At 36.4% G+C, this 72,089-nt stretch overlaps 1 long non-coding RNA gene across 1 annotated transcript, besides 2 other annotated features; it reads right to left on the bottom strand.

The window, feature by feature from the left end:
• Nucleotides 12,371-12,606: a silencer, noted in NCBI's record as "fragment chr14:86845197-86845432 (GRCh37/hg19 assembly coordinates)". NCBI's record gives its function as "represses an EF-1alpha promoter that drives an FKBP-Casp9 reporter gene in an ReSE screen in K562 erythroleukemia cells {active_cell/tissue: K562}" and the evidence as "EXISTENCE:reporter gene assay evidence [ECO:0000049][PMID:32094911]".
• Nucleotides 27,330-27,830: an enhancer, noted in NCBI's record as "H3K4me1 hESC enhancer chr14:86829973-86830473 (GRCh37/hg19 assembly coordinates)". NCBI's record gives its function as "activates a minimal SCP1, AML or CMV promoter by ChIP-STARR-seq in primed H9 embryonic stem cells {active_cell/tissue: H9 hESC(primed)}" and the evidence as "EXISTENCE:reporter gene assay evidence [ECO:0000049][PMID:30033119]".
• On the bottom strand, nt 33,749-59,876 carry LINC02309 (long intergenic non-protein coding RNA 2309). The gene is made up of 4 exons (XR_944113.3): nt 59,789-59,876; nt 59,026-59,151; nt 54,973-55,047; nt 33,749-33,965 (listed from the first exon to the last, which is right to left on the bottom strand). It is a non-coding gene; the product is annotated as a long intergenic non-protein coding RNA 2309 (long non-coding RNA).
• Nucleotides 59,877-72,089: the final 12,213 nt, after the last annotated feature.

The raw sequence follows: 72,089 nt of genomic DNA, 5'->3' as shown, positions 1-72,089 counted from the left end.
GGGCTCATTCCACCCACTTGGCCCAGCAGGCTGCATTCGGCTTGTGCTACCAGCCTGGACCTGATGCCTGCCAAGGGTGAGCCAGGAGCAGTGTGGCTAGGGGTGTGTGAGCGAGCAAGTGTGGGTTCTGGCCCCTACATATAGCCAGGTACACCAGCTGCAGCTAGGCAGGCAGCTCCAGGTGCCAGCATAGGCACCAGCTCTGTGCAGGTTTGTGGCTGGACCAGACATACTGCCAGAGGCTTTCACTGCGGGCACCTATGTCTGGACAAGGGGAACACAATGTTGCCCGAAAGCTCTGAGATTCCAGAAACCGCAGAGCTCCAAAGAGGGTTTTACAGCATGTCACAGTCATGGCTCCGGAAGCCCCAAGTTCTGGGCTCCAGAAGGGCTGCAGCTCTTCTCTCCTTCTCATTGCCCCAACATGCCAAGCAGAGGGTGTGTTTCAGCCTTTTTTGTGTTGCCATTCTTTCAGTCCTGCCATTCAGTGGGTCCTGAGTCCTTGTCTCATGTCCAAGAAGAATGAGGTATGCAGACAACTGGGTGAGCAAGATGGAGAGGAGCTTCACTGAGTGACAGATCAGCTCTCAGGAGACCTGAAGTGGGTAGCTGCTTTCCACAGGCAGGTCGTCCTGATGAGTGCAGGGACCTGAAGTGAATAAGTTATCCACAAGCAAATCGTCCCAACGAGTGTAGAGGAGACCTGAAGTCTGTGGCTCCTTTCAGCAGGCAGGTTGTCCTAAGAGTGTCTGAGTCTGGCTGAGTCCAGGATTTTTCTTGGCTCAGAAGGGAGGAAGTGCATGCTGATTGGTCCATGGGCAACCATGGCTTAGCCTGGAAAAAGCACCATAAGTTCTCGCTCCTGGTTGTGGACTCCACCCAGTACTGGCAGCCTGGCCCCAAGGCTTCTGGCCATCCCTGCTTGAAGGTGGGATTTCACAAGGGACCCATCTCTTCCTGCCTAGGAACCTGCCTGCCTCCTGCCATCATCAACATGTCATCTATGGTGCCCAGGCTGTTTGCATTGAGGGGCACCTGCAGGCTCATGCTGAGCCGCCCTCAGCCCACTGGCCTCCCTCCCATGCTTGTCAGTAATCAAAGTCTGGAGGGGACCAAGGCAGCAGGGAGCTGGCATGCCAGCATCACTCTGAGCTTGCGCACACGTGGCCAGGTCATGGCAGTGTCTGGGCTCAGCCACAACTTTGCTCTGCACTGGAGCAGGCTCTGAAAGCCAAGAGAGGCCAGGGAGCAGGAGCAGGCACTTCAAGCCTGCAGAGACAGGGGGCTTCCCAGGCCCCCAATGGCACAGGGATGCCCGAGTCCAGACCCACTGCTGGGCATCTGTAGCTGTGCCCAGGATCATGGGGCTCCCACCCCATCAACTCAGTAAAGGATAAGGATCCTGCCTGTTCCTGGCCCCCACCAGCTCTGTGTAATGCATGGCCTCAGCTGAGCCTCCCCTGCTGCAGCTGGCATCCTCACAGCGGCCACTCCAGATGTGCTGCCACTGCCATCAGTACTACTGCGTACTTAATAGCCTACAGTATAGTATAAACATGAGTGTTATATGCATTTGGAAACCAAAAAAAAGTGTGATTTATTTTATTGTGATATTCACTTTTTTTGCAATGGTCTACAACCAAACCTGTGATTCCCCCAAGATGTGCCTGTAATATGTGAGTACATGGGTATCAACTAAATGAAAATAAATAAATAAATAGATAATAGATGACTGATATAGTTAGATAGATAGATAAATGATAGATAGATAGATAGATAGATAAAGATTTACTCAGAACCTAGGAGAAAAGCAAGAAATAAACATTGTCGAGCTGCTCACGGTGACTCACACATGCAATCCCAGCACTTTGAGAGGCTGAGGCAGGCGGATTACCTGATTTCAGGAGTTCGAAATCAGCCTGGCCAAGATCGTGAAACCCCATCTCTACTAAAAATACAAAAATTTGCCAGGTGTGGTGGTGTACACCTGCAGTCCCAGCTACTTGGGAGGCTGAGGCAGGAGAGTTGCTTAAATCCAGGAGGCAGAGGTTGCAGTGAGCCGAGATCATGCCATTACACTCCAGCTTGGGTGACAGAGCAAGACTTCATCTCAAAAAAAAAAAAAAAAAAGAAAGAAAGAAATATACATTGTCTAAAGGTATGCCCACTAATGGCAGATGTAAGCATATGAAAACAGCAATCAGGGTGAGCTCATAATTTTATAAAATAAACATAATCTGATATAACAATCATTAGCAGATTAAATAAACAGAAAAATTTATTCTGCAAAAGTTTGAAATAACAGAAAAATCTTTAAAAGTTTAAAAATGTGTTAAAATAATATGTTTAAAATTATATGCAAATACTATAAATGAAAATAAACAAACTATAACTTTTTACACGTTAAAAATAGAGTCTTTACTATTGAAATTGAATGGGTGGTAAAAACATCATTTCAAGCACAAAGCAGAAGACAAAATTTGTTACACAGGAGATATGTATCTGTGTAATAATTTCCAGAATGCAAGACAGTTATAAACAGAAGATATGAAAAAAGAAATGAGTAGACCTGGAGAATAAATTATAAGATCCAATATATATCTGTTAGGAATTTAAGAATAAGAGAATAGAGAAAATAGTTAAGAAATAATGCTCAAGGAAATATAAAACGATAAAACAAAAAAGTGGCAGGTCACATAACCTGAGATTAAACATATCACTTTAAGAACTACAGAGGAAGCAAATTCACAAAACCACATCCAGACATGTTGGAATGAAACTAAAAATACCAAAAATAAAATAAAAATCCTAAGTGACACCAAAGAAAAAAAGGATGAGTATCAAACAACACAGATATATCATTAGCAAAATGTTGATGTCAAAGACCCAGTTATTTTCCACCTAACAAAAAATGAGATGGTTAACTATTACAAATAATACTTGAAAAAATACTAAAGGCTTGCTATGGCTTTAATGTGTTCCCTCCAAAATTTAGGTGTTAAGACTTGATGGCCAATGTGATGACATTAAGACATGGGGTTTTTATGAAGTGATTAGGTCATTAGGATTCCTTTCCTCATGGATAGAATTAAGACCCTCGTGAAAGAGGCTTCATGCAGTGTTGGACTGCCTAGACCTTCCGCCTTCTGTCATGTGAAGACACAGCTTTCCTTTCCACGGCAGCAAGGTGCCTCTTGGAAGCTGAGAGCAGCCCTTGCCAGATAACCAAACTTGATCTTGGACTTCTCAACCTATAGAACTATGAGAAATAAATTTCTATTATGTGTAAATTGCCCAGTCTCAGGTATTCTGTTACAGCAGCACAAAACAGACTAAAAGTTTCAACTTCAGAAAGTGGGGAAATAAATCCAGAAAAAAAGATATAAAATACAATTTTGGACAAAAAAAATTATTAAACAATAATGAACCTAAGTAACCATTCATGGTAATATCCAAATCATTTTAAAAATCACAATTAATTTTCTGTGGATAAAGAATCCAAAGTGACTAAAACACTGAACAAAAATGACTTGGGTGATGTGAAGGAATATAATATTTACAATGTTTCAACAAAACTTATTTTGTTCTGGAGAAACTTCGAGATATTAACAACTTTTGAACTTTGTTTCAAGTGTGCTTGTCAAAGATTTAATGGTAACTAATAAAGTAGAATGTGTAAGACACAACTTATTAGTTGTGAAGTGTGTATTAAGAAACTGAATAATTTGACCAATAAAGTGACCAAAGTTAATAGAAATAACTAAAGGAGGCATTTGAAAATGCTCCATCTAAAAATCGAACAATCAAAATACATAGGTGAAACTATATAAATGGTTAGAATAATTGTAAGTAGATAAAAGCACCAATTTTACAAATTATTTTTCTAATCTTCAGAAGTAAGTTTTGATATATATATCATATATATTCCTTGAAGATTAGATAAATAATTCATAATAATTGTTAATTCATAACAACATATATATAGTATCTTAAGCAAGAAAAGTAAGGATCTTAGCAAATTTTAACCTCACTTTTTACATGTCTTTAATTTATTAATATTTTATTTAGATTTTTGCAATTATATTTATAAAAGGACATAATTTTTATTTTAATGTCCTTTCTAGGTTTTGATATACAGATTGTTTAAACTAATGTAAACAGATGAGAATTATTTTCTCTTTTTATATTAGACAAAAGATTTTGCATTTAATTAATTTTCCTTTCTTAAATATCAGAAGAATTTGCCAGTTAAATCACCTGAATATAGAGATTATTGTGGCATTTTTTAAAGAATAATGGATTCAATATTTTTAACACAGGTAATACTGTTAACGATTTGCCTATTTATTCTTTCAGTTTTTGTCTTTTAAAAATGTGTTTACTTCATTCAAATTATTAGATTAATAGACATAATTTTTTAATATTCTCTTTTTATTTCTAATGTCTTTAAGATATGTAATTATGTCTCTTAAATTTCTGATATTAGAAATTTGTTAACTTTTTGGTTTTCTTCTTGATTTAATTTGCAAAGTTTATATTTAATTAATTTTTTTCAGAAATCAAATTTTGTTGTTGATTTCCTCTACCGTACATTTGCTTTTAAATTCAGTAATGTTTACTTTTATATTTATTATTTCCTTTCTTTCTTTTTTTTTAAACAAATCTGTCTTTAAGCTGGTCCAGTATCACTTTACCTTCAACTGCTCCACAAAAATAACTCTTGAGAAGTTCTACAGGACCTCTGCTTTGCGCCTAAAACTCTTGTCATTTCCTGAGTGATAAGGGTGCTAGTAGCATGTTACATAGAGCTCCTAAATCCTTGGAAATTTCCTGAGTGATCGCATCTTTTGTTCTATGAGGTGACTCTTGGCAGGTTCCTGGATAGTTTCAGATGGGGACTGGTTACCAGAGACAGGAGGTCATGATTAGAAGCTTGGAACTTTCAGCACCACCCTGCACCTGTCCCTGCCTTCAGGGGGGAGAGGGGCGCTGAAGATTATATCAATAATTCATCATATATACACGATGAAGCTTACATGAAAATCCATAAACTATGTGGTTTAGACAGATTCTAGATTGGTGAATACAACCATTTGCCAGAAGGGTGGCAGCCCCAAAACTCCATAGGGACAGAAGCTTCTGCACACAGGGCGCCTCTGGACCTCACTCTATGTACCTCTTCATTTGGCTATTTTTATTTTTTATAATATTATTTATAATAAACAGGCAAATGTAAGTAAATGTTTCCCGGAGTTTTATGAACCATTTTAGCAAATTATTGAACCAGAGGGTGGGGTGTGTGGGAAGCCCCAACTTTGTAGCCAAGTCAGACAGAAGTATGGGTATCCTGAGGACCCAATACTTGGCAACTGGCATCTGAAGTGAAAACTGTCTTTCAGGACTATATTATTAATCCTGTGTAGTTTGACATTAAATCCAGATACTAACTGTTAGAATCCAATCAAATTATAGGACATTCAGTTGGAGTCTGGAGAGTGAGAGAACTGGGTGTTATGGGGAGAAAATACTCATACATTTGATGTCAAATGTTTTGTGAGTAGAGAAAAAGTTTTCTTTTACTAATTCATAGAAAATAATATTTGTATATTGGTATTAAATACCGTGATCTTGATCTTGAACTTATTTAACAGTTTTTTTGTGAATTTTCTTGGAATTTTTACGTACAGTATCAGGTCATATGATAATAAAAGCAATCTTAGATTTTCCTTTTCAATCTGAATCCCTTTTATTTCATCATCTTTTATTGCTGCTGCCCATTTGTCTGTTTGCCCAATTGCACTGCCTAGATTTCCAGGCCTATATTAGTATCTATTGATGTCTTTTTTCCCCTTAGTGATAGAATTAATAGTTGCCTCATGGAATAGGAAGTTGTGAGAACAGACATCCTTGCCTTTTTCTGATTTTAAAAGGAAGCATATGGTCTTTCACCAAACTTATGAGGATATTGTACAATTTTTGTAGATATCCTTTATTGGTTTAAAGAAGACTCCTTCTATTCTTGGTGTGCTAAATGTTATAATAAAAAATCATGCTGAAAACTGGGTTTTTCAGATAACATTTTGCAGCAACTTTATATTCTGATTCATTTTATCAGAGTAGATATTTCTTTTTTCTTTTTTATTTTCAATTGACATTTATTAATTGTACATATTTATGGAGTTCAGTGTAATATTTGATACAGGTATACAATTGTAATGATCAAATTAGGGTAATTAGAATATCAATCACTATAAATTGATTGTTTTTTTGTGCTGGCAACATTCAAAATTTACTCAGCCATCTATTTGAAAATATACAATAAATTGTCATTAATATAGTCATCCTGAAGTGCTATAAAACACTACTTTTACTTTTTAAAAATTTGTTTAGCAACTTGTTTGGACTAATTTGTGGCTTGTGTGGTGACTGATGCCTCTGCTCTGTTTTTTTTGTTGTTGTTGTTTTTGTTTGTTCGTTTGTTTTATTTAATTTGTGTTTTTATGTTTAAGGTTGGCTTCTTTTTGGAAGTTCTTGAATCAGTATGGCTTAGTCATATCCAATGCTGGTTTAGAGGCTGTACTTAAACATCAGTAAAGGCTGTACTTATTGGGGTATTAAGCAAGGCTTTCAAATTTTGCCAATGGATCTTGGTAGTTTGGTGAATACATTCAACGTTTGGTAGTTTATAAGTCTATCCCAGGTTATACTTTTAAGGAGAATTCAGTAGCTCATTAGCACCCCTCCAATGTCTCCTGTCTGCACACAGCAATGTGTATGCAGACTTTCTGGCAGTGAAGTGTCATGCCATGCCCTGCACTTTGAGGTTGAACTTCTGGAACACAGAGCTGGGATGGGGTAGAATAGAGCAGCCCCAGACAACAATTCCACTGTACTTCACTATTTTTATTGAGGCTCAGTAGGTTTTCTTAAATTTGTGTATCTTATTTATCATATAATATCATATAATACTTAAATGGTTATCTTTGAAAATTTGTCCATTTTGTCATTGCTTTTGGGGAAAAGAATTTGTCAATTTTTTCAATTTGCCATTCTATAAATCCTATATTATTTTTTAAAGCTGTTTCAGACTGATATTGTGTTTTTCTATATTGTTTCCTGGTATGAAATAGAAGTGTTCTTTGTAATTTATCAGTCATATTTAAATTCCAACCGTTGCGTACATTGTAGTATCTACGTTGGCCACAGCATTTTCTTTTATAACAAGATATATTTAATTTAATAAAAATATATTTAAGTTCATTTTTCCTCACACACTTTGTATATAGAAATATGCCCAAACTCCTTTGACTTAATTTCAAGGTAACCTCACAATTTCTTTGGCTAAAAATGTCCAATTTCTCTTAATCAAAAAACGCACAGAGGACATCTATATAAACAATATATATAAGACAATTCATCAGACTATCCAAATTTGGAGTGTTAAGATAAATATCACAGTTTTTCAATGAAAACTGGAATTTTTTTACTAGCCTCATCATTTTTCTAGTAAAATTTCTATCTTTGAAAAATGTAATATGAAGCTTGAGAGAAGTATGTCTTTAATAATCAAATGTATTAACATAACATTATTTTTTGCTAATATGGGTAGTGAGATATTATCTTATGATTCTATGGCATAAGTTTGTTATATACAAATAGGAGTATAGCACAGTTCTGCCTGGAACTCTAATTTCTTGACTGATAAAAGAAATCTCATCATAATCTCAAGAATTCTGGTTGCTACCTAATAAAGATTGATGTTACCCCATTATATTTGGTGTCACTCAAAATAGATTCACACTGACATTTTTTTTCTTGGCTTTATTTTTCCTTAACTAAAATTCTATGCCATTGTCAGAATTGGTAATGTTCAGATTTGCAGGAATTTGAGGTTAAAATGGTTTCAGTAAGTGACTGAGAATTTTACAACTAAAAATTTTGTTCAAGTTTAGTTTTCAAGTTTAATTGCCAAATTATTCAATCACCCAGTTATTCAGTCATCCAGTTCTTCATGCCATTTTTGATTATGTATAACTTTGGAAAACTAATAAATTGAAGAAAACTTTATATTTAAAATTAAATATGGAACTATCTGGTTCATTTGAGGACACATAAAATAATTGAAATCATTCTGGAAGGCATTTTGTCTTTAGAGCTTCCCTTTAAGCCTGCAGATAACAGTCTCTGCCTATTCTGAGGTTGTCTACACATGTTGACAACAGTCCAATTTTGCTACCATCTCCAGTAGACTTCTTAATTAGGCTGTCAATCCTGTCAATAATAGTTCACAGTTGTTTTAGAAGTGAGACTTTCAGTTTCTCAAAATTACTTCTTCAAAGATGAAAGAGGTTAATGTGCCTATGTTTTGCAAAGTATAATTCCAGATTTTTTCACATATTATATTTACTTATTTCAAATTGTCTTCTTAAAAATAGATTGTCTAACTGCAGAAACTGAGGGACAAGAAGTTAAATAAGCCATCTGAGGCCTAATAAATTTTCCAACTGGCATTTGAATTCATGCTTATCTGATTGCCAAACCCACATTATCCCTGTTTTCATGTTGCATTATAAGGATTAGTTGAGCTTCTACTGGATTTAAGTACGTATGGTGGACTTTCTAGGTTTCCCTGTGTAGATCTCCTAGTCCATCATTGAAATAAACATTCAGATTAAAAACGATTTGAACTTATTTGTCTACTCACCTTCAAAATATACATTTATAAAGCCTGTGGAACTTTATACCTTGCCAGATTAATTTTTAACAAAAGTTGGAACTATTTGTAATTATTTCAGAGTCGGATTACTCTGATTATTGTTTTATTCACTCACTTGTTTTCTTTGAAAACTGCTTGCCAGCAGTGATATGCCACCTTTATAAGTTTTTATTCTATTGCCTAGATTATATTGATAGTTACAACTTTTTCCCTGTTTGTCTGTATAGGCATATTACCCCAGGCATTCATTCTGGATTTAAAATTATAAGGATCTATAATTTTACACTAAATAAAAGATCATTCTAAAATAAATCTGTTTCCATTTGGAGTAGTAAAACCAAAGTCTTGTGTTTCAGCTTTACAATAAAATGCAGATTTCCCATTAAGTGGAACATCCTATCTTTCAAAAGGCTGAATAAGATAATATTTAGAAAGTCATTCCAGTCAGTTAATTAGGGCAGGGGGTGAAGTTCAATACAAAAATCCTGTTGGATGTATTGCATTTTTATTTGATTCTGAGCAGGATTCATTTTCACCTAATTTGCCAACATGTCGCTCATTATTTTACTCTTAGATAAACAAGTGACTAGAGGCATATTGAGCCAATTATTCTGATTCTGTTCCTGAATTGGCATTGATACAGTAGCTGAATGGAAATGGTCTCATGCTTGCTGACGCATTAATAGTGATCAAAATGAAAAAAAAACAAATCCTGTTATAGTCATACTTCTTTGTTTTTATGCTTTAGACTAATGTATTTGATCAGCTCCCTGCTACATGTTGTTTTTCCTTTTTGGAATCTAGGTAAGTAGGATGAAAGTAGATTCCAAAAAGGAAAAGCAATATAAAGTAGTTTCATATGAAACTCAGCATTGTAACTGTGAGTTATATTGGATGCTGAGTTTTGGCACAGATAGGACAAAAACTTTTTGGTGATTGTGCACTGGTTCTGTATTTCCACTAATAAATACACTTAATGCTTGGAACAACATTCTAACTTCAGCATATTGTGACTTCTTTTTTTGGTGACAGGAGGAAGTCTTCAGACTTGATATGTTCCATCAACAAGCCATATGCTCATGAGCTTTAATGGTCAAGTGCCTGATGATGACTCTCTTGTAGACAAAGGTTTAAAACTAAATTTTGACATTGAAGTTAAGAACTCAAGCCCAGGAGTAAGACAGACCTGGGTTTAGTCACAACTGTTCCACTTAGTAGATGTGTTAACTTGGACACATCACTTAAACTTCATATATGGTTTTTCATCGCTAAAAAAAGGATAATATTAGTCATTTGTATAGGGTTGTTGTGAGAATTAAATGAGATGATTCACAGTATATATCATCAAATGAATCTTCTTGTTTCCTCTGTTATATCATACTTTGCTTATAGTCATTTGAATCTTGTTTTGTTCTTGACATCAAACACCATTTTGATTCAATCAATCATGGGATTCAGCCCCCTCGTGATCAAGCAGCACTTTGAGTCTGTCCCAATTTTGTGTTCATTTTCCCTGAAAATGGGGCCCTGTGTTGCCTCCCAAGTATTCCTAGAGATCCCATTTCTACTTCTTTCCAACTTCTTAGGTGCTGTTCCCATAAGCGTTTCCCAATGCATGCAAATCATCATCTCAGAGTCAGCAGCCTGGGGAGATGACCTAAGACAATCCCCACCTTATAGCTTGAATCCCTACTGACTCTTTTATAATCATCATTTACCTGCTCAGAGCTATATTTATTCCTGACTTTTGTGGATCTTTAACAACAGATCTAGTGCTTCAGGACATCTATTAATTAATGCATCCATTACCAATCAATCCTAACATTTGTTCTAAATGATTTGTATGTACTGTTTCACTTAATCCTTATTATAATTCTATGAGGTGGGTGCTATTTTTTTCCCCTTTTCCAGATCAGAATGCTAAGGCAGAGGAGCCAGGATTTAAAATTTAATCTTCAGGCCTCTGACTTCAGAGGTGGTACTCTTCACCCCGCTCTATCTCTGTGACAACCAAGCTGACTGCCTCCTCAGTATTCCCACAGGTCTCCTATTTTCAGACTCTTTGAGTGTTTCCCATGTCTCCAGTTGAAAAACTCTCTGAAGTACCACTCCTAGGCTCCCCTGAAGAAACTGGCTGAGGCTGAGACTTTATCTCCCTTGGCTTCTTTACTCCCTTCATTCCACACCCTTATGGGTCTCTGCAGAGAGTTCTTGCTCAGTAAATCACTTGCACACAGTGCTCATCTCAGGCTCCACTTCTGGCAAACACAAACTAAGCACAAAGGGTTAATTACTAGAGAGAGATTTTGAGAGAAAGTAGAAGACCTCAGTGTGTGAATAGTGATGTTCTTTTTAACACGCGATAAACATCTCTACAGATGGAGGTGTTGAGGAAGCGTATGTGGGGCTTGTGGAAACTGACCAATAAAATGACACAGTGGGAGAAATCCAATAGAAACAACTATTTCTGAACGCTTGAGAATATGCACATGAGGTTGACTATCATATGTATAACAGAAGTTCATTCAATGAATTTCACAATATTCTTTCACTCTGCTCAATAGCTTGATGAACAGTTGCAACAGCAACAAAATCTCTCAGTAGGTAGTAGGCAGAGACTCAGCATGTAATTCACATTTTGAAGGCATAGAAATAGAAAACTTTTAAACCTAAACTATCTTAATGTTGATAAAATCCCATCACATGCTATACACTTTCTTATTTAATTTTCATTGAAGAAGCAAATAAAAGTGGAAGAAACTGAGGTATAGTCAAGAAATAGTGTATAAATTTGTTTGATTGAAAAGGTACTTTCAATACAGAAATACTGAGAAATGAAGGTAGGAAATGACACTTCTTCCCTGATTTCAGAGGAGTATAAATATCCAGTTAAGGAGTTTTGAATTCTCTTTGAGGTTTTACTAAATCTATTTTAGTTTGAAAGTGACAATGAAGAAAGAAGATTAATTGTGGGTCATATAGTTTTAAGGATATTAGGTTAAGTGAATTTTTCAGTAATTTCAATGGAAAATTATAAAGGCCTCTCCTATACTAATGCTACATGGGTAAAAAAAGACAAGCTATATTTTGAAGGAAAAGAACTATCAAATTAAACAAAAATTTCAATTAAATATATGCACACACTTAACAAACACTACTGAGCATCTCCTATAAACAAAATTCCATGATTATAATAAATGAGTAGGTATCTATTCTTGCTGTCTCAAGGATGTTGAAATCTAGTTGGATAAAGGAAGAAAGCTTACAAATGTAATTAAATATGTTTTCTTATTTTTAAGAGTTTTGCACTTTTACTAATCTTGCCTTTCCCTCTCTTTTCTCCTTCCACACCCTTATGGGACTCCCTAAGATCGCTTCTGTAATAGATAAGTTACAAACAAGTCATCTACTTCATCCCAGGCCCTGCTTCTGACAAACACAAGCTAAACTCAAAGTGTTAGTTGTTATAGAAGAATTTTGAGGGAAGGTAGAGGACCTGAATAGTGAAGAAAATATCAGATATCATATAATTTCGACCAGAATTTCAAGAAAATGGGAAAACATTTGTTTTAATCACACCTAAGATAAATTAGCAATAATGTATTTTTTTCTATTTTTATTTTTTATTTTATTTTGTTTCAAGTTTTATTTTAGATTCAAGGGATACGTGTGCAGGTTTCTTACATGGGTATATTGCAAAATGCTGAAATTTGAAGTACAAATGATCCCATCACCCAGGTACTGAGCGTAATACCCCACAGTTTTTCAACCCTTGCCCCTTCCTCTCGCCCCACCTCTAGTAGTCTCCAGTTTCTATTGTTGCCATTTTTATGTCCACGAGTACCTGATGTTTGGATCCCATTTCTAAGTGAGAACATGGTATTTGGTTTTCTGTTCCTGTGTTAATTCACATAGGATAATGGCCTCCAGCTGCATCCATGTTGCTGCAAAGAACATGATTTAGTTCTTGTTTACGGCTGTGTAGTATTCCATGGTATATATATATACCACATTTCCTTTATCCAATCCACCATTGATGGGCTCTTAGGTTGATTTCACATCTTTGTTCCTGTGAATGGTGCTGCAAAGAACATGACAGTGTGAATTTTTTTTGGTAGAACAATCTGTTTCCTTTTGGATGTATACCGCATAAAAGGATTGCAAGGTTGAAAGGTAGTTCTCTTTTATTTAAGAAATTTCCAAACTGCTTTCCACAGCGGCTAAACTAATTTACATTCCCACCAACAGTGTGTAACTTCTTCTTTTTCTCCACAGCCTTGCCAGAATCTGTTATCTTTTGACTTTTTATTAATAGCCATTCTGACTGGTGTGAGATGGTATCTCACTATGGTTTTGATTTGCATTTTTCTTATGATTAGTAATGTTGAATATTTTTTCATATGATTGTTGGCTGCTAGTATACCTTCTGTTGAGAAGTATCTGTTCATGGTTTTGCTCATTTTTTAACGGGGTGATTTGGTTTTTGCTTGTTGAGTTGTTTAAGGAACTTATACATTCTGGATATTAGATCTTTGTTGGATGCATAGTTTGTGAATATTTTCTCCAAATCTGTAGATTGTCTGTTTATTAATAGTTAGTTGGCTGTGTGGAAGCTCTTTAATTTAATTAGGTCTCACTTGTCAATTTTTGTTTTGTTCAATTGCTTCTGAGGACTTAGTCATAAATCCTTTCCTAAAGCTGAAGTCTAATATAGAGTTTCCAAGATTATCTTTCAATAGTGTTATAGTTTGAGGTTTCACATTTAAATCTTTAATCTATCTTGAGTAATGTTTGGATGTGGTAACAGGTAGGGGATCTACTTTCATTCTTCTGCATATGGCTAGCCAATTATCACAGCATCATTTATTGACTAGGGAGTGCCTTCCCCATTGCTTATTTTTATCGACTTTGTTGAAGATGAGATGGCTATAGATGTGCAGCTTTATTTCTGAGTTTTCTCTTCTGTTCCATTGGTCTGTTTGACTGATTTTGTATGTGTACCATGCTGTCTTGGTTACAGTAACCTAGTAGTATAGTTTGAAGTCAGGTGATGTGATTCCTCCAGCTTTGTTCTTTTTGTTTGGGATTGCTTTGGCTATTTAGGCTCTTTATTGGTTCAATGTGAATTTTAGAAAGGGTTTTATAATTCTTTGAAAAATAATATTGGTAGTTTGATAGAAATAGCATTGAATCCGTAGGTTGCTTTGGGCAGTATGGTCATTTTTATGATATTGACTCCTCCAGTCCATGAACATGGAATGTTTTTACATCTGTTCATGTCATCTATGATTTCTTTTAGTGGTGTTTTGTAGTTCTCTTTGTAGAGTTCTTTCACCTCCTGAGTTAGATGTTCCCTTGGGTATTTTATTTTATTATATTTTTGTTGCTATTTTAAATAGGATGTGTTGTTGATTTGGCTCTCAGCTTGAACATTATTAGTGTGTAGAAATACTACTGATTTTTATACATTGATTTTGTATCCTGAAACTTTACTGAAGTCAAAAATAATGTCTTAATATCAAATAACCACTCAAAATTCAAATATCTAATTGTCTCATGAGTATAAGTTTTTTTTCATCAATCTATGTGAAATCCACACATATAATTGTTTGATGTTTCCTTAAGTCTCTCTCATAAGCTCTGCCTAGTTTCTGTCTTTCTTGTGGTTTATTTATTGAAGATACTGGGTTGTTTGCCTTGTACATTTTCTGTGCTCTATATATTGTTGATTATATTCCTCTGCTGCAGAGTAATATGTTCCTCTGTGAATTGGTAGCTGTTTATAGAGGCTTGATGAGAATCTATTTTGTTTCTTCTTTTGTCAAGACTGCTTCAGTTGAAGGTTTTGCTGTTAGGAAGCACACAATGCCCAACTGTCTCTCATTTTTATATTAACAGTAGTTGATGATCAGTGCCAAGATTTAATAGTTCATACAAAAGTTGCAAAATGATTATTTCTAATTTTATGATATCTTCTTTATCAGATAAAAACATCTATAAGGAGAAAACTCCCTTCATCTAATGTTTAGTCTATCAATTGTATAGATAGTATCAAAACAGCAATATAAATGCTTGTTTTTTTATTACCAGTTTGAAAATAATGAGCATGTTTTGTAGTATTTCCCAGTGATGAATGATTTCTTTTTCTCATTTTGTTGTCATTATGAATTCGAGTATATAATCATATTTCATTTCTTTCATTCCATAACATTTATTGTTCTTATTAATGTTCAAATTGTCTCTTCTTTTGCCAAGGATGTCTTCTTCAAATTGACTCTCAAGTACTTTTTGATAACATGCTTAATTTATGATCTGATAAGATGTACCAGGTACATTTCCTGTCTTGGACCTGGAATCATCTATTTCTTCAAGAAGTCCTGTCTTTCTTCCCTGGGTCCATTTAACTTTTAAACCCTTTCTTGTGTTCTTTCCAATCTCCTCAAAATTAAAAATTTTCTCTTACATGTGACCAGTGACTCAGCACTTATAAAAACAGTGACTTTTCTTTGGTAATTCTTTAGAATATTTTAAATTATTTTTGAAATATCCTTTGAAACTTTTTTCCTTTGAAGTATTTTGGTATCTCTACCAGTGATACTTCTCTTTTCTTTTTTTTCATTTTATTCTTTCTGTTACCTTTTTTTTCCTGTTATAATAAGCATAATTAACATATATACATAAACATATGGGAGATATATATATATATATATATATACACAAAAATGCACATATGTTTATGGGAATATATATATTTATATATATAAATATATGTTTATGGGAATATATATATTTATATATAAATATATATTTATGGGAATATATATATTTATATATATAAATATATGTTTATGGGAATATATATATTTATATATATAAATATATGTTTATGGGAATATATATATATTTATACCCTAAAATAAATCTATCATCTATCTCTATATATATGTAATATATTTAAGAAATCAAGATATGTATATGCTATATATAAGAAATATATACAGAATGATTTATTTTAGGGTATATATATATATATATATCTTGATTTATTTTATGGTATATCCTTTAGGGTATATACCTTTTAGGTGTATATAAATATATATATATATTTATAAAATATATATATATATATATATATATATTTATAAAATATATATAAATATGTATATACCCAAAATATATGTATATATTTATATACACCTAAGAAATATAATAGTAATTGTAATTGTTGGCATATCTGTGTATTGAAGGGAGGGCTCATCCCTATGAATCATTCCTTCCACAAATATATATTGAGAGGATATTATATGACAGATGCTATTAGGTGCTATGAAAAAGTGAATAAAACAGGCAAAGTCTGTGTTCAAGCATCAGGAGATAGAGGATAAACAAAATCTATAAATAAATGCCAACACATGTGCCTCAACTTCCATATGAGCTATACAGAAAATTATAATTGGAGAAAGATTTCCAGTGCCCACAAGGACTGCCACTTTACAGAGCAAGCTCTGAAGTCCTCTCTGAAAAGCTTACACTTTACCAAAGTCTTGGAGAGGTGTGGGGATCCAGGTATGACCTTCTGAAAAACAGCCTGCCAGGAGATGGAGCAACAGGTGCAAAGGCCCCAAGAAGGATGTATGCCTAACATGTTTGGAAAATAGGGAGGAGTCACCTGTGGCTGGAGAGAAATGAACACAGGGAAGGTGAAAATAGACAAGGTCAGAACAGTAGGGAGTGGGAGAAGGAGAACAGAGAGAACTTTATAAACTGTAAGAACTTTGGCTTTCACTAATGAGAACAATTTGAGGTTGTTGAGCAGAGGAGTGATGGAATGTAACTTAACAAATTGAAGGGATCTCTTGGGCTCACATGTGGCAGATATATTGTGAAGAGGTAAGAGGAGTAGCCTGCGGAGTTTTTAGGAGGCTATTTCCATAATCTCAGCCACAAACCAGAGCATTAGCAGTGCTGGTGGCAGGAAGGGGATGCATTTGCCTAACTGAGAATCTATTTCCTGCCAACACCAGCATCTTGCACATTGCCCTAATGTGCCAGGGGGAGCCAATTGCACTGTGTCCAGGAGGTGCTGAATTTTAGATAGATTTTATTCTTTCAAATTAACCCATTCTTGCCTCTTTGAGCAAGTTGTATTCTAATGAATGCAAACTCATCCACCTTGGTCAGCTTTTTGTGGGGTACCACCTTGATCCACTCTTTCACATGACTTTTCCCATGAGCGGTTGCAGTCCACAGGCATTCCTCCTTCCTGCTGCAGGCCCTATGTCCTACATGATGGTCAACCAGTCATCTTCTATTTCATATCTATACTCAAGATTCTCAATTCATCCTTCCTCCCGAAATCCCAGCTCATCTTATATGTCACATCTATACTAAAGATTCGTGCTTCCTCTCCAAATCTCTTAACACCTAGCCCTTCTCTTCACATCTTATTCTTCCTATTTCATATGGGTACTTGCCAAATTACTCTGTCATTTATGTAATAATCTCATTCTGGACTTCAGACAAAGTGGTTCAGAATCACAAAAAAGTTCATGAGTAAAGGTCAAATTGTATCATGAATATCAGGGTCCTATGATGACTGTTTATTATTCAGTCCCCTTGACTTTTGTTTAAGAGACCTGGAGTTGAACCAGTTTGGCAGGAATTCTAAGAAGTAATTACCTGAAGGGAAACAGCAAGCGAATGTAAACACAGGATTTCTGCCCTCAGATGATTACTAACAAGACATAAAAACACTTATTTCTACCCAGGAAGGAATCCCTCCAATTCAGAGTAACAAGAAAAAAAAATAAGAAAAAGACTAAATTTAGGAGTTTTTATGAATACTTTTAATCTGAAGTCAGTTACCAGATGTATTAGTCCATTCTCATGCTGGTATGAAGAAATACCCAAGACTGGGTAATTATAAAGGAAAGAGGTTTAATTGACTCACAGTTCAGTATGCCTGGGGAGGCCTCAGGAATCTTACAATCATGGTGGAAGGCACCTCTTTACAGGGTGGCAGGAGAGAGAATGAGTGCAGAGTGAAGGAGGAAGCCCCTTATAAAACCATCAGATCTCGTGAGAACTCACTCACTATCATGAGAAGAGCATGTGTGGAACCTCCCTATAATTCAATCATCTCCACCTGGTTCTGCCTTTGATACATGCAGATTATTACAATTCAAGGTGATATTTTAGTGGGGACACAGCAAAACCATATCATTCCACCCTTGACCCCCCCCATATCTCATGTGCTCACATTTCAAAACATAATCATGCCCTTCCAACAGTCCCCTAATGTCTTAGCTAATTCCAGCATTAACCCAAAAGTCCAAGTCCAAAGTCTCATTTGAGAATAGAAAATTTCCTTCCACCTATGAGTTTGTAAAATTGGAAGCAAATTAGTTACTTCCTTAATACAATGACAGTACAGGCATTGAGTAAATACACCCATTCCAAATGGGAGGAATTGTCCAAAACAAAGGGTCTACAGCCCCCACACAAGTCTGAAATCCAGTAGGGCAGTCATTAAACCTTAAAGCTCCAAAATGACCTCCTTTGACTCCAGCTTTCACATCCAGGTCACACTGATGCAAGAGGTGGGCTCCCAGCAGTTTGGACTGCTACACACCTGTGGCTTTGCAAGGTATAGCCCCTCTCCAAGCTGCTTTCACAGGCTGGCATTGAGTGCCTGCAGCTTTTCCAGGCACACAGTGCAAGCTGTCGGGGGATCTACCATTCTTAGGTCTGGAAGACGGTAGCCCTCTTCTCACAGCTTCACTAGGCAGTGCCCCAGTGTGGACTCTGTGTAGGGACTCCAACCCCACATTTCCCTCCTGCACTGCCCTAGCACAGTTTCTCCATGAGGGGTCTGCCTCTGCAGCAAACTTCTGCTTGGACATAGAAGTGTTTCCATACATCCTCTGAAATCTAGGCAGAGGTCCCAAACCTCAGTTCTTGACTTCTGTGCACCCACAGGCCCAACACCATGTGTAAGCCACCAAGGTGTGGGGCTTGCACCCTCTGAAACAATGGCCTGAGCTTTACTTTGGCCACTTGAGCCACAGCTGGAGCTGAAACAGCTGATACACAGGGCACCATGTCCCAAGGCTGCATAGAGCAGGGGGGACCCTGGGAAGTGAAACCATTTTTTCCTCCTAGGCCTCTGTGCCTGTTATGACAGGGGCTGCCATGAAGGTCTCTGACATGGCTTGCAGGCATTTTCCCCATTCTCTTGGTGATTAACATTCAGCTCCTAGTTACTTATGTAAATTTCTGCAGCCAGCTTGAATTTCTCCCCAAAAAAATGGGTTCTGTTTTTCTACTGCATCGGTAGGCTGAAAATTTTCCAAACTCTTATAATCCGCTTTCTCTTGAACACTTTGCTGCTTAGAAATTGCTTCCATCAGTTGCCCTAAATCATCTCTCTCAAGTTCATAGTTCCACAGATCTCTAGGGCAGGGGCAAATTGCTTCCAGTCTATTTGCTAAAGTATAGCAAGGGTCAAGAGTCACCTTTATTCCAGTTCTCAACAAGTTCCTCATTTCCACTTGAGACTACCTCAGCCTGCACTTCATTGTCCATATCACTGTCAGCTTTTTGGTCAAAGCCGTTCAATAAATCTTTAGAAAGTTCCAAACTTTTTCACATCTTTCTGTCTTCTTCTGAGCCCTCCAAACTGTTTCAACCTCTTCCTGTTACTCAGTTCCAAAGTTGCTTCCAGATTTTTGTGTATCTTTACAGCAGTGGCCCAGTACCCAGTGCCAATTTTTTGTATTTGCCTGTTTTCACACTGCTATGAATAAATATGTAAGGCTGGGTAATTTATAAAGAAAAGAGGTTTAATTGACTCACAGTTCTTCATGGCTGGGGAGGCCTCAGGAAACTTACAATCATGCTGCAAGTGGAAGCAAACACACCCTTCTTCACATGATGGCAGGAGAGAGAACTGTAGAGTGAAGGGAGAAACACATTTTTAAACCATCAGATCTCCTGAGAACTCACTCACTATCACAAGAACAGCATGGAGGTAACCACATCCATGATTCAGTTATCTCCACCTGGTCCTTACCTTGACATGTGGGGATTATTACAATTCAAGGTGAGATTTGGGTGGAGACACAAAGCCAAACCATGTCACCAGACATCTTTTTTAAAAGCCCATAAACTGGTAATAAAACAAGTCACACATATACACACATATAATCATACACATTCAAGTATGTTATATGAAGTATTGTCATTGAAAAGCTCATACTCAAGAGTTTAAGTTAGCTGACAGTGATAAGCTAATTCTATCCCTAATTAGGCACAATAAAAGTAAGGCCTTGCATATACTTTGTCTGTCTTAAGCTCATGTCTGAAGTCCATAGATCTAGAAAGTTGATTCACTTAAATTTAGAAAATCTCATATCCCTACTCATTTTATCTTTCCATTTTTTTTTTCTAACTACCAATATACAGGATGGGAAAGAATGCTAACCTGGTCTGGGTAAGGGAAGGGAGAGGAAAGATGATGCAGGTTACTGAGACAGATTATGTATATAGAATGATAGAGCACCCAGCTCTTTTGGGTACAAAATGTCACCCATCCCAACCTGGTATTATTCAGTCTGCCTCCTGTGTTATTGTCCTTTATATTATTTTTTTAATAAAGTGGACATCTGATGTAATCTGAGCACCATTTCCTCATTCTTCCAAAGAGGGTATTCTGCAGTTTGGAGAACTGGCTATGGTCCAGAGAAATGGCTGAGGATGAAGCTGCAGCAGAACAGCAGTGCCACACAATTTGGGGTGGGTCCCTGATCCATGAGACTTTCAAGATAACCACAGTGTTCTGTTCTCAAGTATTAGATTATTACCTGACCTGCACATCTGCAAAGTCATGATGGCCGGTGTACCTTGCTGCACTTCTGACACAGTTTATTGACTCTTCTGTATAGTACAAAATAGTTAACATGTGTTTGGTCAAGGTGACAGCTACTCAATCAAAACTGGCTTAAGGCCGGGCATAGTGGCTCATGCCTTTAATCCCAGCACTTTGGGAGGCCAAAACAGGTGGATCTCTTCAGCTCAAGAGTTCCAGACCAGCCATGGGCAACATGATGAAACCCCATCTCCACTAAAAATACAAAAATTAGCTGAGCATAGTGGTACACGCCTGTAGTGTCAGTAACTTGGGAGGCTGAGGCAGGAGGATTACTTGAGCCCAGGAGGTGAAGGTTGCAGTGAGCCGAGATCATGCCACTGTACACCAGCCTGGGTGATAAAGTGAAACCCTGTCTCAAAAAAAAAAAAAAAAGACTGGCTTAAGAAGGAGAAACATATTAAGGGGAACTCTTGGATTCAGAAATCAATTAATCCAATAATTCGAACAATTTTAGAGATTTTCTTTCATCTTTCCCCTGCTCCTTTTCACATATCTCCCTATGTGGCCCCTTCCCCTGTAGAACATCTTCAATGCTGGTTATGAAGTAGGAAGTATGGCTATGGATCACTCTTTCAGTACCCAAGGAATTAGTTCCCCAGCTCTGTTGGGTTCAAGGGCAGAAACCTTGGGAAAGAGTCCCGCTGGTTCAACTGGGGATTGGTTCCTACCACTGAATCAGCCATTTCAGGTAGCTCAGTATTGTTGGTGGCTAGAATAATCTTATTATCAGCCAAGTTTGAGCCATGTGTCTTCCTGGAAAACCAATCAACTCTGCTCAGGAAAAAAAGATTAGGTTGTAATATGGCTGCTTCTGTGGCAATAATAAGAATGGATAGGAGAAATGTAAATCTTAGAAAAAGAGAAGCTGGGGGCATACTAAACTACACGCATATGTTGTGTATCTTTCCCTCGTGTCCGTCTCCTTTTCCCTTTTTCACATTACATATTATAAACCCCCAGCATTTCTTTCTAGATGCACAATTGTCAGTGCAGCCTCCCCACACTTACCCATGCTGCTGACCTAAGTAACTGGAAATTACCATCTACAGAAAATATTAAGATAATTTGATGCCATAGGTAATACAACTTGTAATTTCCTCTTAGTACATATAAAAAAGAAATAAATATACTGCCAGAATTTTTATTATTGAAACTTTGTAAAAATTAAAAGAAATAATTTTCAACTCAATAATAATTGTTTTTTGTAGAGAGTCAAGCGATAGACAAATAGGATTCCTTTTCAGAAAAATAAATAAAATAAGGACTATAAAGATTAAATTATGATTTTTATTACTATTAGATGTATGTACTAAAATGCATGTCAGTATTCTTTAGCATTTCAGCATCAAATGAATGTATCTATCTGCAAATATTAGTTTTCTAATCCCTTGGAAGATGACATTATTGAAAGTTCTTTTTTAATGTAGATTCTACCCCAAAACAATTTTATAGTGCTAAGTAGCCAATGTGTCAAACTGGATACTAAAATATATGTAATGTGAATGGAGGCAAGAAATGGGAGTAGGTAAAGATGAGAAAGAAGCACAAAAATTTATACGTGATTGGAAAAGGAATTGATAGCTGGCAAAGTGAGAGTGGTGGAAAGCTAACCCTCCATCAGTAAGAAATTGTTGCAAAACTGCTTTCTCTGTATAGCACTCTCTTCATGCAGTCTTGGGGCAGCTCTTAGTAGCAATATATGTGCGTTTCAATCTGGCTATCAGCACAGTTATTATTGTCTCATTCGTGCCAAAAACTGGCTCTGGTGTGTTAATTGGTTTGAGATTGAAATGGTTTTGTGTTTAAAAACCCATTTCCAGCAAGGAGGAACATCCAGTTTTCCTATTCTCATGGAGATAAAACATGCTTACTGGAGATGGAGCATTAAATTTTGCAAAACTCAGTCTAGGGTTGGTGACTACATGTCACCTTGGGGCAGGCCTTTACTTCCAAGAAACATTAATAAATTGCTTCCCCATGGTCTGCTTAATTAAGAAAATCTAAAGCTTACTAGCATCAGTTGCTGTGGGGAAAAGGTGTAATGAAAGGTTTTATGAACTAGAACAAGCAGTTTGAATTCCCCCTTGATTGGCAGAGCTGGTCCCTGAGAAGGAGACAGACCAATTTGTATGTATAGGGGAATGACAGAACACAAAACCAGAAATGGGAGGGGAGAAATCCAGATTGATTCGGGCCTAGAACAAGGCCTACTTGTTCATGGAAGAGGCTGGATATTGCCCCTATGTGGCTGACGGGGAGTCCTTTTGAAGATAGGCACCCTGGTACCATAGGTGGGTTTGAGGTTTGTTGGAGGTGATGGTTAATTTTATGTGTCTACATGACTAGGTTTGGGGATACCCAAGTAGCTGGTAAAACTTTAGGTGTGTGTCTGTGAGGGTGTTTCCAGAAGAGATAATTAATTGAATTAGTAGAATGAATAAGGAAGATTCATGGTCGCTGTTATGGGTATTAACCAATCTGTTGAGACCCTGGACAGAACAAGAACAAAAAAAGAAGAGCTAATTTTCTTTCTCCTTGAGCTGGGAAATTTGTCTTCTCTTCCACTTAGACATTGGAGTTCCTGATTCTCAGGTCTTTGGATGCTGGGGCTTACACCAGAGCTGCCTACCTCACCCCCACTCCTATGTTGCCCCCGCCCCGACCCCAGGGTCTCAGGATTTTAAACTCTGACTGAATTACACTACAGGCTTTCCTGATTCTCAAGCTGACAGATGGCAGATTGTGAGATTTTCAGGCCTCTAGAGTTGTATGAGTCCATTTCCATAATAAATCTCCTCTTTCTTTCTCTCTCTTTAGTGTATAACATATATTTATATATGATATATAATATAAATATATTTCATAATTATATATAATATATATAATTGCTTCTGTTTCTCTAGATAACCCTGACTAGTTAAGTGAACAACATATGTGTATCAATATACAGACCGCAACTGAAGGGGTGGATTAGGGAATTTGAGTTGGTATATGAGACACTTCTAAAAATCCATGCAGTGGCCAGGCACAGTGGCTCATACCTATAACCACCGCACTTTGGAAGGCTGAGGCATAAGGATCACTTGAGCACAGGATTTCCAGACCAGGCTTGGCAACATAGCAAGACATAGCCTCTACAAAAAAATAAAAAATAAGTCAGATGTGATGGCTCATGCTTGGAGTCCCAGCTACTTGGGAGGCTGAGTAGGAGGATTGCTTAAGCCCAGGAGGTCGAGTCTGCAGTAAGCCATGTTCTTGTCTCTGCACTCTGGCAGAGCGAGACCCTGTATCTAAAATAACAATAATAATAATACTTGTACTACCTGTATTATGCATGGATTGATTCTTAATTTTCAAATAATCAGAGGTTATTGAGAAAAATAGAGACTTCATAGTAATAGATTGAGACTTAAACACTGTTCTCCCTCTTATAAACTAATGGCAATTTGACAAATCACTTAAACTTTCTGAATTAACCTAGTGCAAGTTTACTGTGAAGACTGAATCCACTGCCAAAGGATCACATATGCATCTCAATTAAAGTACTTAGTATGGTGGATTGTGTATTCTTGTTTCCTGGTCTGTAGGTCTGTACTCTGTATGTAAATAGTCTTACTTAATTTGTCTTTGAGCTCCAGTGCATCATAGTCTCTAAATATTGCCTGTTGAGTAAATGAAAGTACCTTCCCAATAGCAAAGAGGGCCATTCATCCTTAATATACAAATTTAATTAAATCATGATCAGTTTATTAGCTGGTGGTTAGAGATGTGGTTGTCAATACGGCTGAGCCTCAGGGCATCATTAAGAACATTCAATATGTCTGTACTATTGACACTTGGTTGCACTAGATAATAAGAACTGTACAAGATAGCATGATAGATGAACCAAGTTTTATAATTTATTTTACAAAGGAAGCACACCTTAATTTGTTTGCTTTGAGGGAAAAATGAACACTTTATGAACACATTATGAAAAACCAGAGTTCAAAGATGTAGTGTTACTCTTGTGAAAAAATATTCTCGGGGGTGATAAGGGGCATTTGGCACTGCCAGCCCAGTACAAGTGCTTCTCACTCCTGCTCCGTGAAAAAATATTCTCAAGCACTGCTTTTAAAACTTAATGTATATCAGAATTATTTATTGAACATAGAAGTATCAAAGATAATGTATTGATCAAAAAAATTTCCTCCTCTCCCAAACTTCTCATCTGTGTCCATGATACTATCATTCTTAGCAGCACTCAAGACCTTCTGTTTTCTGAAATACTCATCTTTCTTCCATTTCCTCAAATCTATTTATGTTTATCTTCAGTTGGATAGGCCTACTTTCAGCTTTTTGTTATGTAAGCTAACACAAGTTAAGTGTAAGTTGTTTTAATTTCTTTCCTCCTTTATTTTTTCTTCCCTACTTGTCTTGCTCTTTTCTTCTTCCCCCCTCCCTCCCTCCCTTCTTCCCTTCCTTCCTTCCCTCCTTCCTTCCTCCCTTTCTTTCTCCCTTCCTTCCTTCCTCCTTCCTTCCTCTTTCCTTTATTATTTCTTTTCTTCCTTCCTCTCTTGAAGCTGAAAGCATCCAAAATTACTTTACTTTCAATAATTTTGTATAAGTCAACACACATTATCAAGTTCTTTCCCTAAGCCTCCATGTAATATTAATAATTCTGGGAACACAAAGAAGTAAAAAGATTTCTTGCCTTACCATGTTAATCTTTCTTTTATATCACCAAGACCAACTTTTTTTTTCTTTTGAGACAGGATCTTGCTCTGTCACTCAGGCTAGAGTGCAGTGGCATGAACTTCGCTCACTGCAGCCTCAATGTCCTCGGTTCAAGTGATCCTAATGCCTCAGCCTCCCAAGTAGCGGGGACTACAGGCACATAGCACCATGCCTGGTTATTTTATTCTATCTTTTTGTAGAGACAGGGTCTCCCTAGGTTGCTCAGGCTGGTCACAAACTCCTGGTCTCAAGCATTCCTCTTGCTTCAGCTTCGCAAAGCACTGGGATTACAGACATGAGCCATCGCAACAGACTGCCAAAGACCAACTTTTGCCTTTAATGAGTTTTGTGAGTTTGTGTGTGTATAGGATGACTCTTTTTTGATTCGTTTTCACTTCATAGCAATCCTAGAAAGTCTACTAGGTCTAGTGAATTGTATTCCATTTTAAAGATAAGGAGCCCAAGGCCAAGATGCTTTAAGGCTACAGTAATGGCAGATTTGGAAGTGATGCCAAAACACATCGTCTTCCACCATGTCAACACTTAAGGAGTTGGATGTTAGGTCACTTGACATAAAACACAAAACTCAGAATAGATGTATTTTTTTTTAAGAGACGGGGTCTTGCTTTGTCACCTAGGCTGGAGTTCAAGTTGTATGATCATAGCTCATTGCAACCTCACCCTCCTGGGCTCAAGTAATCCTCTGGCCTCATCCTCTCATCCTGCCAAATAACTGGGACTACAGATGTATGCCACCATGCAGGATGAATTTTCTTTTTTAATTTTTATTGTCTGTAGGGATCAGATCTCACTTTGATACCTAGGCTGGTGTTGAACTCCCAGATTCAAGCTATCCTCCTGCCTCGTTCTCCAAAAGTGCTGGGATTACATGCATGAACCACTGCACCTGACTGTTTTGTTTTGAGGTTTTCATTTTTATTTATTTTTATTTATTATTTTTTTAGCAATATCTAGCAGTTGGTCATCATTATTGTTACTGTTCTAGGATCCTTGGGGTGAGGCTTTTCCAGATGGAAACCCCCGTGGCCAGTGGTGCCTTTACTTAAGTTTTGCTCAGGTCTGCTGTGCTTGTTCCGCCCACTCAACCTGGCGGTCTATGTTTGGCTCATGCTACTGGCCTGGATCCCATACCTGTCAGGGGTGAGCAGAGTGGTGAGGGGTGTGTGAAAAGTGAGTGTGGGGTCTGGCCATTGCACACAGCCAGGCACACTGGCTGTGGGAGGACAGGAAGCTCCAGGCACTGGCCCAGGTGCTGGCTCCCTGTGAGGCTGTGGCTGGACCGGGCATACCACAAGCAGCTTCCACGGCTGGCATCAGGGAACACAGTGATGCCAGGAACCACAGAGCCCCAAAGAGGGTGTTACAACCCTGGCTTGGGGAGCTCCTAGGTCTGGGCTCCCCAAAGGGCTTCAGCTCTTCTCTCCTTTTTCCTTCTCTCCTTCTTGTCACCCACAACATGATGAACAAGGAGCATGTTTCAGCCCTGTTTGTGTTATAGCTCTTTTAGCCCTGCCATTCAGTGGGTCCCAAATTCTTGTCCTGTTTCCAGGAATAATGAGGTATGCAGACAAGTGAAGGGTGAGCAAGGCAAAGAGAAACTTTACTGAGCAACAGAACAGCTCAGAGGAGACCTACATTGGGCAGCTCCTCTCTGCAGGCAGAGTGTCCTGATGAGTGTTCAGCTCTCAGAAGAGAGGAGACCTTGGAGTACATAGCTCCTCTCCACAGCCGGTGGTCCCAACATCTGCTCAGCTCTCAGCAGAGAGGAGATGCTGGATTGGGTAGCTCCTCTCTGCAGCTGGTTGTCTTGGTCGTCTCTTTTTGAGTCTGGCTGAGTTCAGGGTTTTTATGAGCTTCAGAGGAGAGGAAATATGTGCTGATTGGTCCATCGGTGGCCATGGGTGGGCCTGGAAAAATCACCCTAAGTTTCCATTCCAGTTTGTGGTAGTGGCAACCCAGCCCCCAGGTTTCAGTCCTTGAAGGTGGGGCTTCACAAGAGACCTGCCCTTTTCTGCCCAGGAGCCTGTCTGCCTCTTGCCACTGTTCATGGTGCCCAGGCTATTCATGCTGAGGAGCACTTGCAGGCCAGCACCAAACTGTCCTCAGCCCTGCCTTGACCTTCCTCCTGTACTGCTCAGTGCCCAAAGTCTGGAGCAGACTGAGACAGCAGGGCTGGCATGTCAGCATTGCCCCAAGCATGTACACGCTCAGCTAGGTTGCAACAGCACCTGGGCTCAATCTTAACTCTGCTCTGAGATTGAAGCAGGAGCTGGGAGAAGGAGAGGCCAGGAAGAAGGAGCAAGACACTTCTAAGCCTGCAGGGGTCAGGGGTGTGTGTTTCCCAGACCCCTGAGAGTGCAGTGATGCCAGGGTCTGCAGTTGTGGCTTGGACAGCTGCAGCTATGCCTGGGAGGGAGGGGCTCCTGCCCACTCCTCACCCCCAAGAGCACAGGGATGCCCAGGTTCACAGCCATGGCTGTGCAGCTGCTGCTGCACCTGGGGAGTGCAAGGCTCCCCACTTCAGTAGGGGCGGGGCTTCCACCTGGTCCTAGGTCCTGCTGGCTTTTTGGATTGTGCAGCCCCAGCTGCACCTTTGCCAGTGCAGCTGGTGTCATGGCAGCGGCTGCTCCAGATGGGCCACCACTGCTATCATTACCGCAACCCTTACTAAGTGATATGGTTTGGCTGTGTCCCCACCCAAATTTCACCTTGAATTGTAATAATCCCCACATGTCAAGGGCAGGGACAGGTGGAGATAATCGAATCATCAGGGTGGTTTTCCCCATACGGTTCTTGTGGTAGAGAATAAGTCTCACAAAGTCTGATGGTTTTATAAATGGGAGTTCCCCTGCAGAAGCTCTCTCTTGCCTACTGCCATGTAAGACAAGTCTTACTTCCCCTTCAATTTCCACCATGATTGTGAGGCCTTCCTAGTCATGTGGAATTGTGAGTCAATTAAACCTCCTGCCTTTATAAATCACCCAGTCTCAGGTATGTCTTTATTAGCAGCGTAAGAACAGACTAATACACAAAGCTTCCACTTTTCTAGTCCAATATATCACTTGTGACACAATGTAACTATGTGGTAAAAACCTAATCTTTCACAAATCAGCCCACATTCTTTATCCTAATCTTTTCCCACAGGCTGTATGCTCCTAATTGTGGTCTGCTATGGCCTCTACCTCTCCTAGACCATTAAATCTCTGGCAGAATTAGATTTATTTTCAATATTTGTTGATTAACTGTTTGAATAAAAAATATTTGCTTGGCTAAAATCTTATCCCTAAGTCACACAGCTAACATGTAACAAAGCTAGGATACAAATGCATGTCCATCAGACTCCAATGAACATTATGTTTTATTTTGAAGAGAATAAAATGTAGGATACCTAAAAACTATCTCTTCAGATAATGATGGCAGATTATTGCAGATGTTGATTACTTAATTTTGTTGAAACTCCCTCTATTACACCCCCAAACAGAAACCTTTAATGCCCGTATACAGCCTAATGCAGAAATTAAGGTCTCAGAATAGAAGAAAGTGTGTGGATGTGTGGGTATGATTTCCCTACTTTCTTTCTTTCTTTCTTTCTTTCTTTTTTTTTTTTTGGCCATCTACCTCCTTGTCATTATTTAGTTAAATTTCTGTTCCTTAGTAAAGCCTCTCTTGACCCACCTAGGGTCATGCCTACAGACCAAGATTCATAAAATGTGTTGTCACACCATGACATTGATCATATTTTATTGAATTTATTTGTATAATATTTATTTGTGCCTGGAAATTTTAAGCCTTTAAAAGACATAGGATGTATTTATCCTCTTTGCTATTATTGCCCAGTGTGTATCCTTGTTTTCAGTATGTGATAGGTACTCACACACACACACAAATGTGTTGACGAAGGGAGGGTTGCCTAAAGAAGAAGCAAGCACAACTTTCCCTCTTCTTCCAGTTAACAAAGCCTCCAAAACTGAACATGTTAGAATACACGTACTCATGAAAACACACACAAATACAGAAGTGCAACAGATAGTACCTATTAATTAAAGGCAAAAGTTGCCCTTAGGTGACTGTATTTGTCTTCTAGCTAGGGTTGTCATAACAAAATATGGTAGAATGGGCAGCTTAAACAATAGAAATTAAGGTCCAAAATTAAGGTGCCAGCAGCATTGGCTTTTCCTGAAGTCTCTTTCCTTGGCTTGCAGATGGCAGCTTTCTGACTGCCTGTCCTGACACAGCCTTTCCCCTGGGTACATACAGCCCTGGTTTCTCTGTTATATTGGATCGGGCCCCACCCTTACGATTTCATTTAACCTTAATTACCTCCTTAAGAGCCCTATCTCAAACAGCAATCACGCTGGGGGTTAGGAAGCTCCCCCCAACCAACATGAATTTCAGAAGGACACAATTCAGGCCAGGCACATTGGCTCATGTGTGTAATCCTAGCACTTTGGGAGGCCAAGGCAGGCGGATTGCTTGAGCTCAGGAGTTCGAGATCAGTTTGGCCAACATGGCAAAACTGCATGTCTACTAAAATACAAAAAATTAGCTGGGCGTGGGGGTGCACACCTGTAGTCCCAGCTACTCGGGAGGCTAAGGTGCAAGAATTGCTTGAAACCCGGGAGGTGGAGGTTGCAGTGAGCTGAGATTGTACCACTGCACTCCAGCCTGGACAACAGAGCAAGACTGTCTCAAAAAATGAACAAACGAAAAACGACACAATTCAATCTGTGATAGTGACATGAAGAGATTTTTTTTATACCCATGCTATTCTCGATGTCTGTATATTTAAAATATGAAAGTGTAGCCAATTGTGACCTAACCACATTTGAATAATAGGATGCTGTTTATACAAACATGTACTTAAAATATCAATATCACAGAATCTCCCTTGAATCATTTCCTATAGATGTGCAATAGGCAACTGGAAAATGCAATACAGAAGAATTTGTAATCCAAAACTTTATTAAGAAAATCTTCCACACTTCATTGGTGTGGGTACTACATTTGCTGTAATTGCCTAATATCCACTTACGTATACTTAATCGCTTTTTTTCCCACTAACAAAATTGTAACATGATTGTAAAATGCCAGGCAAGCACATGAAAAACAGGAATAAAAAAGTTTGCTTAAGAAAGAATGGGCTATTTTACTTGTAAAATAAAACATTTATTGATTGCACCCATTCTGCATTTTAAGTGTAATATTTGCAGACTGAGAAGCAAACTTATAGAATAAAAGAAAATGCTGGTTCACATAGATGGCTATGCTGTATTTGATTCCCTGGTTGTTTCTTTAATATATTATTGAGGAATTTATTTAACAACTGTACTTACATATAAAACAATAATATTTATCAATTTTAGTGTAGTTTTTTTTTCTGTAAACCAAGCACATTTTTTAAAACTCTATGGAATAGATACTAATGTTGTTCCTATTTTGCAGGAGAGCAATCCAAGTTCAAATACTTTAAAAAGTTTCCCTGAGTTACCTAGCTGGCATGTGATGAAGCTGGGATACACATATAGATCCATCAGACTCCAGTGCACATACTCAGAATCCCTCCTGCTATACACTCCTCACTTTCTTGCTGCTTGTTTTTTCTCCTGTTCTAAATTCCATAAAACTTTTTATTTGTTTACTTTTTAAAAAATTATATTTCTTAAAAGTTTTCCTCCAAATAATTGAAAGAATTAAAAGGAATCAAAAGCATCTTTTCTTATTTTTATATAGTAAGAGAGGTAAGTGGTGGCTCATGCTTGTAGTCCCAGCTGCTTGGAAGGCTGAGTAGGAGGACTGCTTAAGCCCAGGAGGTCGAGTCTGCAGTGAGCCATGTTCTTGTCTCTGTACTCTGGCAGAGCAAGACCCTATATCTAAAATAACCATAATAATAATACTTGTACTACCTGTATTATGCATGGATTGAGTCTTAATTTTCAAATAATCAGAAGTTATTCAGAACAACAGAGACTTCATAGTAATAGATTAAAACTTAAACACTGTTTTGCCCCTTATAAACTAATGGCAATTTGACAAATCACTTAAACTTTCTGAATTAACCTAGTGCAAGTTTACTGTGAAGACCGAATCCACTGCCAAAGGACCACATATGCATCTCAATTAAAGTACTTAGTATGGTGGATTGTGTATTCTCGTTTCCTGGTCTGTAGGTCTGTACTCTGTATGTAAATAGTCTATCATTGTAGTATCTATCATTGCAGCGTCTATCATTTCTAACATTTCTAAATCTAGAGCAGGTTCACTACGGCAGAGATTTTTAAAACTCACTAAATATCCAAGAGCTTCTTACACTCCCCTGATGCTTGCGTTCGGTTTTAATCACATATCTTGGTCTGGCCAGTGGCCTGCCAGTGGCTGTCACCATTGTTTTGAGGAAGTGAAAAGTCTCTGGGAATGCTCCATCTCTCTCTTGTTCAGTGACACCCATGCATGCAGCTAGCAGAGGCATGAGATGGTAGCATAAGAAATCCCTAAATCAATATTTAAAGTTTACCTGGAAATCCACTAAAAATGTAGCAGAATTAATGTGGGTAAAAATAAACTTTTATTTTTCTTATTCAGCCTAATCTGATTAATGCAGGCATAGGAAGAGACTTAATAAACATGAATAGTGATTGATCCAAAATCCTGAAGTTAAAGTGAAGTCAGTGGACTTTCAGTTTGGAGTATCAGAAAACCTGACCGTAAATTACTTAAACGGTAGGCAATTTGTTATCTCATACACAAATATATTCTGGAGGTGGATTATTCTAGGATAGTAGCTCAGTCATATGTCTGTGGCAGCTCCAAGGATGCATGACATTATAAACATTAGAAGAAAAAGGATTTATATTATAAATTTCCCATCCTAGAAAAACAACTCTTTGTATTTAATTGTCCGGTGTTGTATTAAATCCTTCTTCCTAAACCAATTACCACAATTGAATTGGACATAATAGGATTGGTTCCCTAGTCAAATTAATATTCATTACCCAGGGCTGAGAGAGCCCATGAAATGAACGGTTGTCCAACTCTTGAATAAACTCAGAATTCTGCTAGCGAGGAAAAAGTAATACTGTCTATTGAGTAGACAATTAAAAAGATGTTCAGAGAGTGAAAATGTTCTCTCAACATTATGCATCCAAATTCAAATGCAATTTTAAGTTAAAAATATGGCTAAGATTATTTTATATTTAAACTTTATTTTTTGCCAGGTGACCGATGTTCTATGGTAACTTGGAACATGTTATCCCTGAGTTTATTAACCCACCATAAGAGTAGAAATACTTTCAATGGGAGTAAAAATTTCTCACAAATACTCAACTATTAACTCAGTTTCTTTTAATATCATAAGTGGGTCCCACTCTTGGGTTACTGGTTTTAAAATGTTATTTTTATTTATCCTACCTAAATTTAAACTAGTTGTTCTGGCATCAAGTAGATAATACCAATTTTTTTTAAAAAAAAATATTCACCTTGGAGTACTAGAGATTGTGGGTATTGTTAAGCAGGAGCTCACTTAGGATTAAACATGGATTCTCCTTACTGTCCAATAGGCTTTAATGTCAGGCATTAAGCAAACTTGACTAGAGGAGATTTTTTTAATTTAATAAAAATAATATTTGCTTACTGTGAACTCAAGTATAATTACATATTATAAACATGTAACAGAAGCTCCACAAAAGAAACATTACTGTATGTGTGAAGGGTGGTCAGGAGCTAAATTAAGGAATTCTACTTTCTGGCTCCACATTTCATCATTTTCTGAGATTATTTCTAAGGGAATTCACTCTCAAAGTCCCCAGTGCGTATGCTTTTTGAGAATTTGTATGATCATCTCCACCTCCCTACACTATAAATTTAAATGATTAGTGCTAATGTGCACTCACAAGCAGGTGGGTTCTTGGCTCTTCAGAGTCACTGGAGCGAGGAGTTGAATGATGTGTGAAATGAAAAATCCTATCCAAAGCTCAGAGGGAGTTGAGAGAGGACTGTGCTGTGGGTTCCTGGCAGCCCGGGTTAGCATCAGTGAGAATCACATTGATGCATAATAAAAGCTCCTGAGCCTCCCACCACTCTGGGTGTGGGCAGGTGAGTGGGTTTTAATGAGCTATTTTATGCCTGTCCTTGTCTCAGTACATCTCTCTTATCTCTCCAGCTACCCAGAGTTGTAACAATTAATAGTCTCTATCACAAAGTGAAGTGTTAGGTGAGAAAATTACCTGGACAACTTGAGCTAAATGATTCAAATTACCTCTATTTTCCAGAGAAATTAAGGGGAAATAAGGAAGAAATTGGAAGAAGGAGGTGGTCTTTAGAAATAGTAACTTCAGTTCTTTACTTTGGTTTTTTAAGGGATCAAAGGTCTACGCTTAGAAGTATCACATGCTTCTCTTTATTAGCCTGTGCAAAATAAAATAAAAATAATAAATTAACCTCATATACACATGCACACACTATATAACGATAACAAAAATGATAATAAAACACACTCCTGCACAATGAGATAACAAGTAAAAATGTACAATAGTATCCCCTCCGCCACAGTGTCACTTTCCAAGCCTTCCATCACTTGTGGTCCACCAGAGTCTGAAAATAGAATGGAAAATTCCAGAAATAAGTAATTCCTAGGTATTAAATTGGGAGCTGTTCTGAGTATTGCGATGAAATCTCAGGATATTCTAGAATGTGAATCCTCTCTTTGTCCAGCCTCTTCATATTGTCTATGCTGCCTTCCTGTTAGTCACTTAGCAGCCATCTGTGTTATCAGTTTTACAGATCACAAGAAGACGGAAGAGAGCAGAACAATAAGATATTTTCAGAGACAGAGAGAGAGAGGGAGAGAGATCACGTTCATATAGCTTTTATTAGAGTGTCAGATTGTAAATGTTCTATTTTACTATTAGTTATTGTTAACCCCTTACTGTGCCTAATTTATAAATTAAACTTGATTGTAGGTACAGATGTGTAGGAAAAATCACAGTATATATAGGGTTTGGTACTATCTGAGGTTTCTGTCATCCTCTGGGAGTCTAGAAACATATTTTCCATGGATAAGAAAAGACTACTTTACAAAAGTATCTAAGCTCTTTGTAAAATGTGAAGATTTTCAATTAACTTGTGACAAGTATTAAGTGACAAGTTTTCCAGGATTGGCTGGCTGACGATAGAAGGATTGGGGTTTGGGGAGAAGTGACAAATACCTGTAATAGACAAACAAACCAAAACAACTGAATTCAGGGTGGCTGGACCCTCTTAATCTCAGAAGAGATTAATCTCAGGACTTCATTAGATCTGACTTGTAACATTACAAGCAAAAATTAATTTGTTAGTTTCAGTATATCCCCAAACTGAACCACCAACTATCACACAAAGGTTTCCCTGGAGCACAGAGGATCTGATTTTTAATTTTGACAGTTACCCATTCGTTTTGGTGTGTATTTGAGAAAAATACAACTTGGGAACAAACATGTGGTCCTCTGAACACTATTCCTTAGGAGGAGACTAACTTAGAAAGTATACCATATAGGCCAGGCACGGTGGCTCACGCCTGTAATCCCAGCACTTTGGGAGGCTGAGGCGGGTGGATCATGAGGTCAGGAGTTCGACTAACATGGTGAAACCCCGTCTCTACTAAAAATACAAAAATTAGTTTGGCATGGTGGTGTGCTCCTGTAATCTCAGCTACTCAGGAGGTTGCCGGGATGTGGAGGTTGCAGTGAGCTGAGATCACACCATTGGACTCCAGCCTGGGTGACAGAGTGAGACTCTGTCAAAAAGAAAAAAAAAAAGAAAGAAAGAGAGAAAGAAAGGAAGGAAGGAAGGAAGGAAGGAAGGAAGGAAGGAAGGAAGGAAGGAAAAAGAAAGAAAGAAAAGAAAAGGAAAGGAAGAAAAGAAAGAAAGAAAAAGAAAGAAAGAAAGACAGAAAAAGAAAGAGAGAGAGAAAGAAAGACAGAAAGAAAGAAAGAAAGAAAGAAAGAAAGAAAGAAAGAAAGAAAGAAAGAAAGAAAGAAAGAAAGAAAGAGAAAGAAAGAAAGAAAGAAAAGTAAATAAATACCAGCTGGGCGCGGTGGCTGACGCCTGTAATGCCAACACTTTGGGAGAAGGAGGCGGAGGCGGGTGGATCACGGGGTCAGGAGATGGAGACCATCCTGGCTAACACGGTGAAACCCCGTCTCTACTAAAAATATAAAAAATTAGCCGGGCATGGTGGCGGGCGCCTGTAGTCGCAGCTACTTGGGAGGCTGAGGCAGGAGAATGGAGTGAACCCAGGAGGCAGAGCTTGCAGTGAGCCGAGATCCTGCCACTGCACTCCAGCCTGGGTGACAGAGCCAGACTCCATCTAAAAAAAAAAAAAAAAAAAAAAAAAAAGTATACCATATGACAAAACTGGTGAAAGCAGTACCTAAATGACAAATCCAGGAAGCACTGAGATACAGCAATGCCAAGGGCTTAAGGGCTTAAAGGGTTTTAAGTAAAGAAGTATCACAATTCTTAAATATTTTTCTAAAATTAATAACATGTTTCGCTTTCTTTTCAAGTGATTTTCTCCCCTCTAACCTGCACATTATCACCGTCATTCCACCATTATCCCTGATTTTATGCCATTTTATTCAGCACCACCATCATAATAGCTCAATTTCTCAAGTAGTTACCATGTGTGAGGCAGCAGGGTATTAAGTGCTTTAAATGAACTATTCCACTGAATCTTCAAAATAATTCTGTAGGAGACACCATATTTATTCCCATTTTCCAGATGAAGAAACTGAAGTTTCGAGAAGCTACCCCTAAATCTAATTTGTTTTTGAAGCTTATTTTTTCCTTCTGAAATTCCCACCTCATTACCTGTATCTCCTGTATATTAATGGTATAATTAAGAGTATCATAATAATAGCAAAGACTTACTGACCACTCATATCTTTAGGACACTGGTTTAAATGGTTACAAAGATTGCTTTATTTAGTACACACAAGAACCTCTCAAGTAGATACTGATATTATCTTTGTTTCACAGATGTGAGAATGGAAGTAGAGAGAAGTTAAACAACTTCTCCACTGTTACATAGCTATGGAGTGTAAGAACTGGGGTTTGACTGCTGGCAGCCTGACCTCTGAATATATTTCCAAGAAAAGGCGTTTGCACTCACCCTTAGTCGTGCCTGTGCGGTGGGACAGACAGAGAGTGCACCAGAGTCAGGGGAAATCAGTCAGGTTATCCTGGGGATGCTTGCCTGTGAAAGCCTAGACAGAGCTGTTAAACCCTAACATCCTTGTTTCTGCCCCAGGTTTTTGTCACATGTGCTAGATTTACTTGTAGGAAAGAAAGGGGAAGAAAAGAGCAACAAGAGGGCAAGAAATAGGGAGAAGAAAGGAAGAGAAAAAGAGAATTGAAGCAGAGCAAGTCACATTGATCTTATTCTCCTGTGTCTCCAGTCTTGAATACATTTGGAGATTTAGAAATTAAAAAGTTTTTCAAAGAGCTTCTTGGCTAAATTGACCTCAGTGTTCTGAGACATTCCAAAGCAACGGTGGGGCTCTGTCACACCACCTCTAAAGACAAATCTGCTTAATAAGCTGAACTCTTCAATTACAGATAGTTAGAAGCCAAATTATGTTCACAATGCCCTTTAAACAAAATCCTCCATTCTCAGATTCAGCAATCAGGTTAATCTTATGAATATAAACAAGAACCGACATGATTAAACTCTCTTACATCAAATGTATTAATCTAGTACCAAAGGGATGCAGACTTTTTGTAAAGTGCTTTCTGAAGACTTCTTGGTTCAAACTACTTAATATTTTATCCCTAAAAATTTCAATGTTATTTATTTATGGTAAGAGAATCCAAATGCTTTATAATGCAAAACACGTGATGAAACACGTGGTGATATAAAATAATTAATTTCTAGCTTATAAATTTCAGAGACTAAGGGTGGCAACCCAAATCATCTGTAGGTGCATTCTTTACTTACTTACATGGGGGCAGTTCCATACTTTCCTTTTACAAGTTAGCAAAGAAACATTTGTTTTTCTGTTCAACCAACAGTTACCTCTAGCAAATCAACAAGTCATGCAATCTTTAGCTTCACTTCTTGAGTTAGGCTATTTCTATGTTCCTTGACAAATAAGACTTGAGATAAGTAATGGCTTTTAAAACTATTAGATATACCAAAATGCAGTGATAACACTTATAAAATTTATTAAAAATAAATTATACGGCTTTTAGTCTATAGGAAATGGTATTATCAGCTGACAAAACAGAATGCCACTTCTATCTAAGGCTTCACGCAACCTGGCTACAATTTTCCTTAGGCTGATTGGAAATAGCAATTACAGAAAATCTGATCAGTGCAATTGCTTAAAGTGGATCAATTGCATACAGAAGTCCTAAGGAAGAGATGACATATTTAATTACACAGCAAACACACATTAGCTGAGCTTTTAGGAAAATAATGATAGCTAGGTACAGAAAAATAGACATTATAATATTTATAAGAAGAAACATGTTAATAGTGACAGTTGATAGAAAGAAAGGCAGCCACTGTAGTATCCAGGCTTTTCTTGACTTAAATTTTACAACACAGAGAGAAAGATGCAATTAATAACCCCACATTAAAAGGGATTCAAATAAGGCTAAGAGAATTCATGATTTTCACCCAATATTATCCATCTGAGGAGTAACAGAGACAAGATTGCAACCCAGGTCTTTATATCGCTCAGGTCTGTTCTCTGAATTGCTGGGTTTGACTTTCTACCAGCACCATGGGAGGAATGGTGAGAATATAGATAATGGAATATATGATAATTGTGCAGATTTTCCATCAGTGATAGCCAAGTAAAATTTATACACATGAAAAACTCCAAAAATACAATAATTTCTCTTTAATTCAGTATGACTATGAGACTGCACAAATGGAACATAGCAGTTACATTTAATGAGAGAAGCCTTAGTATTTATGACATTTCCCTGCTCCTGGTCTGAAAGGTGGGTGACATTTTGGACAGACAGAGAACATGAGGAAGCCATTGCTGACTAAGAAGAGATCCTAAAACAAGTTGTAAAGTAAAATATACACTTGTATTGTCCTTTAGAGTTAAAAGAAAATATGTACATTATTTTATCTAATGTTTACTCAATTCCTCAAGAGTAGGTGAGCTGGAGATTATCATCTTGATTTTAAAGATAACATTTTGAGGCTCAGTGAGGCCCAATTAGTGGAAAAGCCTGAATGGAGACTTAACTTTTCTGCTAACCAGCAGACTTTCTAGTATATCCAAGGCGGTAGAATAAGCATGCTGTGTGTGGTGAGGGATAACAGATGAGGGTGGTTGGTTAAGAAAAAAAGATCATAGTCTTTGATGAGAGTAGAGGGAGGTGAATATGGATATACAAATGCAGCCAGATAATGAAAAATTGTACAGAGTACATGTAGGAGTTTAAATATAATTGAGATAGAACGAGAGATAGTGTGGTTTGTTGAGTATAGTAGGAAATATCTCCTATTGTGTTTGGAGTCATGCAAACCTAGGGTGAATAGGATAAGCTATCTTACCTGTCTAGCCTGTAGGTTCCTTACCCTTAAAGTGAGACTAGTAATACCTCTGTGACTAGGGATTTATGGTGACAATAAAAGATTTATTTCATAATGTATATAAGATGTATATGGCAAGCTCTCCATGGAAAACAGTGATTGTGATTACAACTATGAATGAAGTGAAAATGAAAACTGTATTTGAAGTTGCTTAACCAGGAAGCTGGGTGGGAAAGTAGAGAACAATGAGACCTGGAGTCAAGGGGCAAAAAACCATGTGACATTATTTTTAGATATAAAACCCTACCATCCTCCATGAAATTCTTTACTGGTTTCCAGTTACACTTGGAATAAAATTCAAATTCTAAAGCCCTTCTTACAAACACATGCATAATGTGACTACTGCATGTCTCTTGAGGCCTTTTTTATGTTCTTTAATCTCCTCACACACTGGGGTTATTTAATTTCTTGCTAAATCAGTCTTCCTAGAATATCATTTTCCCAACTCAACACTTGGCCTCAACTTAAAGGTTACATCAGTAAGCCTTCTCTGACCTATTGTCCTATCGCATTTCATTAATTAATTACTAATGTTTAAAATTTTATATATATATATATTTATGTTTGTATTCAGGCAATTGAATTATTGACAAGGAAATAGAGAAGTAATGTATTAATTAAGCTGAGCTGAAGTTCTCTGAAGTATAGTACTCTAGACAATATAAAGAAGAAAAAGGAGAAGACCCTCTCCAGGGAGATTTTCAGTATGCTCAAAGTAGAGTCATATATATTACATTTAGAGATATCAACACAAGTAATTCCAGATATGATCATAGTGATTACTCGCCAAACTAAAGGGAATTTTAAAAATCTCTAAGTGCTAGAGTCGAAGAGGGCATGAGGCAACTGGCTATTCTAAGAGCTCTAGAGGAAACTATCAAGGATTTTACCACTTAGAAACATGAGAAGTCTAAATACTGTTACAAGTTTTCTCCGAGCTGAAGAAGCTTTGGTTTTAAGCTCTTCGAGCCTGTGGATTAATGCTGTGTACGTGTGTGCCTGCATGTGTGTTGAGTGTGTCTTTCATCTTCTGTGCATTTTTGTGTATCTGTGGTTTGTTTTGAATGTTTTTTGGTGAAAGTCATATGTGTGACAGTGAAGTCAACAAGTTGACAGCAATGGGAATTGTGCCACTTGATGGAGGTCATTTCATTGCATGTGGCTTCAGCCTTATAGCCCCAGGCTCTGTCATGGCAACATCACTACAGTATCAAGGGTTAGATTGTCAGAGGTCTTCTATGTCCAACTAAAAATGTCCCTTGCAAGTAATTCATTTGTTGAAGAAGACTATCATATTAAACCCAAAATAAAATTTTAAAATATTGCACAATAAAATAAAACAAATTTATGATCCCATATAATATTTCAAGAGGCATCTAGTTGGTTATTTATGTATTTTCATTAGATAGATACCCTACTTATGTTATGGAAAAGGTGAGTAAGAAATAGACCTGACAGGTTAATATTATTTAAGAGATGTAATAAACCTGAATGTCGTTATGAAATTTGATGAACATTTTTCCTAAAGTTAAAGAGATACTGGTTTACTTCACTTCATCAATTTCAACCATTTTTGTTTTAATTTTTGACAAGAAGTACAAATGTAGAAGACAAGTATCCCACTGTGCCCTTGGGTCTGGCATCACTGAAAAACAGCAAACATGTCACCAATTGACTAGTGGAAAGAAAAAAATACATTTAACAATGTCATAATAAAGAATCTTGAAATCTGACAGCATTGGGAAGACTTATGAAATAAAGAGTGAGCATAATTTTGAAATTCCATCTCCTAAGGAATTCTTTAAAAATCAACCATGAACGCTGGTTTTTGGAGATCATCAAGGTAGGAGCGGATCTAGAACCAGGAACCAAAAGTCCAGATCAGACTGACGAAGGAATGTTTCTAGACCCTGTTGCTCTCCAGGACAACAATTTATCCCTTCTTTAAATAGACTTTCCCTGATCACCTATTCAAAATAAGAAATATCATTTACCTTCGTCATACACCATCGGTCCTTCTGTTATTTATTGTGCTTGAAATTACATTGTTTATATGTTTGTTCATTTAGTTACACAAGTCATACAATAGTAACTGACACATAGTGAACTCTAAAAATATTTACAGCAAATGACGTGAAAACAAGATAAAAAACACAAGGAAGATGGAAAGGCTATGGCATTATAACATGTTAGTTATCTGCTCAGAATTTATTTCATTTTTTTCTCCCATAGCTCAACACATTTTGTAATATAACTATAGTAAAATACAGTAATTAAAACATTTAAAATCAAAAAGTGCTGCATTCATTCATTAAAGGGTTATGTTAATTATCATCTTTCATTAGAATTACAGCACTATGTCTTCAAATCAGAATTAGATGGAATAACTGTGAATATCAACATGGTTTTATCCTTGGAGGAAAATTAATTTTTTTACTTTTATGTATTATCATTTATGTATACATTTTTTTTTCTTCTGAGGTGGAGTTTCACTCTTGTTGCCCAGGCTGGAGTGCAATGGCACGATCTCGGCTCACTGCAACCTCTACCTCCCAGGTTCAAGCGATTCTCCTGCCTCAGCCTCCCTAGATGCTGGGATTACAGGCATGCGCCACCACACCCAGCTGCTTTGAATTATTTATTCCTGTATTAATATTTATAGAGTAGCTAGGGTCTGTCATTTTCCTAGTATGTTCCGTAAAAGACATAGATAAGTCCTGCCTTCTAGGGATTTAGAATCTAGTAGGTAAAAAGATAAGGAAACCAACATACACCAGTGCAATATGGCAATAAAGTTAAGCACAGTGAACTATGAGAGCACAGACAAGCAGACCCCAACCTGGCAGAGGTGGTCAGAGAAGGCTGACAATAGAAAGGTGGATGGATACCAAAAGGTAGAGGTTAGGTCAGGCTGAAAAAGTAATTTCTATAGCAAACAGAGAAATTCAGCCTGTTGGTATGACTGGGCAGAATTTATTTAGGAATTATGGGAGATAAAGATGGAGGGGCTCATATCACAGGAGCCTTTCATACCATACACACTACAGATAACATACATTAAAAAGCTATTTTCCATCCAATATGACTGAAACTGGAACTTCCTTTCATACCACAGGAAGCAATAGTTTGCAAGAAGATGAGCTGATGTGAGAAGCAAGGCTGGGATCTCCAGAGACACAGACAAATAGAATAAATACATGAGGACACTTATTATATAAATCAGAGGCAGAAAAGTCCCACAGCCTGTTGCCTGCAAGCTAGAAACCAAGGAAAGCTCGTGGTGTAATTCAGTCTGAGTCCAAGGGCCTGAGAACCAAGAACACCAACATTGGCAGACAGGAGAAGATGGATGTCCAAGTTAAAAGAGAGAAAATGAATTTGCTCTCTTCTTCCTTTTGTTCTATTTGGGTCCTCAAAAGATTGTATGATGCTCACCACGTTGGGAATTGCACATCTCCTTTATTCAGTCTACTGATTCAAGTGGCAACCTCTTCTGTAGACACCCTCACAAACACACCCAGGAATAATGTTTTACCAGATATCTGGTCATCCCTTAACCCAGTCAAGTAGACATATAAAATTAACCATCACAACCACCAATGTTCTCACATTTACAGATTCAGAAATTTAATTTGTTTAATTCATCCGGAATTCTGAAGAGTTTAGAATGACAAAATTCATAAGAGGCAGATACTATTATGTCCAAGTATAAAAGAAAACTTAAATCAACTTGTCAGTCCATTTTCTCCTGGGCAACAGCCTAGAAATTGGACAAGAATGGGATAATCTTATTAAAAAATATATTAAAATAAGTTATTATAATAAACCCATTCAACTATGGAGAGAAAAAAATAGAAAATTAATTATGTGCATGGTCAGAGTCACTCAAAAGGACTAAAAATAAATTCATGTTATATATTGTCCTTTGAATCTCCTTTTCTAAATTTCGACATTACATACTTAAAAAATATTTCTCCTACACTTTTCAGTGATATATAATAAACTACTTTTTAAGCTAGATGCCTCAATGATATTTCAATATATAGATTATGGTCTGATTTCTATTATTTTTCCTTTTCAGAGGGTGATTTTCCCTCCTAATTCTAGGTCTTTTTATTGGAGCAACATCAGCATTTATAAAGTATTATTGGAGTCCAGAAAATACATTACCAAACCCCTTTTAAAGATTCCCAAACTTCCACAGGGTGTATTTGAGGAAAATGTGGACATTGAGGCTAGTTTTATCTTTAACTCAATGCTGGGTATGCCTTCATCACTATTAAAGCCAGGGCCAAGATTGTGCTATAAGCAGAGGGTCAGCATCAGCCATATCAGGAGCACTGCAGTCATGAAGATGAGGGCTTTTGCTTATCTTTCTTGTTCATATTCTATTCTGTTCTAATCTAACTTGTAAAAATGGGAACTTATTTACCAACAAAAAATAAAAAAAGAAAGATAAAAGTGCCCTACCTCTGGCACCTCAGCTAGCTACAGACTTGAGAAATAGTACAGCCTGTGTAGACAACAACCTTAGCTTACCTTATCCTGTGTACACTTTCCAGTAGACATAATAAAAGGCTTTACCATAGTCATAACTACCTGGAGTTTTCATCAAGGTACTCTTTAGACCTTCAACACAAATTTAATTTGAATCTTTTATGTTCATAAAGCTTCAATATCTACTCTTCCTACCCCATATTTTTATTTTATTTTTGATTGCCTCTGCCCTTGCTCTTTCAAACAAGATCTAAATGAAAAGTGTCAGAATATTATATCAAAAGCCATTTAGATTGTTTTTGAATAAAGTGCTGGAGTGCAGATAAGTATTCAAACTTCTGAGTGCTTGGTCTAACCTATTTTGCCTTTCAGTGTGCCTTCAGGAAGCAATTTCTGAACTGTGACAAATGTTTCTCATCACTGTAACTCGCAAATGAGTCCGAACTCCTAGAGGTGTAGGACAATTGTTGACCTTAAGGATAAACAGGAAGAATTTCAAGTAAATGGCTTGGACTATCATTATCAAGACTGATATTTGGTGACTGCTCTGTCCCAGCCCCTGCTGAGTGATGTGCTACATCATTCCAAGACCTGCATCATTTTATCAGAAAGAACGTCTTTGAAAATTCATCTCATAGCAGAGTCAATATTGCTTCTGCATGTGGATTTTTATTATCATCTATCAAAAACATAAAAAAGTCTTTTTTGTTATTATTTGAAAACAACTAAAACTGAAAACTGAAAACTGAAACTGAAACTGAAAACTGAAAACTCCTCTCTAGGTTTATTCATGTTTGGTATTTCTAAACAAATAGAGTAAATTGCTGGGTGTAGTGGCTCATACCTGTAATCCTAGCACATTGGGAGGCCGAGGCAGTAGAATATCTTGAGCCCCGGAATTTGACACCACCCTGGGCAACATGGCAATACCCCATTTCTACCAAAGGGAAAAAAAATTAGCAGTTCCTGGTGGTGCATGCCTGTAGACCCAGCTACTGTGGAGGCTTAGGTAGGAGGATAATTTGAGCCCAGGAAGCAGAAGTTGCAGTGAGCCAAGATCATGCCATTGCACTCCAACCTGGGAAACAGAGCCAGGCCCTGGTTTAAAAAAAAAGACTAGGATAAATTAACTTAGTCTTTCTTATATCTAATTCAAGCCATTTGTTTGTTTGTTTGTTTCTGTTGTTTTGTTTGTTTGTTTTTTGTTTTTGAGATGGAGTCTTGCTCTGTCACCCAGGCTGGAGTGCAATGGCAGGATCTCAGCTCACTGCAACCTCTGCCTCCTGGGGTTCAAGCAATTCTTTTGCCTCAGTCTCCCAAGTACCTGGGATTATAGGCACCCACCATCATGTGTGGCTATTTTTTTGTATTTTTGTAGAGACGGGGTTTCACCATTGTTGGCCAGGCTGATCTTGAACTCCTGACCTCAGATGATCCGCCTGCCTCAGCTTCCCAAAGTGCTGGGATTACAGGCGTGAGCCACTGTGCCTGGCCCCAAGCCGTCTTTTTTAATTGTGTCATTTACATATATTGACTACTTTGTGAGTGATTTTATATTTACATAATATTTCAAGATGATTCAGGTGCTGTGCAAATATTACATTCTTTAAAGACTGCTAATTTTTTTTGGTCTTTTTAAGGAGAAAGAAATGTATTACATAGACATTAAAGGTCATTAATCTTGAGTGAGGAGGTGATGTCAGCAAGATGGCTAACTAGAGGCACCTATGGCTCATCCTCTCACAAAAAAGGGACAAAAACAACAAACAAACAACTACATTTTGACTACAGGGTCTGAAGGAACGTGCTGAAGTACAGAGAAGGAGTGGCAGAGACCCTGTGGAACATACAGACTCAGGATGGCCAAGAGAGAAGAAAACAAAACACTCTGCTCCTGCCACCCCATCTCACCAATCAGGATCAGCTTGAAACTATGAGGGACATCTCCTTATAGGGAAAAGGCAATCAAAAGCCTCCAGAATCCCCTATTGACACCACAGGCATCTGCAATCTTTGCTGCTGGAGAATCCTACAGTTTTTTACAGGTCATGAGACCAGTCTGGGGAGCTACCAACAGTTCACATAGTTGTGTTGCTCTTGAGAAGGGCCACATTGTGCTCCTCCCCCTGTGATCCAAGCTGCTGCTGCTGCATGGTGTCGTGTTGTAACCAGAGGCACTGCTAAAGTGTGTTCTGCTCCAGGGGCCAGTAGCCACTGCCTCTCCCAATCACCGAGGCTCTGTCACCATTGTACCATACTCATATATGATAGTGCACAATTCCCCAGCTGAACTGCTACAGAGCCCTACCCCTGGGAGAAAACTGCTTAGGAAGCACTTCATCTACCCCATTCCAATGACTGCAGCACTCTGCCTTTCTGCACTTGGAGCCTAAATCCAGTGAAACAGCCATCATCTTGGTGTCTGAGTCCATGTGGTGCCTTGCCTCCCAAGGAACAGTTGGACAATTGGTCCTTCCCATGGGAAAGCTGAGTCCAAACTGGCACTTCTTTGGCACATAAAACAGCTCACCATCCTCTCACCTCAGGAGCCCCACCCAAGATGCTGGAACAGCTACACAAATTCCAGCAGCCTAGGCCACTGAGGCAATCTCAGGCATTGCTGACATTGACTACAACTGAAGAAACTTCATGGAGACTACACTACTGTGTCTACTTTAAATGAAAGCCAAAGCACACTACCTAACCAACACCATAGGACACATCTATAGGTAAAAGTCTTTCTCTACAAAAGCCACTTCATAAAATTAGAAAGAAAACCATTCTACCAGATGCACAGATATGAATGCAGGGATACAAGAAACATAAAAAAGCAAGGAAACAAGACATCACCAAAGAAACACAGTAATTATTCAGTAACTGACTCTGAATAAAGAAAATTTACAAGCTCCCTGAAAAGAAAGTGAAAATAATAATTTAAAGAAAACTCACTAAGATGTAAGAAAACACAGACAATTCAATGAAATCAGGAACAAAATATCACACAGAAAGAGATAAAAAGAGCCAAACATAAATCTTGTACCTAAAGAATTAAATGAATAACATTTAAAAAAACACAATCAAGAGCTTCAACAGCAAATTAGATCAAGCAGAAGTAAAATTTCTGAACTTGAAGACTGGTCTTTTGTGTCAGAAGAACACACTCAGAAGAAAAAAAAATTACCCACTCAGGAGAAAAAAAAAAGAAAAAGAATAAAAAACATTGAAGAAAACCTACAGGACTCGTGGAATGCCATTAAGTAAAGAAATTTCCACATCATTGAAATTCCAGGGGAGAAGAGATAGATGAGGGCACAAAAAGTAATTTAATAAAATAATAGTTGAAAACTTCTGAAGTCTTGGAAGATGTATGGTAATTCAAATCCACGAAGCTCAAAGAACACCAAAGAGATTTAATCCAAAGAAGTCTTCTCAAGAAACATTATAATAAAAGTATCAGAAGTCAAAGCCAAAGAGAGAACTCTAAGCAGCAAGAAAAAAGTGTCAGGTCACATATAGGGAATCCCCATTAGACTATACGCAGGTCTCCCAGCAGAAATCTTTCAGGCTAGTAAAGAATGGGATGATATATTCAAAGTGCTGAAGGGAGGAAAAAAAAACCCTGCCATTCTGCAATATTATATCCAGCAAAACTGTCCTTGAGAAAAGATGGAGAAAGAAAGTCTCTTCTAGAAAAGGAAAAGCTGAGGGAAATTATCACCAGCAGACCTGCCTTGCAAGAGATGCTTAGGGAGTGCTTCAGCTGGAAGCAAAAGGGCAATCATTACTATCATGAAAACACGTGAAAAGATAGTCTCACTGGTAGAGGAAAATTCATTAACAAATTCAAAATACTTTGTTACTATAATGGTTATTATATAAACTTTCAAGTATGTAGTATGAAGGTTAAAAGTCAAATGGTCAGTGATAACTATTTATAGTAAGTTGTTAAGAAAAAACAATATAAAAAGATATAAACAAAGAAACAATTTATAAATTGGGAGGGGAAGTTAAAAGTGTAGGATATACACATATATGTACATATATAATATGTGTAACAAAACTTAATTTATTATTGGCTTAGTTTATTTTATCTAAAATATTTTCATGTAAGGCCATAGTAACAATGAAGAAAAAAATTATGACAGATACACAAATGAGAAAGACAAAGTTATCAAAGCTTGTCACTACAAAAGAATCACCAAACCACAAAAGGCAAAATATAAGAGAAGAACAAAGACTATATAAAACAAACGAAGCAGAAAACAACAAAATGGAGAGAATAAATCCTTACCTATCAAAAACAACCTTGAATGTAAATGGAGTAAATTCTCCAAATAAAAGATACAGAGTGTCTTAATTCATAAAACAAAAACAACAATAATCAACTATATGCTGCCTACAAGTAATCACTTCACCTGTGAAGACACACAGATTGAAAGTGAGGGGATGAAAATTATTAACCCATGCAAATTAAAACCAAAAGAGAGTGAGAGTATCTATGTTTATATCAAATAAAATAGGCTTTAATTAAAAAATATAAAGAGATAATAGAGGTCATTATGCAATAATAAAGGGGTCAAATGGACAAGAGAATAAAAGAAGTATAAATATATCTGAACACAGCACAGTGAATATATAATGTAAATGTTGTTAGATCTAATGGGATAGAAAGACTGCAATAGAATAATAGTAGGAGACTTTAACACCCTGCTTTCAACAATGGACAGATCATTCAGAGAGAAAATTAACAAAGAAACATTGGATTTTAACTGCATCTTAGGCCAAATGGATCTAGTAGAGATTTACAGACCATTCTATGTAATAGCTACAGAATACCCATTTTTCACAACAGGACATGGAACTTTATCAAGAATAGATCACGTGTTAGGCCAAGTAGAGATTTACAGAACATTCTACGTAATAGCTACAGAATACCCATTTTTCACAACACCACATGGAAGTTTATCAAGAATAGATAATGTGTAGGCCACAGAAACTCTCAACAAATTAAAAAAAAATTATCTCAAGTATTTTTTCTGACTTTCTGACCATAGTGGAATAAAACTAGAAATCAATAATAGAAGGAACTTTGGAAGCTATAAAAATACATGTAAATTAAGCAGCTTATTCTGGAAAAAAAAAACAGCAACAACAGGTCAATGAAGAAATTTAAAAGAAAATTTAAAAAATTTCTTGAAACAAATGAAACTTTAAATACAACATACCAAAACCTATGGGATACAACAACAGCAGTTCTAAGAAAGAAGTGTATAGCAATAAACATCTACTTCCAAAAAGCACAAAGATCTCAATGAACCAACTAAAACTATACCTCAAAGAAGCAAAATGCAAGAACAAACTAGATCCAAGATTAGTAGAAAGATCAGAGTGGAAATAAATAAAATAGAAAATAAAAACAATACAAAGGTAAACAACATGAAGAGTTGGTTTGTTGAAAAGATAAAAAAAAAATTGACAAACTTTTAGCCAGATTAAAAAAAGAGAAACGACTCAAATAAAATAAATCAGAGTTGAAAAAGGAGATATTAAAAATAATATTACAGAAATGCAGGATCACTGGAGACTATTATGAATAACTATTTGCCAACAAATTGGAAAACCTAGAAGAAAGAGATAAATTCCTGAACATATTCTACCTACCAAAATAGAATCATTAACAAATTAAAAACCTGAATAGAACTATAATGAGTAACAAGATTGAATCAGTAATAAAAAACATCTCCCATTAAAGAAAAGCACAGGCCCTAATAGATTTATGAGTTCTACTAAACATTTAAAAAACAATTAATAACAACTCTTTTCAAACTATTCCAAAAAATTGAGGAGTAGATAATTCTTCAGACTTATGATATGAGACCAGCATTACTCTGATACCAAAACCAACCAAGGACAGAACAACAGCAACAACAAAAATAGGCCAATGTATCTGATGAAAATAGAGGCAAAATTCCTCAACAAAATACTAGCAAACTGAATGCAAAAGCAAATTAAAAAGATAATTCACTATGATCAAGTGGGATCTATCCCATGGATACAAGGATGGCTGTATTAGTCTGTTCTCATGCTGCTATTAAAAACATATCCGAGACTGGGTAATTTATAAAGGAAAGAGGTTTAATGAACTCACAGAACCACATGTCTGGGGAAGCCTCACAATTATGGCAGAAGATGAAGGAAGAGCAAAGGAATGTCTTACATGGCATCAGGCAAGAGACCGTGTGGAGGGGAACTCCCCTTTATAAAACCATCAGATCTTGTGAGACTTATTCACTATCATGAGAACAGCTTGGCAAAGACCCACCCCCATGATTCAATTACCTCCCATTGGGTCCCTCCCATCACACATGAGAATTATGGGAGCTACAGTTCAAGATGAGATCTGGGTGGTGACACAGCTAAACCATATCAATGGTTCAACATATGCATATCAATAAACATGATGCACTAACAGAATCAAGAGCAAAAAGTATATGATTATGCCATCTCTGATTTCTTTGAGCAGAGGTGTGCGGTTATCCTTATAGAGATCTTTCACCTTCCTTGTTAGCTGTATTCCTAGGTATTATACTCTTTCTGTGGCAATTTTGAATGGGAGTTCTTTGGAATTTGGCTCTCAGCTTAAGTGTTGTTGGTGTACAGAAATTCTAGCAAATTTTGCACATTGCTGCTGTATTCTGAGATTTGCTGAAGTTGCTTATCAGCTTAAGAAGCTTTGGGGCTGAGACAATGGGGTTTTCTAGATATGAGATCATATGATCTGCAAATAGGGATAGTTTGACTTCCTCTCTCCCTATTTAAATGCCATTTATTTCTCTCTTTTCCCTGATTGCCCTCGCCAGAACTTCCAATACTACATTGAATAGGAGTGATGAGAAAGGGCTTTCTTGTCTTGTGCCAGTTTTCAGAGGGAATGCTTCCAGCTTTTGCTCATTCAGTATGATCTTGCCTGTAGGTTTGTCATATAAGGCTTATATTATTTTAAGATATGTTTCTTCAACACCTAGACTATTGAGAGTTTTTAACATGAGGGAATGTTGAATTTTATCAAAAGCCTTTTTTGCTTCTATTGGGATAATCATGTATTTTTTGTCTTTAGCTGTGTTTATGTGATGAATCACATTTATTGATTTGCATATGTTGAACCAACTTTGCATTCTGAGGATGAAGCCTACTTGATCTTGATGAATAAGCTATTCCATGCTCATGGATAGAAAAAATAAATATGGTTAAAATGGCCATACTGCCCAAAGCAATTTATAGATTCAATGCTATTCTTATTAAACTAACATTGACATTCTTCACAGAATTAGAAAGAACTATTTTAAAATTTGTATGAAACGAAAAAAGAGCCTGAATAGCCAAGGCAGTCCTGAGCAAAAATAACAAAGCTGGAGACATCTTTCTACCCAACTTCAAACTATACTACAGGGCTACAGTAACCAAAACAATATGGTACTCATACAAGAACAGACCCATAGATTGATAGAACAGAATAGAGAACACAGAAATAAGCCAATACACCTACAACTATCTGATTTTTGACAAACCTGACAAAAACAGGCAATGGAGAAAGGATTCCTATTTAATAAATGGTGCTGGGATACCTGGCTAGCCATATGCAGAAGATTGAAACTGAACCCCTTTCTTACACCATATACAAAAATTAACTGAAGATTAAAAACTTAAATGTAAAACCACAAACTATAAAAACCCAAGACAAAAACCTAGGTAATACCCTGCAGGACACAGACATGGGCAAAGATTTTATGATGAAGACACCAAAAACAATTGTAACAAAAGCAAAAATTGACAAATGGGATCTAATTAAACTAAAGAGCTTCTGCAGAGCAGAAGAAACTACCAAGAGAGTGAACAGACAATCTATAGGATTCAAAGACAATTTTGCAAACTATGCATCTGACAGAGGTCTAATATCCAGTATCTATAAAGTACTTAAATAAATTTACAGGAAAAAAACAACCTCATTAAAAAGTAGGCCAAGGACATGAATGGACACCTCTCAAAAGAAGACATACATGCAGCCAACAATCAAAAGAAAAAACTCAACATTACTGATCATTAGAGAAATGCAAATCAAAACCACAATGAGATGCCATCTCACCCCAGTCAGAATGACAATTATTAAAAAGTCAAAAACAACAGATGCTGCTGTGGTTGTGGATAAAAAGGAACAATTTTACACTGTTGGTGAGAGTGTAAATTGTGGAAGACAGTGTGTCAATTCCTCAAAGACCTAGAGGCAGAAATACCATTTGACCCAGCAATCCCATTACTGGGTATATTCCCAAAAGAATATAAATAATTTATAAATAATTATGTTATAAATATACATGCATGTGTATGTTCATTGCAGCAATATACATTATAGCAAAGACATGCAATCAATCTAACTGCCAATTAATCATAGACTGGATAAAGAAAATGTGGTACATATACACCATAGAATACTATGCAGCCGTAAAAAACAAAGAGATCCTTTGGAGGAGCAGGAGGCCACTATCCCTAGCAAACTAACACAGAAACAGAAAACCAAATACTGCATATTGTCACTATTAAGTGGGATGTAAATGGTGAGAACGCATGGACACATAAAGGGGAACAACACACACTGGGGCCTACCAAAAAGGTGGAGGGTGGGAGGAGGAAGAGGATCAGGAAAAACAACTAATAGATACCAGGCTTAATACCTGGGTGATGAAACAATCTGTACAACAAACCCCCATGACATATGTTTACCTATTTAAGAAACCTGAACATGTATTCCAAAAGTTAAACTAAACGTTTATAAAATTTTAACAAAGTATATGATTATTTCAATAGTACAGAACAAAACATTTGATAAAATTCAACATTCCATTATGTTAAAAGCTCTCAACAAATAAAGTATAGAAGGAATGTTCTTCATCATCAACATAATATAGAAGTTGAAAGTGATCCCTCTTAGATCTGGAACAAGCAAAGTTGCCCATTTTCATCACTTTTATTCAACATAGTATTGGAATTTCTATCCAGAAAAATTAGGCAAGAGTAAGAAATAAAGAGCATGTAAATTGGAAAAGAGAAAGTCAAATTGTCTCTTTTTGAAAATGAAATGATCTTATGTATAGAAAAAATTGAAGGCTCCAGCAACAACAACAAAAAAACTGTCAGAATAGATATACACATTCAGGAAAGCTGCAGAAAACATAATCAACATACAAAAGTAACTAGTATTTCTACATGTCAATAGCAAACTCTGAAAAATAACCAAGAAAGCAATCCCATTTGCAATAGCTATAAAAAAATCCCTAGGAATAAATTTAACCATGAAGATGAAAAATCTTTACAATGGCAACGATTAAAGATATTTCTATCAAAATACCAATGACATTCTTCAGAGAATTAGGAAAACAATCCTAAAATTTGTATGAAGCTACAAATTCTTGTTGTAGCCAAAGAGATTCTGAGAAAAAAGAACAAAGCTGGAGACATTATACTGTCTGACTTCATATTACAAAGTATGTACCAAAACAGCATAATGAAGACATAAAAACAGGCACATAAATTACTGGAACAGAAAAGAGAGTACAGAAATAAATTCACAATTTTACAGCAAACTGATTTTAGACAAAGGCACCAAGAACAACTATTAGGGAAAGGATAGTTTCTTCTATAAATGTTGTTGGGAAGACTGGATATCCACATTCAGAATAATGAAACTAGACTCCTATTTCTCACTGCATACAAAAAATCAATTAAAATGAAAGACATAAATGTAAAACCCAAAACTATAAAGGCACTAGAAGAATGAGAGAACTTAGTTGCAAACTGTACGTGTAAAAAGAGATTAATATCCAGAATTAATGAAGAACTCAAACAACTGAATAGCAAAAAAACAAATAACCTAATTAAAAAATGGGCAATAAATATAGAGTAGAAGGATAGTTACCAGAGGCTGGAAAGGGTAGTGAGGGTAAGGTTGGAGGGGAAGTAGGGATGGTTAATGGGTACAGAAAATAGAAAGAATCAATAAGACCAAGCATTTGATAACACAACAGGGTGACTATAGCCAATAATAATTTTAAAAATACATGTAATAAGTCTACATATGTATGGGGCACAATGTTATGTTCTGATACATGTATGTATCGTGTAATGATTAAATCAGGATATTTAACATGTTCATAATTGTACATTTTAAAATAACTGAGTGTAATTGAATTATTTGTAACACAGGAGTAAATACTTGAGGTGATGGATACCCCATTTACTCTGATATGATTATTACACATTGCATGCCTGTATCAAAATGTCTTAGGTACCCAATCACTATATACACCTATTATGTACTCACAAAAATGAAAAATTAAAAAAAATTCAATGGGCATGATACCTAAATAGATATTTCTCCAAATAAGCTATACAAATGGTAAATAAGTATACGTAAAAATGCTCAACATTTGTAACATCAGATAAACGCAAATTAAAACCACCATAAGATATCACTTCATTCCAATTCTAATGACTCTTATGAAAAAGACAAATACCAAATGCTGGTAAGCAAATTTAAAAAGGGAAACTCTTGTACACTGTTTGTGTGAATGTAAACTAGTATAGCCTTTATGAGAAACAGTATACAGATTCCTCAAAATATTAAAAATAAAACTACTATAAGACTAGAAATCCCAATACTGAATATTTATTCAAAGGAAATGTAATCAGCATGTTGAAGGGAGGTCTGCACTCCTATGCTTACCGCAGCACTATTAACAATAGCCAAAATATGGAATCAACTTAGTGTTCATCAACAGCTTGGATAAAGAAAACTAGTACATATACACAAGGAAACACCACAGCCATAAAAAAGAATGTTATTCTGTCATTTGTGGCAGCCCAGATGAATCTGGATGACATCATGTTAAGTGAAATGACACCATGTTAAGGCATGGAGAAACAAATAGTGCATGATCTCATTTATATGTGGAAAAATTGAAAAATATATAAGATCATGAACATGTTAAATACCCTGATTTAATCATTACATAATACATACATGTATCAGAACATAACATTGTGCCCCATACATATGTAGAATTATTACATGTAATTTTTTTAAGTCATGAAACATAATGGTCCTAAGAGGTAAGAAATATTTTTCAACTATGAAGGATCAAACCATCCCTTCCATTTTGGGGAACAAATGTCTACGTTTGCTTAGTGTGCAGTACAGCTTCTTACAGTTTATAGTTTCATAAACAGAGGTTCATGGATTCTATGTTTTTGCTAAGAATGTAAAACCCAAATAAGAGATTCATCCAGAAATGTATCTTGTTTTTGTTCTAAATAAATTGGTTTAAACTAGATACAAGTAGACAAATCTTGTTTTCTGCGTCAAAAGTTCAAAGAGGATATTAAAGACCTTCACAATTCATATAAATAACTAGAAGTACACTTGAAGTGCCCACCTGCTAATTGGTCCATACTTACCTCCTTCCCTAGTGCCTTCTGAAGCCAAGGAAATGTTAAGCACTTTATAGCCTGTGAGTTGTCTCTGTGGAAAGACTATTAATCAAGTCAAAAATCAATCATCTAAAGTCACATTGTAACATTTAGCTTGAGACCACTCTAGTATTTTCAAAATACAAATATGAGCTGTCTGTTTATGCTAGAGATTTAAAACCTTAAAAAAAAACTACTTTAAAAAAGGTGAAAATAACAGTCAATTTTGGCTTGGCTGAAAGGTGATTTAATTATTTTTAAATATTCATTCATTTATTCATGCAACTATTTTTTAAAAACTTATTCGTTGAGCACTAGAACCACATGCTGTTAAGTTAGACTTAGTCTGCAAAGAAGAACAATATTGTCGTCCCTTTTGAGAGATGAGTCTGGTCTTACACAAGGTCTTTCCTTTAGAGAGATATTATCTTAAGCAAGATTTTACCTTAAAAAAGAAACCGAAAGAAAGCTAGATGAAACACAAGTTGATATTGGTCGCAATGTTTAAAGCAGTGGCACCATGGTGCAGATTGTAAAGGGTCTGGCTTTAATTCTGTTGACCTTGGACAAGTCGCATAATCTCTTAAAAAGATTTCCTTCTCTGAATAAATGGGAATCATAAAAGAGGTAATCTTACCTTATGATTATGAATATTAAATGAAGTATCTTCAGTACAATTAAACTAGCATTAGGAAATGTTTAATAAATATTACCTATTGTTACTATTATTCTTTCAAAAGTATATTCTTTCTGAAGCAAAGTCCTTAGTAGGTATAGAATATAAAGCTACTAAGTCTTTATGAAGGAATAGAAAAATCCCACAAAGAATGGTGTAACATGGTATGAAATCCAGCTGCTTACTAGTTTTGCATAGTAGAAATATTTTTAGAAGTGTCATTTGTAAATTAACCCCCTCCTGTCCATGGTCTAATGAGATTTAGAAAGGATGGCAAGTATTTTTGCTTATCTCAAACCGTTACTCAATTCTTGGTATAAAATCACTATTAGAGATAATTTCCTTCTAATTTCTAGCAAATTATTATGGGACTTAAGTATATTTATGATGGGAAATGATGTAAAATATATATTTTAATGTCTTTAAGAAAAGAACAAACAAAAATATATGCATAGAGTTAACATATTGTCATCTGCCCTAGTTAATCCATTGTTGAGTTTCCTTTGACTTTAAGCTTACAAATATTATAGTCCAGCTGTTGGCTGAAACAGGTCTCCTTCTGTCAGAAGTTTGCAAGAAAGAAGTTACTAGGATGTTATACCTCAGTTCCCATAAACTTGAGTGTGATAACAAAGTGGTCTACTCTCAGTTGTGATATCTTTGTAATAATGAATGAAGATGTTCATAATGAGGACGAAATCATTTATTGAGAATTACTGAATCCACATTCTTTAATGAGAATTGTGATGATTATGTTCATATATAAGAATGTGGAAGGACAAAAAAGTTTCTATTATCAGACTTCAAGTCCTTTTTACTGCGCATCAGGTAAAATTTTGACCAGTGGTTGCAATCTGAAACTTCTGTACATCCCACAGTATATCTGAGGCAAGATGTATTTCTCGGGCTTCAGTGCCCAGTCTTTGCCTCTGCACTTACTCAGTATATAAGATGAATGTATTGATAGATATTGTTCATTAAATCCTCAGAGAAAGTGATATGATTTGGCTCTGTGACCCTACCCAAATATCATATCCAATTGTAATTCCCACATGTTGGGGAAGGGGCCTGGTGGGAGGTGATTTGATTATGTGGGTGGTTCCCCATGGTGTTTTTGTGATAGTGAGTGAGTTCTCATGAGAGCTGATGCTTTAAAAGTGTGTGGCAGTTCCGCCCTTGGTCTTTTTCTCTGACTCCTGCTTTTTCGTAGTAAGACGTGCTTACTTTCACTTCACCTAATGCCATGATTGTAAACAGTTTTCTGAGGCCTCTTAGCCACACTTCTTGTTAAGTCTGCAGAACTATGAGTCAAGCTTCTTTTCTTCATAAATTTCCCAGTATTGGACAGTTCTTTATATCAGTGTAAAAATGAACTAATAGAGAAAGCTTTGTTTCCCTCCAATGTCTGCAAAATTCTGTCATTATTTAGATGATTATTAAACTGACTCTAACTTGACTTCATCTTCATTTGCAACTAAAATGCTTTAGCAACTCTAATCTATCTGTAGGATTAGTATTTGGAGATGTAGGGAAAGTGTCAGATCTCTTAAATATTTTCTTGTTGAGAAGATTCATTCTGTGCTTAGAGGGTGTTGTGAAAATGGATTCTTAATTTTTGCACAAACATGAGTATCATGATAGTTTCTAAGCAGCATCATCACACATATTCTCTACATGGGACACTAGAGCACTTCACAATTTAATCATATTTTGGGGGGGTTACATTTATTACACACTAATTGGCAATTGTTGCTAAGCTATAACGTTTCTCTATTTCATGTTAATCATAAATCCTCAACTAGGTCATCTACCCACAAAATTCAGTCATAATGCTTTTAAGATGTGTATGTCTGAAGTAATAAAATATTTTTACATTATTTAGGAACTGATTCTGAAGATATTTTGGAAAAAAAAAACCCCAAAAAACAAAAAACAAGGCTTCCTAAAGAGCTTGAGAATTTTGAGAATTAAAGGGCATTCCCTGAAGCCTTCTGTGAAGATGCAGATGAAAAAGTCACTCATCTGGCAGATTGTTTTCAAAATCAGTTGCATGACTTTACATCCAAACATTGCACAATGAGAAGTATTTGATAATAGTTCCTTTGATTGGGTAACTGAAAATAAAATTTGAAACCATAATTCTAACTCAATGGCATGACTAGACCAAAGATGACAGCATGTACCTCTTTCTCTGCTAAAGACAGTAGATTCTTCTTCCTGTTTTTTTCAAAAAATTATTCAGGACTTTTCTGCAAGGCCCGCCTTTGATGCAGCTTTTATGTCAGACTCTGAATGTCTAGAATTACCTTCCTGTAGGCTAACTCCTGATCGTGTGGTCTTATTTCATTATAATTATCATTATAGTTCTGGCTACAGGGTTCTGCTTAGTTTTCCAGAGTTACAATTCCCTCTTGACTATGATTAAACTGTGTATGGATTCATGGACCTGGAAAATTTAAACAGTCCAATTTAATGAAAAACAATTTTCATAGGCATCTGGCAATGGTCTGAATATTTCTATAAGTTAGCTTTTTGCATATTAAACTTCTAAAAGAAATAATTAAATCAACTTTCATAATAACCCACTTGGAGAAAGTATGTTCTGTATGTTTCCAACAGCCCACTGATTTGTGTATCAGTGTACTTCCTCAGCAGTTTTGGAGAGAAACAGATAATTTATATAAATTATAATCGATAGGAGTCTGCATTGCTGAGCATTTTAGAATAGCCTCTTGGGTATATTATGTAGTTAGAGACTAAGAAATTAATCTTATCTGCTTGGATTCTTTCATTAAGGCAAGATTTAAATCAATTAATTATAATTTAGAAAAATGTTAAAGCAAGAAAGCTTTCAGAATGAAAATTGTATTTGTGTAATTATGAAGAAAGTTCTTTTTACTTCTAAAAGATGGCTTCACAAAATGCCATGTCGCAGGTTCCTTAAGTTGCTTATAAACATTTTCATTATGTTTTTATTTTCCATCTCATGAGCAATGTCAGCTGTGAAAACTAAGCATTTATTAGTGATGGCATGCTAGTTTGCTAAGAAAGATACCTCAGACTCACTCAGAAACAAGCAGATAAACTTTGTAGTATTTTGAATCTTTCAGGCCTGGGCATGATTTGTATAACTATTAAATAACACGATGCTTTCTGGGAGAAATTCAAAAAATAAAACAAAACAAAATGAACACATAAAAAACAACTCCATTGAGCCTTAAATGTGATTTTGATTTTAAATTATTAGTTGAGGGAGGGGGTAAATGCCCCCTTATGTATTTTGTCTGGCTTTTTCTGGAAGTCTAGATAAATAAGAATTTGGAAAAATTGCTGCTACCCAAATATTTTTATTGACAAACCCTTACCAGATGGTAAAGCCAGTTGGGAATGGTGTTTGCCTTTCAGTCAAACTTGATCTGGGTCTCTTCTATTGCTGGTTCTTCTATTTCTCATAGGACAATAAGCCACAGCCCATATATGATATTAACTTTCTGTATATGTAAATAGATAATACCAAGATAGATTTGTGAGTCAAGTAATACAATGAATGTTTACAAGAAAGTATAGATACATATCTTTAATACATAACCCTTGAATATCTTTCTATGGAATTAAGAACACTGATGTTTCATTCAAAAGCAAAACCCTATTCAAAAGAATATGGTTTATACAAACAAAAAATTACTTGCTTTAGAACCCAATTCTTGATAAACCTAATGAAAATTAATGCATTTCATGATGGCCAAATATAGTTTATCTCTGTTTTAAAGTTGAAGGTATTTGTAGTGCTAAAAATTCACAGGTAGTCAATAACTACAATAATGATGCTGGTGAATCTAAATCACAATGTACATTTGGAATCTTAATACTAAGCAATACTAATAAAATATTTGATTGAGCTGACAAAACATTCACTGTTTAAGTAAGTAATTAAGCTAGTGCAATCAACAGAAAACTATTTAAAGAGTCAATGGCCTTTCACGAAAGAAACAAATCTACAGTTTTATCTTGTTTTATAATATCTGCAGGCATGTTTTTCTTCCACCCACACCTCCCCCCCCGCCTGTTTTTTGTTTGTTTGTTTTGTTTTGTTTTGTTTTGTTTTGTTTTGTTTGCTTTCCCTCTTACCAAGCTAATAATCCTTGGGAAACAACAACAAAAAAAGGACCTTATTCTGTCCCTGCTGTTTATCACTTTCCTGAAATCTTAATCCTCTCAGTGTAACTATAATCATCTCTGCAGGAATTAATTGTGATGTCACAGAAGATTATGACATTAAGCGGGAAAGAGGCAGCAGGAAACTGAGCATTATGAACAGTAAAGATCTGTCTTATGAACATATATGTTGTACATATTTCACGCCTCTCTTTAAGAATGGCATCAAGTTAAATAAGAGTAACTAAATACTTAAGACTGTTAGGTTTTTTTACAGTGTATTTTTATAGAAATTTAAGGGTTAAGCTTTAGTGCTTCATTAACATTTATTATTTTTTCATCAATTGTATCAGAAGGGTAATTTACAGTTATGTATCAGAAGGGTAACATACAGTAATATCAACATGTTTCAGTCAACCACTGACCACATATGCAACGATGTCCATAAGATTGTAATGAACTAAATATTTCCTGTTATTTAGTGGTGTCATAGTCATCATAAGCTCACTGTGCAATGTGTTACTCATGTGATTGCTGTCTCATATGTTTGTTGTGATCATGGCATAAACGAACCTACTGCACTTTTATTCATATAAAAGTAAAGCATGTATAATTACAGACAGTACATAAAATTTTCTAATGATAATGAAGAACTATGTTACTGGTATATATATTTACTATACTATACCCTTAATTATTTTTGAGTGTACTCCTTCTACTTATTAAAGAAATTAACTGGCTTGGCACAGTGGCTCACGCCTGTAATCCCAGCACTTTGGGAGGCTGAGGTGGGCGGATCACCTGAGGTCAGGAGTTTGAGACCAGCCTGGCCAACATGGTGAAACCCCATCTCTACTAAAACTACAAAATTGGCTGGGTGTGGTGGCGCGTCCCTGTAGTCCCAGCTACCTGGGAGGCTGAGGCAGGAGAATCGCTGGAACCCAGGAAGTGGAGGTTGCAGTGAGCTGAGATTGCACCACTGCACTCCAGCCTGGGCAACAAAGCGAGACTCTGTTTCAAAAAAAAAAAAAAAAAAAAAAGAAAGAAAAGAAAAAGAAAAAAAAATAAAGACGCATCCTGGGCAACAAAGCAAGACTGTCTCAAAAAAAAAAGTAAAGAAATTAACTGTAAAACAGCCTCAGGCAGGTCTTTCAGAAGATATTCCAGAAGAAGGCTTTGAAGACCTCCCAGTAGGACAAGATGTGGAGGTTGAAGACAATGACATTGATCCAGACCCTGTGAAGGCCTAGGCTAATGTGTGTGTTTGTGTCTTAGTTTTTAACCATGAAGTATAAAAAATTTAATTTAAAAAGCTTGTAGAATAAGGATATAAAGAAAGAAAAAATATTTGTACAGCTATACGATCTGTTTGTACTTTAAGCTGTTATTACAAGAGTCTGAAAGTTAAAAGTGAGAAAGTTAATGAAGAAAAAATGTTACAGTAAATGAAGATAAATTTATATTTGAAGAAGAACATTTTAAAATAAGTTTAGTGTAACCTAAATATGTAGTATTTATAAAGCCTCGAGTAGTGTATAGCAATGTCCTAGACCATCACATTCACTTAACACTCACTCATTGATTCACTCAAAGCAGCTTCTAGTCCTGTAAGCCCCATTCACTGTAAGTGCCCTATACAGGTGCACCATTTTGTATCTTTTATACTATATTTTACTGTACATTTTCTATGTTTAGATATATTTAGGTACACAAATGCTTACCATTGTGTCACAGTTGCCTACAGTATTTACTGCAGTAACAGGCTGTATAGTTTTGTAGCCCAGGAGTGACAAGCTACACCATATAGCCTAGGTGTGTAGTAGGCTATGTTATCCAGGTTTGTGTAAGTACACTCTGTGATGTTCCCACAATGACAACTCACTTAAACATGCATTTCTCAGAACATATCACCATTGTTAATGGACTCATAACTGCATGTCTTTTCTATTCTGATATTAAATTGTGTTTATCAAAATTTCTTTGGTTGTATTGCAAATAAAATGGTGCATCCATCAGAGGCTCTAAACCTTAGCTTCACTTGGGAAGCTAAGATTTTGAAACACTCACATTACAATCATTTGGGAAAAAGTATCGACGCCCTGGCTCCACCCCCAGAGCCTCTGATTTAATTTTCCTGGGATAAGATCTGAGTATTAGAAATTTTAAAAAGCTCTCAGGTGATTCTGATGTGCAACCAAAGTTGAGAACCATTGGTCTGTATCATTTTGCTCACAGTAGCCTGCCATCAGGGGAAACATTTATTTTATTTCTTATGGACTCTTCAGATAGAATTTTAGAGAGAACCATATTTTCTGAGCATTGTTTTACCATCTCAGCATAATTCCAGAATATATCTCAGAATTTAATTTTTAAAAAGTTCACCATCTTATGGACTATTTCGTGTGAGAAGAAGCTGATGTGTGATCTTGGGCCCTGAAATGCTCGTTAATTACCCGGAAATTTGCAGAGCAGCAAAGCATAACATGCTGCGATATTCCTGCAGAAGAAAACCTTCTCCAATGAGTGGCTTTCAGTTCCACAACTGCAGCACCTGGTGAGCTTGATCATGAACATTTGTGGGACACTTTCCAGTGGCTTCCTAAAATATATGGGATACAGAAGATTTGAGAGGGAGAGACCGGGATGAGAGCTAGGTTTCCCTTTGTAGTTGTTATGGTTAATCAACTTTAGTGTGTACCACATAAAAGGTATTTGAAAATATGGGAAACTCAAAGGAGCATGAGAAATATTTCCCTTGCCATCCCTCAATTAAAAGCTAAGAGAGGAAACTAGAATTATATACTCCAGCAGTAAATACATACAGGTATATGATTAGGAAAACATTCTGGGCCGTAGATTAACTCCAGAGAGCCTCTGTGGGAATTAGAACTGGAACCTCCTCCGGGTGGCTTCAGGTTCACAGACACAGGACCCATGGTTTAAAGAGTGAGAGCCGTACTTCAGCCCAAGTCACCCCCAGGCTTGATGATTTGATGCAGTTCACAACATCTCAATTTCTAGGTACAGAGCTGCAAACTATGGGAATAAAAGCAGTTAAGTCATTGCAGAACTCCTAGTAGGGGGAAATTCTTCCCCAACCTTTAGGAACTCTGCCCAAGTCTATACCACTATAGGAGATCCAGGCAGGATGAGGACATGCAGACAACACACTATTCAGAAAGAACGCTGTGTTCAAATAGCGAACCTGACCACTCTTCCTCTGGACCATATTTTCTCCTGATAGTTTGAGCTATAATGAACAGGGACCAACTTAATTAGGCTACTTATGTGGAAATGGATTTATTTTGCAATGGATATGGATCAAGCTTGTCTTATGACTAGGCACTAGAATTGCAATTAGATACATTTATTTTTCTGAGTATAGCAGTGAAGCTGTGTGTGTGCATTTGTGTGTGTGTTTAATAATTTAAAATACAGCAGTTCATCAGAATGTGTGTGTATGTATATTTATATAAATTGTTATAGATGAAGCAGAAATTTTGTACACTAATTTATAAGGACTATTGAATTGCCGGACACACATCAAGCCCAAAGATGTCAGCTGAACAAGGAATGAGAAGACAAGGGGACAAAAAAATGCAAGAGGCAAAAAAATCCAAAAGAAGAGCAAACAGGAAGGGAGAAGTAGTAAAACATGCTTGAGCAGGAAAGGATGAGGACTGAAAAAGCCAGGATATTTTAAATTACATGCACATATTTAGTTGTAATGTATAGCGATACAACCTCTATTATCTCCAAAATAGGATTAAAAGTGGATTGCAAATAGTGATCTGGGTAAATTATATTTTGAGGAAATCAAAGAACAAAGATTTTATTCTTGAGCCCTTGCAGGATGGAGAAATTAAATAGCCACAAAAAGCTGAGGTAAAAGAGATTGAGAAATCAGCAAAAGTATGAAATCACAGTTGGCAATGACTACAATGAACCGCACGGAGCTCTTGTCTGTGTGAGATAATAGACTGCAGGTAAAGTACTTGACATAGCACTTCGCATATAGAAAACATGCCATAAATGAAAATATTATCACTATTAATTTGTTATTATTAGTGACAATAGATAATAGTTTTAAGTAATCTCATACAGTATGAAGATTCATTTGAAGGGATATGATATCTAAATTTAGATAAGAGTAAGTTATGGTGTGGTTTAATATTCTGGAATACACTGGCTTAATTAGAAGTATATTTAGTATCTAAGAACGTTTGATTCCAATAGTATTAAAAAGGAAGATCCTACTGATCTGTTTTGTTCAAGCTTCTACTTACACCCATTAGCAAAGAAAACCAAAGTCAAATTTCCCTTGAGCTTGGTGTTATGCTCAATAATAACAAAATAAGCCATGCAGAAGAAACATGGTATAGAAACCTAGATTTCTGAAGACACCTATATTTTTCAATTTCAATGTTTGTGCTTATGAGAAATAAAAAAGACAAGTAAATAAGAGATTGGGGAGTAGGGATAGGAATGGATCCATTATTTCACTTAATTCTCCTGGGGAAATATCCCTGGCAGGATGCATGTTCATTTTTTGCACTTTCTGCAGATTGCTTTTATTAAACAACTTTTTAAAAGCCTATGCTTTTGATATATTAAAACAATAAGGGTAAATCTACATCTACTACTGAGATAAATTACCCCCAGATCTAATCTAGAGAAAATGCATTTTCACCCTCATAATAACACTAGAAAAGGAGCTAGTGATCAGATTTCCTATTAGTGAAAATAAGCACTTTAATAAACTGCTTGGTATCTCCCAGGTATTATAAATGGCAGCTGCTGTTAGAATTGGTCTCAATAATGTAATAGATCACCAAATAAAACCACATACCTTAATGGAGCATAAATTAAATACAGTCTTTGGATGGCTTCAACATGTAAATGCAGTTTTTGAAAAATGTTTTAATTTTTCATTTAATAATCTTACCAGCTTTGCACAATGGAGAATAGTAAAGTCTCCGTCCCTCCTGACCTTTATGATATAAACCATAACCAACAACACTTTCTGCTTTAATCTTACTAATTTTAAGGCAAAAGCTCCTGATACTAAGTTCATTAAAGTAAAATCTTATAAGAGCATACAAGTGAAGTATGAATAATGATAGAGCTTATTTAATATTTTGTCTTGTTACTATTTTTAGATAAAATACATTTAGATTTTAAAAGCTGTATTTCATGTGTATGTGTGTATATGTACGTGCATTTATTTCTGCATTTCAATATTAAGCTACCTGCAGTTTATGTATCCTAATTAAGGCACAGTTAGTAATACATTTAAAACTTTAAAAAATTAGAGAATGATCGTTAGTAATTTTAACCATATCTAATGTCTGTATTCTATTATTATGCTAATATTTTATTATAGCACACTTATTTTATTACTAATATCCTCTTCCTTTACACATGATGACAAAATATATGTGTATATGTATATATTTACTTATAGGCATATCATAATAATTAGCTGCTCTAATGTCAAATATTTATCACAAGAAATATCATAAGCATAGCCAAAAATTTTATATATCTGTATGAATAACACAAAGGCTTTTTAAGAAAAACAAATTGTCATCTAGAAGTTGTCATTAGAGAAGCAGATTCAAATAATCCATCTTGTTAAATCAGGCACTCCAATATTTACCAGCAAAGTCTCAGATGTTTGGTCATAAAATATAGTTCCATTTTTTTAAATAATTGAAATTATTAGTTATGTTCTCAGTTGCCAAATAACCTAAACCCACATGACTAAAAATGGACCAAATTGGAGCTAACTAAACTATTGAGACAAATAAAGAGAAACATTTAGTCAGAACTGGAGGTTGCACTACCTAAACTTTTGGCAAAAATAACATCTCCCCGTCTTACATTAAGAAGGGAAGGCCTAAGGGAAGACTTTTGTTGAGGCTGTCAAAGTTTGTTTGCTAAAATGTTGACTTAGATTGTGTTTTGGTTTGCTATATTTTAATCTCTATATCTAATGGATTTACCAACTATTTGACTACAGTTTTCAATATCCTCCTATTTCTCTCTACATATGCAGACATTAAGACAGAGTCTCTTAAAAAAATAGTGTCTCTTTGGTCTTTATGGTCAAACAAATATTATAGTAACAGTAATATATGGATGTACACATTAATGCCTAAGAAACTATGTAGGGTTTATTAAATTTATTTTCTAAATTGTATTATTAGAAGTACAGCATATTTTTATAATGGTTCTTAATTATGTCTGGTTATTAACTGCAGTGACCTGGTTTGCACCTATATCAAGACTGGTAAAGTTGAATAGCTCTATTTCATCTTCCCCTGTGACACCACCAGTGACAAAACAGACAAACAGACAAAACAGTCTGTTTGATTGATTTCAGATGATTATTTTCTTAAAGCAAAAATGTCAATTTTCATCTATTGTATTGGGTTATTCAGCATAATTTTATAATCTGACAAAAATTTGAATATTAAGCTGAAATGTAGTTATGAATACACAAAGTAGCAGCAGATGATACACAGTAGTATTCTATTTAATTATGCATTTCCTTGGAAAAACAAGAAGAGAGAAAAAGGGAGAAATTCTATAAACAAATGAGAAAATTACCAGCTGCAGCATTTTTTTTCCCATTTACCCTGGAATTTTCAGTGGTCACCACTCTTAGCTATCCTCCTTTTACTCAGTTATCTGTAGTCCCACAGACTACTCCGTGAGCCTGACTGAATGATAAAGCTTATGAGTCCTGGATTCGTACTCTGGAAAAGCTGTGTCTGACCAGGTGGTCCACTGCAGCTCCAAACTCCTATGAGCTGGCTATGAAACCAAGACTGAGAAATCCCAGGGTTACGGTATTTCTACCTTGCCAGCAAGTCTTTCAATTCCAGGGGTCATGTTACCTTTCAATTCTGCTAAATCTATTAGCTTTATGGGAGTATTGCCTGATGTAGCGCTGAATGTTCTTCCTTTAGCATTCCAGGAACAGAGCAGGGCAATTAGCTTCTGCTTTAGCTGAATTATATATCTGTGCAGCTAGAAAACCATGGCTCACGTTACAGGTAAATTGGGTATTTAATTTAGACTATAATATAGTCCTAAACTCCCTGTGATAGTTCCCATTCCCATTCTTCTCTCCTTGGATGAACTGGCATAGGTCTAATTTTTAGAATGAAAAGCAAAGAACATACTCAGTTTAGGCTGTCACAGCATAGAGACAAAAATATAATTCAGAATTATCTTCTTTTAAAATAAGTCTTTAAATTGACAGTGCAGTATTGTATACTACATAATACAAGCCTTTTATGTGTCATATTAATATACTACCTTAAAATCTTGACAATTTACACTGATATTTTGCATTAACATTGCAGTTAACTACTTCATAATACAGCAGCCACAGAATAAGATAGTATTTTAGTGGCTTATTTTTTTTTCTCTTGCGGTATTATTACTGCAAATTATTACAGAAGTAATAATTTGCTCACCATGACATTTATTGTATCTTAGGACCTTTCACTAAATACCCAAATGCATGATTTTATAAGGGCCTGCATTTGTTGAGTAAGTACTGCTATAAAGATTCTTTCTCTCTTTGACACCCAAAGTGCAACATGGACATATTTATTAGTAAAATATATAATCATACCAGGAAAGCTCTTTTGTAGATTTGTCTAAGATCTAAGTAAGTTTTTCTGATTCTTGTTTGGAATCAGAAATTTGCTTTTGGTTCACATAGTGACTGTGAAATTGCATTTTAAATATGCTATATGATTAGAAAGTCTTATTTTACTTACAAAACATGATATCAAGAGAAAAGGCAGGTAAGTCAGTCAGCAACTCCAGGGCATCATTTTTGACTTGATTTAGGATAACGGTTTTCTTGATGCAAAAATATCCATTTTGATCTCCTTTACCGGGCTACTTAAGGTGACTTTATGATTCAGCAAAATATGTATTTTTAACAGAAATATACACTTATAGAAAGTAGTAGCAGAGTATATACAACTGTATTTTATTTAATTACACATTTCCAAAGAAATGAAAGACCTCTTATGAACTATAAAAATTGTTTGAGAAAGTAGAAACACCCACAACAGAAAAACAAAACAAAACAAAAAACATATAAACTAAATTTTCTTATTCATCTTTGGTTTCCTAAAGCAGTCATGTCCTCATCATGCCCAGGTTTACTTCTTCTAAACAAGAGGTGCCTAATATTCTACTTTTCTTTCAATCGTCCGCAGACTATTTCACATGTGTTGTTCCAGTTAAAACAAAAGTCCATTCCATTTATCTGTTACAGAATATTAGTTAGAGAAGTTTTTCCCAATTTGTTTTGAAACAAGCCTTCTTTATTATTTGTTCAGACAGCTGTGGTTCAAAAATGTCATTTTTTTTATTTTTACTATACTTTAAGTTTGAGGGTACATGTGCAAAACATGCAGGTTTGTTACATACATATACATGCGCCATGTTGGTGTGCTGCACCCATTAACTTGTCATTTAACATTTGGTATATCTCCTAATGCTATCCCTCCCCCTTCCCCCACCCCAGAACAGGCCCCAGTGTGTGATGTTCCCCTTTCTGTGTCCATGTGTTCTCATTGTGCAATTCCTACCTATGAGTGAGAACATGCGGTGTTTGGTTTTTTGTCCTTGCAATAGTTTGATGAGAATGATGGTTTCCAATTTCATCCATGTCCCTACAAAGGACATGAACTCATCATTTTTTATGGCTGCATAGTATTCCATGGTGTATATGTGCCACATTTTCTTAATCCAGTCTATCATTGTTGGACATTTGGGTTGGTTCCAAGTCTTTGCTATTGTGAATAGTGCCGCAATAAACATACGTGTGCACGTGTCTTTATAGCATGATTTATAATCCTTTGGGTATATACCCAGTAATGGGATGGCTGGGTCAAATGGTATTTCTAGTTCTAGATCACTGAGGAATTGCCACACTGTTTTTAAAAATTTGAAACCTTATGGGTATTTTGTGTTTTGAACGTTCTTAAAGATGTGCATTGCAAGATGTAGGATGAAGTCCAGTAGCTTCCTTAGTCTACTGGAGGAGTGCAGTGCCCTCTCAGTTTGTATAATTCAACACTTTCTACTAGAGATCTGACTTTGCAGCAATATCACAAGGCAAACATTACATGACTAGACATACCCCATGTATATTCCAGGTATATAGTGGGAGAAGTTGTCTAGAGAATGCTCTGAGGAGGAATAACGGAGGGCGATATTCTCAGAATGTGAAATTGCAGGGAGCTAATCAACATCACCTGTTACATGATTCACACACTGTTTCCAGCTACAACTGTGGTGGGAAGGGCAGGGAAGGGGAGTGGGAAAGAACAAGAGAAGGAGGAGGAGGTGGTGGAGGAGGAGGAGAAAAGGAAAGATGAGGACAGGAAGAAAAACAAGGAGATTAGGCCAAGAGGTGATAGGAAGGTTGATTTTCTTCATGAAGCAATTAAGATCCTCTGGCAGGGGTGCTTGACCTATTTTTCATCAGGAACATTTTTTTTTTGTCTCTGAAATAATGGGCTCACTTTGCCAGAAGATGAATATTCTTTCCTATAAAAACTTTGGATAAAAATTCAACTTTCCCACAGACCTTCCAAAGTTGGTATACTTCAAGTTAAGGAGAATAATTAAGGACACTAGACTTTGATTTACATTACCTTCTTCTAGGAAAAGACACTGATTGGCCACCATCACACCAGAGGCTCAAAAAATACCCTTCTTCATCAACTAACTGATGGGTGTGCACATGGAGGAGGCAGAGAGGCAGCCATCTGCTCTGCTCTTATGATATTCTGGTGCTTTTTTAATTCTTGATGTATTGGAATAAAACTCCCTCTGTCATTTCCTTTCTATCTTATAGCTCCCCAAAGTTAACTGCAATTAGCAAATTTACCTTCCTACACACACCTTGCTCTTGTCTTATGGTTCTTCTTGAAGACTGCAACAGGAGACTTCAACATGTTTTGCTTTCATTTACTCTCAAAAAATTGCCCACATTTTTAAACATTTCATCATAATTTTAGATGTTTATTTTTGGTTAATAAGAGATAAGAATATTACATATTTTGTAAGGTGAAATGAGGATTTACTGTAATTGAAATAAATATTTTATACTTTGATAAAATGAGTTTTAAATACATTGTTGAGTAATGCACACCCAATCTTAAATAATCACGTAAATTTTTCATGCTTGGGTTTCACTTCCTGTAACATGAGAACTTCGGTCATGCTAGGAAAATAGTCAGCTAAGTTTAAAAGTATCAGGTTCAGTAACTTCTAATGCATTAGCCCTTTTGAATTCAGAACATTCTAACACTCCAGATATTTATATGTTAAATGCAAAGGAAAACAGGAGACTAATGCGTTTAAGACATATCCATGAATCATTAAAGGAGTTACTGCAAAACTTTAATATTTTTTTCTGCAGTTAAGGACAGTGTTTTTGTGTGTGTGTGTGTGTGTGTGTGTAAAATGAGAAAGACTAATAGGAACATGAGCAATCTCACGCAGCTGAGGAAAGAGACTGTGTGGAAATGAAGGAGTTGGAAATTAAGGACCTGGAAATTGAGTCTCATAAAACTATCTCCTTGGAAATCCTTTATGAACCAACAGGCCTTCTTGTCTAAAGACTGATGATCTCAGTATAAAACTCAAGATTCTTGACATGGCTCAGAAGTCTTGATTTGGCTCTGCCTACTGCTTCAGAACCCTCATCAATCCCTTCTCACCTTTGCTTTCTATCCAGAGAAACCAAGTGCTTGAGATGTTTCATAAACCATGATATTTCACTAAGTCATCTCTTTGATCTCGCCGCTTATCAGATAGGTAGGATATATCTTTTATTTGTACACACACGCAGATGAGGTTAACATTATGATATGGTTTGGCTGTGTCCCCACCCAAATTTCATCTTGAACCATAGCTCCCACAATTCCCACATGTAGTGGGAGGGACCCGGTAGGGGATAATTGAATCATGGGGGTGGGTCTTTCCCATGCTATTCTCATGATAGTGAATAAGTCTCAAAAGATCTGATGACTTCATAAAGGGGAGTTTCCCTGCACAAATTCTCTTCTTTTGTCTGCCACCATATGAGACGTGCCTTTCACCTTGTGCCATGATTGTGAGGCCTCCCCAGCCAGGTGGACCATGAGTTCATTAAACCTCTTTCTTTTGTAAATTTCCCAGTCTTGGGTATGTCTTTATCAGCATCCTGAAAACAGATTAATACACATTAATATGTCATTCAAATGAATGTAGGGTTAAGTTGTTCAATTCATTGGATAATTACCAACTCTATACTTGGTGGTAATACGTTCATATTTGACTGTTGTAAGAGGTAGGGTTTGGGCATATTTTAACCCTATTCTAAGTCCTATAATTATTACCAACTCCAAACTATTAAACACCAGAATGATCAGCCCTTGAATGTAACAACTGCCAAATTCGATTCCTCTCAAACATTACTCAAAGTTAAGACTTAAGGGGCAAAATATTAACCAACTCTGCCCATGCAACCCTTATATGCCACTTCTTAATTTCTTCTTCATAGATTTAAGAGTAGTGGCACCCCTTTCATGAAGTGCAGAAGTGCATGCTCCTCCATGTTTGCTGCTGCAGCTGACTGTTAACATTGGGAAATTACTACTTTTTCTCTGCTAGGATACAAGATGGAGCTGGTGAGGAGTGTGGGGGATGGAAAGAGCCCAAAGTTATAGAGGAAGGGTAACGTTGTTTCTTTACTCCAGTTGAAACTTTCTTTATTTCAGTTCTAAATAAATCTTAGTTTTTAAATATTTTAGGCAAAATTTAAGTAGTTGGAAGTGATATATATTTATTTTAAACATATATTTACAATGTACAATATTATATAATCTTAATAGTACTTATATATCTAAATATATGTATATTACAAGCATCTTTAAAGGAAAAGCATGTTTAGCTCTGTTAGCTGACTCATTGTCAAAAACAATTATAGCCAAGTGCCATGAAATTTGCCCATATGATCACTTCTCCGAAAAATGTGAAGTGTATTCTTGCATTTTCACATTAACAAGCATTGAAAAGTAAATATTTTTTTGCTCCTCCATGGGGATATCTGTTGGACTACAAATGCAATGCACATATGGTAGAAGTTATAATGACAGAATACAAAGAAGGATAAAGAAAATGAAATAAAATGAATCTATCAAGATGATAATATAATCTTTCTCCTTTGACTCACTATAAATATCATGTA

Source organism: Homo sapiens, chromosome 14, assembly GCF_000001405.40.
Source record: "Homo sapiens chromosome 14, GRCh38.p14 Primary Assembly".
NCBI classification, from domain to species: domain Eukaryota; kingdom Metazoa; phylum Chordata; class Mammalia; order Primates; family Hominidae; genus Homo; species Homo sapiens.
Note: the sequence above shows the minus strand (reverse complement) of the source record. Positions and strands in the feature narration are given on the sequence as shown.